Source organism: Podarcis cretensis (assembly GCF_951804945.1).
Source record: "Podarcis cretensis genome assembly, chromosome: 5".
Lineage (NCBI taxonomy): Eukaryota > Metazoa > Chordata > Lepidosauria > Squamata > Lacertidae > Podarcis > Podarcis cretensis.
In genome coordinates, this window is record NC_137174.1 from 64,208,279 (window position 1) to 64,280,367 (window position 72,089).

At 43.1% G+C, this 72,089-nt stretch overlaps 1 protein-coding gene across 11 annotated transcripts; it reads left to right on the top strand.

The window, feature by feature from the left end:
• Window positions 1–18,710: 18,710 nt before the first annotated feature.
• Window positions 18,711–33,473, top strand: LOC307216207 (uncharacterized protein). 11 transcript variants are annotated; one of them, XM_079976188.1, is made up of 5 exons: window positions 18,711–18,925; window positions 20,107–20,219; window positions 20,389–20,433; window positions 23,216–23,296; window positions 28,545–28,725. In XM_079976188.1, exons 1-5 carry the CDS (start codon window positions 18,891–18,893, stop codon window positions 28,562–28,564), a joined length of 294 nt encoding a protein of 97 aa, XP_079832314.1. In that variant the 5' UTR covers window positions 18,711–18,890; the 3' UTR covers window positions 28,565–28,725. The 11 variants fall into 11 exon arrangements, 6 of the variants coding, with proteins under 6 accessions (XP_079832314.1, XP_079832312.1, XP_079832311.1 ...); XR_013838996.1 differs by lacking the exon at window positions 23,216–23,296 and having other exon boundaries at window positions 18,711–18,846; XM_079976186.1 differs by lacking the exons at window positions 23,216–23,296; window positions 28,545–28,725 and adding an exon at window positions 33,152–33,473.
• The last annotated feature ends 38,616 nt before the right edge of the window (window positions 33,474–72,089 follow it).

Genomic DNA, 72,089 nt, shown 5'->3' on the forward strand with positions numbered 1-72,089 from the left:
CCTGTGAGTGAAATATGCAGGCACAAAAATTTCTGTAACTTTTATGTGAAATGAACTATTGAGGAGCAGGCTCACAAGTTGGGGTGGAATTCAAATGAGCACTTCAACAAGCAGGTGGATTCTTATGTGTGTACTATTATTAGTGTGTACAAATGGGGATTTGAATTCTTTCTGGGAGGTTTCATATCCCTCGTTCTATATAAATGAAATGTTGCTATATTAGGAAAACTGCGGAACAATTAGAATCACTAGGAATATTATCTAACCTGCCTTTTCACTGGCTCCAGATAGTATGAACCTATATTCAGAACTTTTAAAAATGTCAGTATTATCACATTGCTTTCTATAAACTGGGGACATTTTATTACAAGGGGAATTGGAGGCATAAACTGACTGGTCAAACAAATGCATCATCATAACTTCATTATTAGGGTATGGAAGATGCAATGCTAGTTTCAGTCAATGTGTGTGAACTTTCTGATTTAAGAGAGCAACTATCCTGCTGTTCACAGCAGAACTGTGTGGTGAAGGCCTGGAGCATCCAGTGTTCAAAGCTAAATTATGGCATTGTAATGTAAAGAGATATCTCAAAAAATATCCTAGCTGCTTCTTTATATTAAAAAAATTAATATAAAAAATAATCAGTGTACATGGCAGGAGGGATACTAGCTTTCTTCAATTTAGCTGGAATATTTTCTTAAGGCAATAAATTTGAGCTGCTTTGGATTGAAACACACACCCCCCCCGCCCCCCCAAAAAAGATAAATGAAATGAATAATCTGGTATGAATAAAAGCAGATTGGCCTGAGTCACTCTTTCTGGGTGTCCAGAACTGAGAACACTTAATGATGGTGCATGTTTTGTATGAGCAGCCCGACAGATAAATGCAACCAAAGGGTTTGCAAATGAGATGATCAATGAGGCTGCAAGTATTGCAAACTGACTGCGAGGCTTTTTGCATTTTGTTGTTGTTTTAATTTTTTTCCGCCTCGGCCAAATGGCCGGTCATCCATTCTGATAGCCTGCACCAGAGCTTCAAGGGATGGGAGTTGAAAAGTAATGATGGGCATTACTGTGCTATAATTGCAGCCACAGCAAATGGGTTGTGAAATAAAAGGCATTTGATAGTAAGGCCATCCAAATGGGATTCATTGGAATGCATTCTTGTTTCTACTGCACTGAGTTCACATTTCTTAAACTGGAGTGTTATTAGCATAATTTTGATCTAACACCAGAGCGATCTATACTCCTCGTTAGATCAGTGAGCACTGCTCCGTTTCTGAAGAAGAGGAAGAGAAAAGGAATAGGGGCTGACATAGAGCCAGTCTGTGGCCACCCTGAGGTTGATGGACTCAACCAGCATGGCCAGTGGTCAAGGATGATGGGATCTACAATCCAATGACTTCTTCGGGGTCACTGTAGGAAGCTGCCTTCTACTGTCAGATCCAGGAATGGCTGTCATGGTGGGGCACAGCCACTCTCTTGATACTGGCACCACTGCAGCTTACCTGAATGGTGCTGGGGTGGGGCAGAGCAGCAGCAAGGTCAGGGCTACATGGAGTGTCTCTGTTAGTGCATCTACATGACCCCAACCCTGCAACCATCCATATCCTAGCATCATCCAGGTAGGATGCAATGACATCACTGTTGGATGGGTAGTTCTGTGGCTTCACCACACCATGCCAGCCATTACCAGGTAGAGCGGTGGTCTATCTAGTTCAGTACTGTGGATAATGACTAGCACTGGTTCTCCAGGGCCCTACCTGAGGATGCCAGGGATTAAACCTTTTGCATGCAAAGTAGATGCTCTGCCACTCAGTAATGGACCTTCCCACTTTGCAAAAAGGTGGAACATTTTAACTTGCAACAACCCAGGATTCCTTTTAAGTTTCTGGTTGTTTTCCTGCTATAGGTGATAAAAAGTCTGGCTTTTAATGAACTGCTGTTTGAATTTTTTCACAGTAGGTGAGGAATATGCCGATTCCCTTGTTTTCTGTATAATTTTACGTCCTGTGGTATTCTTAGTTTCATAGTAAACACCAGAAATTCCTTTTTTTAATTTGGAAGGGAGTTTAGGAAGCTTGTTATGTGTTTCTTCATCATAAGTGACTGAAGGAATTCATGACCAAGTTGTATACATAAAAAGGGAACTAGAAAAATTGCTGGCAGTTCTGCACCCCTAAATCAAGATAGCACAATATGCCTGTTTAAAATTTGAGGACAGCAAACTCCCAAAAATTACCATTTTTGAATGATTATGTACATTGATGAACATTTTGGTTTGTTGTTATAAAAACCTACAAATTTGTTCTGTCCTGAGGTCATCATGGGGCTCAACAATGAATGTGCATACCACAGGCAATAATCATGCTACAATGTGATCTCCAAATCCATGAAAACCTATAATCTACACAAGCCCTCTCCGATTGCATGGAGCCCGGACAGCCCCGTGGTTCTCCCCGGAGCTGAGGGTGATGAAACAATCGTTGAGACGGCTAGAGCGCCGGTGGCGGAAAACTCATTCTGAATCAGACCGGACACGGGTTAGAGCTCAACGTCGAGCCTACCAAGTGGCAATGGCGACGGCGAAGAGGGCCTTCTTCGCCGCCTCCATTGCATCTGCAGAAAACAGCAGCAGGAGACTTTTTCAGGTGGTTCGCAGCTTATCGGAACCACCTGTACCACCGGGGCCTGGTAGGGACCCCAAGATCTCCTGCAATGCTTTTGCAAAGTTTTTTGCAGATAAAATCGCTCAGATTCAGAAGGAAGTAGACTCCACCGTGGGAGCAGGGCCGGGGCGGGAGAGTGCTAGAGTTCTGTCTGGTCCTGTTATATGGGATCAATTCCAATCTGTTACCTCCGAGGATGTGGACAGGCTGCTTGGACGAGTGAAACCGACCACCTGTCTTCTGGATCCTTGCCCATCCTGGCTGATAAAAGCGAGCCGGGAAGGGCTGGGCGATGGGCTTTGCGGGGTGGTGAATGCTTCCCTCTGTGAGGGAGCCTTCCCAGACCCGCTGAAAGAGGCAGTCATTAAACCGCTTCTTAAAAAAACATCTTTAGACCCGGCCAATTTGGCCAACTATCGCCCAGTCTCAAATCTTCCATTCTTGGGCAAGGTGATTGAGCGGGTGGTTGCTGAACAACTCCAAGCACGCCTGGAGGAAACGGACCATTTGGATCCCTTCCAATCGGGATTCAGGCCTCACCATGGGACTGAAACTGCCTTGGTCGCGCTGGTTGATGATCTCCGGCGGGCTAGGGACAAAGGTGAGAGCTGTTTCCTAGTTCTGCTGGATCTCTCAGCGGCCTTTGACACCATCGACCATAACATCCTTCTGGACCGTCTAGAGGGGCTGGGAGCTGGGGGCACTGTTATACAGTGGTTCCGCTCCTTCCTCCTGGGCCGTGTTCAGAAAGTGGTGGTGGGGGATGAGTGTTCAGACCCTTGGGCCCTCACTTGTGGGGTACCTCAGGGTTCCGTCCTCTTCCCCATGCTTTTTAACATCTATATGAAGCCGCTGGGAGAGATCATCAGGGGGTTTGGACTGGGTGTTCATCAGTATGCAGATGACACCCAGCTCTACCTCTCCTTTAAATCAGAACCAGTGAAGGCGGTGAAGGTCCTATGTGAGTGCCTGGAGGCGGTTGGAGGTTGGATGGCGGCTAACAGATTGAGGTTGAATCCTGACAAGACAGAAGTACTGTTTTTGGGGGACAGGAGGCGGGCAGGTGTGGAGGATTCCCTGGTCCTGAATGGGGTAACTGTGCCCCTGAAGGACCAGGTGCGCAGCCTGGGAGTCATTTTGGACTCACAGCTGTCCATGGAGGCGCAGGTTAATTCTGTGTCCAGGGCAGCTGTCTACCAGCTCCACCTGGTACGCAGGCTAAGACCCTACCTCCCCGCGGACTGTCTCGCCAGAGTGGTGCATGCTCTGGTTATCTCCCGCTTGGACTACTGCAACGCGCTCTACGTGGGGCTACCTTTGAAGGTGACCCGGAAACTGCAATTAATCCAGAATGCGGCAGCTAGACTGGTGACTGGGAGTGGCCGCCGGGACCACATAACACCGGTTCTGAGAGATCTGCACTGGCTCCCAGTACGTTTCCGAGCACGATTCAAAGTGTTGGTGCTGACCTTTAAAGCCCTAAACGGCCTCGGTCCTGTATACCTGAAGGAGCATCTCCACCCCCATCGTTCAGCCCGGACACTGAGATCCAGCGCCGAGGGCCTTCTGGCGGTTCCCTCATTGCGAGAAGTGAGGCTACAGGGAACCAGGCAGAGGGCCTTCTCGGTAGTGGCGCCCGACCTGTGGAACGCCCTCCCATCAGATGTCAAAGAGATAAAGAATTACCTGACATTCAGAAGACATCTTAAGGCAGCCCTGTTCAGGGAAGTTTTTAATATGTAATGCTGTATTGTTTTTAACACTGATTGGGAGCCGCCCAGAGTGGCTGGGGAAACTCAGCCAGATGGGCGGGGTATAAATAATAAATTATTATTATTATTATTATTATTATTATTATTATTATTAGCCTAAAAATCCAGATGTTAGTTGACTTGACGTCTTCTCCATCCATATCAGAAATTGAGGTGGAGCAGAGTATAATCTCTGACTTGTGCAACTATACTGGAAGAGAAGTAAAGAGCTGAATGTGTTTGGGGATGGATGTCATCAGGTCTGTTCCCTGAGGTGAACATTGATTTACACTAAGGCTGTCCCTTCTGATATATGAGATACACTCCTTTCTAAAAGGTATCCTGCATGTTGAGATCGCTCATTTTGGGACAGCTGCCCAGCCTCAGCAGAAGCCCCCAATTTCTTAATATCAGCTGAAGACATGGATGGAAGGAACCCTCCTGGCTCTTGCTTGTGAGCTGATAAGTGGATGCTATAAATATTCTCCGATTCTACCTGCAGCAGAAGTGTACGGTGTCTATAGATGCTTGTTCCTGGACAAGTTGACAGCTTACTTCTGGATTTTGCTCATCTGCTGCGAGGGGAGTTGCGGTGATGTCCCTGCCTGGCCCCAATGCAAGTCCTAGTTGCTAGACTTTGAAAGCTATATCCCTTGTCTGTGACTAATGCCTGTTTGAACTAGATTTAAGTTTGACCTGAGCTATATAAAGGGCAGCAGTTATATCTCCGGAGCACCACATCAAAGTCACTCATCCATATCAACAATTTTCTCCATGCCAAAGCACTTCCCAGGGCAGAAAAGGGGATAAGCAGTGATTTCAGTTTTCAAGAAAAATAATCTTTCTGTGCTTAATAGAAGCTGCTGCATGGGATCTATCTCTTGGCAAAATCCCACTGCCCCAGAGTAATCTGCATCACATCCCTATGATTCAACAGCTTTAAATCTCATAACCTTCTGCTGCCAACAGCCCCATAACAATTGCCTCAGTCATTGTTTTCAGTAGGAAAATGCACATGTAAGTGGTTTTAAGGGTCATATTATTTATTTATTTATTTATTATTATTATTATTTTATTAATCATCATAATCATTTCTTTACCAGCATGATCACAGTAGGTGTTTTCATATACCGTACTGTTTAGCATGCAAAATATTGTTGCAATTTGCCAGCTTGATTTTAATTGTGTTCCTGTCACGAGCAGAGCAAATTAGATCAACACTGTTGCTGTTAATCATTGCTACTATTTAACATTCTTATTTGAAGGCAAATTCACAAATATGCATGTTTGCCCTCCCAAAACTTGAACCCGGGTGACCTGCCTACAAATTACCTTCAATTCAGCATGTGCTGTAAAATTGTTTGCAATCTTGCTTTTTTTTTTAACTTGGTAACTTTTGTTATCCTCAATATTATCATAATTAGACTTGCATTATCAGGACAACAATGTATTTTGCAAACTTAATTGCTCTTATGTGAGGCAAAACAAAGCAAAGACTAAAGATTAAATATCGAGTCACCACTGAACACAGGCAGGAGAGAGAGAAAATAGAGGTTTTCTTATAGCATCAATTAATGTAGCGCTGGAGTTTCATGTGGGTACATCAATGGCTGGTCCAGTGCAAACATAGGTGCCAAAATCCCATGAGCTCCCACATTAGCAATGTATTGTCAATGACTTGGAGAGAATGCCTCTGTTTGCACTTATGGAGAAGGGGAGCAGAGGTACTGTAGCGGTCTTGTGTTCCTCCATACATTTTTCATTTGTATATCATGAGTTTCTTCCAACACAGGACCCAAGGCAGCTCACAACATGAATTAAAACAGATGCAGTTAAGAACACATCAAACAACATAACTATTTTTGTTGTTGTTTAGTTGTTTAGTCGTGTCCGACTCTTCATGACCCCATGGACCAGAGCACGCCAGGCACTCCTGTCTTCCACTGCCTCCCGCAGTTTGGTCCAACTCATGCTGGTAGCTTCAATAACACTGTCCAACCATCTTGTCCTCTGTGGTCCCCTTCTCCTTGTGCCCTCCATCTTTCCCAACATCAGGGTCTTTTCCAGGGAGTCTTCTCTTCTCATGAGGTGGCCAAAGTATTGGAGCCTCAGCTTCAGGATCTGTCCTTCCAGTGAGCACTCGGGGCTGATTTCCTTAAGAATGGATAGGTTGGATCTTCTTGCAGTCCATGGGACTCTCAAGAGTCTCCTCCAGCACCATAATTCAAAAGCATCAATTCTTTGGCGATCAGCCTTCCAGCTTTCACTTCCATAACTATTACCTGGTTTCATTTTTTTGCAACCATTTCCTTCTCACTGGAATCAATGAGAGGGAAAGGAGACGGAGAAATTTGGACATGCTCCTATAGTTCTGGGAGCATGTCAGGGAAATGGACCATTTGTTTCCTTCAAAGCCATTTTCCAGTCTCCACTCCTGCATGCCCCCCATTTTGCCCGCAGCGTGCCACCCCTTTGGCCCTATAGATGTGGCAGCTCCATCATTGGTTGGGCCAGGACATCAGAGGCTTCAAGCCGCAGCAGGAAAGGGGAATCTGACTTGATATCTCTCTCCCCCCAAAACTAGAGCTCTGTCTCCAGTGACATATGGGGTTATTTGATCTATCCTCTGCCTCCTGGGATGCCCTCTCTTGGGGGGGGGGGCATAGCACTGCATCCCTAGGGCGACAGCAGAAAAATCTCGGCCCAGCTCTGATCTCCAGTACCTACACTAGTCTTTTGAAAGTAGAGATTCAATGTCTATTTTAAACTTCTCTCCCCTGAATCAAGTACACAAGTTCTAGCAGCACTGATGAGATCCCAGGAGCCTCGGAATTCTAAGGTATTCTCTTGGCCCTCCACTGACTGGTTATCTAAAAATTAGATGCTGGCACTAGGGCATCTATAGTTTGCTATTTGGGCTTAGCGGCGATATCTGCAATAACCAAAAATTGCTGAACATCATATATCACAAAGTTAAAATTGAAACCTAGAAACTACAACAAAACTGGGTTCATGAAAAAAAACACCATGCCCATATTCCTGACTTAGACAGAGCTATCCATTCCTCCTAAGAAAAACAATCAATTTATTTTATTATTGAGGAGGGATCATAGCAAACAATCTACTGTTACCTTCCCTAAACTAACTTCCCTTCCATTTTTACCTGATCCCTGCTTTTCCTTAACACCCCTTCCCCAAATATATGGAAATAAAAATAATATACCCTCCAAGGTAATATACCAGTCAGAAGGCATTAACTCTTAGAGTTGTCCTTTCTTTAAAGCAAATCACTTCATGACAGCACCTGCCATTGATGCCAGAATGCAGAGTTCCAAGTTAGGGCCCTGCTTTTTAAAATCATCTCTTGTTCTCAGATGAGAGGCACATTTTGAACACTCTGCAAACCAACAATAGTGCTTGAGAACGTCACATGCACCCCATCGTTGAAGCAATGTCCTGCTTTTTAAAGAGCTCTTGCAGAGCCTGTCCTGCCACTTGGAGCTTATACCGATTACCTCCTTCCCACATCTGGATTATTCTTGTTGAAGCAATTCCCCTCAGGGCTTTTTTCTCCTGGTATCCTGTAGGTTCGCAATCCGTCAACAGAATAGAGATTCTGGAAGCTCTATGCATGCATAATGAGACTTACCACTGGCCTGGAGTTTGCAGAGAATACAAGATGTTGCGAAAACAGTCATCTTTGTGCATATGCATCTATCTGTTGCTATAGCCCTTCACTTTTTGAAGGAAATTAGACAATATGCATGTGCATGGAATGGTGATGCTTTCACCCTTTAGGGCTTATTCACATACCCGTTTGCCCCACAATTTCATCCAGGGAAACCCAACCTTTAGTGCTGAAACCTGGTTTTCAGGTTTTCTGCAGATTGCCATTTGTTCTGATTTAGCGGTAAAGAGTGGGTTTTCTGGGGGAAAGTGGCACATGGATGCACACCTTCCTGTTAACCATGTGCCACAGCAGTGACTCCAAGCAAATAGCAGAATAGTTGCTTTATTAAACAGGGAATGTACAGGACTAGCTTTGAGGGGCAGCTCATGGAGAACTAAACTGGCAGAGGGCTGATACTCTCTCCCCGCCCCCAGTCCCACCCACTGTCATAATACAAGCAATAGGTGCAGTTCCTTTTAACCCTTTACCACCTTATACCAAGGATAGAACCACCTGGTTGTACCAAATTATTCCCACCTTGTATCCAAATAGTTATGCCTATCTTTACAACAACCATCTCCCCCAAAATTTTATGTGCCTCAAAGTATCTGAACAAAGACAAAAGGTGTACGTTAAGAAAGTAACAATAGCATTTGAGAAGTATGAAAGGAAACATTAGAGAACACGTTTCTCACTTTCTCTGAGAGAATAACCCCGTGCTTCATGAATATTTTAGAAACAGGAAGGTTGGCTCTGACCTGTTGTTGTATAAATTTGCACAGTTCTTCCCTTTAGAGATATTGCATTTTCTTCTTAGAAAACAAAAACGAGGAAAAATTACTTATAAGGCTTCCAAAACCTTGCCTCTTGCTTTTCAGTATTGGCTCATCTGGACTGCAAATGATATATGCGACTGCATAATGAAGATGGTTTGCTTCCCTCATCTTACAAGATTTCCAGACTTGAATGATATTGGTCTAGAAAAGAAGCAGTGTCATAAATATTGCACATTTGTGGCTACAGAAGCACAGCCCCAAACTGCTACTGCCTAAGTAAAAAGCAGCAGTGTGTGTGTGTGTGTGTGTGTATACACACACACACACCCCCTCTCATTTTATCAATATCTTAGTTTTTCAGTGTTGCAAGCCCTCTCCCTCCCAAGCTGTTCTCTCAGGAATGAAAGGAATTGAATTTTTAAGAGCATCACAGGGCAGATGTGAAATTGAAGAGCAATGTTTAAGTAAGGACCTGAGACATTACTGCACTTTCACAGCACTTTCACAGCTAGTTTCCATTATCTTGGTCTCCTGTAAGTACCAGCAGTGATGGCACCACAATTCAGAATTGCATTGCTGGTGGAAGCAGACTCCTCCAATTCTGAAAAGGAGACCAAACCCTTCCAAAGTTCAGGTCTGGTTTGTAATGGCTTGCTCACCTCCAGCAAACCGCACCGGCTTCCCTGCTTCTTGGAAGCATCCATTGGTGAGCCTGGGAATTGGAGTTTCCTATGCCCCCGGCTTAATCAATTTCCTAGGCTCTGCAGTAGCAATGGAAAGCCTACGTGAGACTCTAGACCTCAAAGATCAGACCTCTGCTGCTACCGAAGCATCTCCCTGCCCTGCCTCCCCATGTCAGGAGTGCGTGCAGAAGCCAGGCTCTGTGACTGGTAGGGCTTCACAGGACTGGGGCTTTCCTAAGTTTGTTCTGAAGAGGCAAGTGCAGCCACACAGGTGAGGCCAATTGGTAACTCACAGCACCTGGTGGCAAGAGCTGGGAAGGGATATAAGGTCAGCATTTCCCTTTGGCTCTTTGCCACAGCAACACGCTTCCTGCCTTGCTGTGTTTGGCTTCTTGACTCCTTGCTTCCTGATCCTCAGACCCTTGGCTCCTTGACTCCTGGTTTCCTGATCCTCGGACCCTTGGCTCCTCGACTCCTGGTTTCCTGATCCTCGGACCCTTGGCTCCTTGACTCCCGGCTCTCTGACCTTTGGACCCTTGGCTTCCTGACTCTGGCTTCTGGACTCCCATTCCTGCTCCCACCCTGCCATCTTGCCCCCAGTCCTGACGTCCTCAGCCGGGACTTCGACCGCCCGTAAACCAGACCATGACACCCCACATAAGGGTGCATTTCAGAAGGAGAATTTGTAAGGAGCTCCCCAGGTTTTAGGGGAAAATGTTGTTTTCTCTAGGAAGACTTAGAAAGAGCCTGAGCTTTCTCTGAGCAGCATTCTCATTAAAATTTCAGAAAAATCAGGCTAATTATGGAGTATGGGGCAGAGGTGGGCACAGGTTTTCCCTTCTCTACAAATAACTAGTAGTGGACCAATTGCTGAGGGCCAATGAATGACAAAACAAAATGGGTAGGATGAGATTGCAGGCTGAGTGGCCTTATGCAGAGTTTGATGGACTAATAATACAATTGCCTAGATGGCGGTGTGATCTGTTTCTTGCAACATTGTTCAAGCAAAACCCACCATGTTTGGGTGAATGTGAGTTGAGCGGAGGCTGGGAACATGGTAAAGCAGAGAGCGGGGAGAGGGAGGGAGAGAGATGCATACCAAACTCTACTGTATGCTGATAAACCACATCTTCAAGATGGTAATTTGTGTGAATTGACCCTGAGAATAATCTGGGTGAGCCAGCTGTGCTATTACAGATGATCCTAGCATGCAGTTCTAGTGAGCCACTTAGTGGCATGACACGATGCAGCTACAGTGGCATTCTGCATGCAGAAAACAGGGTAGGTAGATTCTGCTGGGCTGCATGCCAGTTGCAATATCAGTGAAATAGCTTGCTTTCATAGAGGGTGTCGTCAGGTTTCAAAGCAGCTTATTTTCATGTCAAGCTACACTCCATTGAAGGAACCAATATTTCAGGGAGGCAGTTAAATTACATCCACTGCTTTCATGGGAGATAAACTGAAGCTAATTCTATAGCTGTTAATGGACCACGTGAAGTCCTGTTCTGCCCCTGTATGTTTTTATGAGATATGCTAGACTGATGGGTACCAAGGAAAGGGCTTTTTTATCCCCACACCTACAGAACTCCCTCCCACTGGAAATTAATGCAACTCACAAGAAGGTGTTTTTTGTTTTAAAAAAATACATTTTAATTTCAGTCTGCATTTTATTAACGGTGTTGCTTGGATAAATTTGTGCCATTTGTTTGGTGAAATTTGATAATGGCATATGTTTTGCTTTACTCTAGACTTTGTGCAATGCCTTGTGAAGGCTATTGTGCTGGGAAAGACTGGCCTAGAAATCTTGTAATAAATTAAAATAAATAATTGTAATGCCCTAATAATCACCAAAAATATATAGCAATTTATTCAGTGAATTTTGCCGTTATATCTTGCAAATTGTCTCAAAGAAAAGCACTCAGATTTCATGATTCCTCCAAGACCATTTTCCATACATTTATATTTCTCTAGAGTAAGATAGCTATACAGCTTGCTGGGAATGTTTGAAATTCCCACTTCAAGATACTTCTTTTGGGTTGAATGAATAAACAGGTCCCATTGTATCGCATCTTTCGCCTCCCCAATTGAATTACAATATTTGCTGAATAGCATACTGCTGAGCTCTAGACCTGAGCAAAACCAAATAAAACTGTATTTTTACTTTGTCTCTTCTCGCTTTCTGGTCAATTTTTAAATTGCTGATGGAAAATCTCTTGCCAATCTTTCACGAGAAAACATTTTGGCCCGAAACACATTGGAGCTGTGGTGTAACACATGTAACACATAGTAATTTAAGCTGCTATTAGTAGCTACAACATCTGTTGACCAAACAGAATGTTATGTCAGTGTTGTTTAGCCCTAAGCTCCAAACTGCTCGAAAATGCTACTGTTAATCCCTGCATCAGCACTTGCCCACCCATGAGGCAAGATGAGGCGACTGCCTCAGGCAGGAGGATCCACAGGAGCAGCAGTTCCCAGTGCCAGGAGTGAAGGAAGGCTCACTGGCACCCGGTACGGGGTGTCAGGGGTGGGGCAAACTGCCCGGCAGTGCATGTGCATGCACCGTACGTACAGCTCATGCATGGTGCCTTTGCCTACAACAACCGACAGGTGGTTTGCCTACAACACCGCTCGAGTGCTGTACGGACGGCAGCGGGATCCTCTACTTGTGGCTGCAGCTCTGAGAGAGCTGGAGCTGCAGAGCTGTGTGCAGCTGATGGCTAGTGGGTAGGCTTGCCTTGGGAGTCATCGCAGGTGGGGGCACCCCCCCGCCCATGACTCCCAAGCCTACAGCAAGCCGAGGAAAGGGGTGAGCTGCAAAGCGGCGTGCAGCAGTTCCTTCACAACTTTGCCGGTGGCGCTGTAGGCTTGGGAGTTTATGGGGGGGGTGGAATGTCACCCCCATCAGGATGGCACCCGGAGTATGCCACACCTGCCGCACCCACCTTGCCCCGCCTCTGCCCAGTATCAATGTTTCTTCCCCCCTTGTTCCTGACGTAGATCTTCCCTCACCCCTTCTTCCCTGGTGAGGAAGGGAGCACCATTTTGGGGTCGAATTCAGGTGCCAAAGTGTATTGGGCCAGACCTATCCTTTGGCTGTTGCAGACCTCTGGAGTTTCTGTGTGGTGTCTCTGTGGATGCTCTGCTGCCTGGGGCAGCCTCTACCCAGGCTGCGTCAGGCTGCATGGTGTCTCCTGATGTTGTGCGGGAGGGGCAACTTCCTCCTAGGCTGTGCCAATCCGTACGGCATCTCCCGGTTCTGTGCAGCCTGGGCAACCTCCAGAATAGCCACACCAGGCTGTGTGGCTTCTCCAAGAGGCTTCAGCAAACAAAGAGCTACTGTGCTACTGCATTCTGTAGCACCAGACTTCCCCACCATTTCCTTTTAGCTTAACAGTGCAGGTACCGAAGAGAGTGGTGAATATAGCAGGATGGAGTGCACCACACTGGGACAGAACAGAATGGATTGTGAAATTTTCAATTGACCAGCTTTCACAGCCAAGGGATTAGGGTCATAGCATGAACGGCACTGGTATCTTGTGACCAAAGGAGAAGCATGGCGGTGATGTTTAGATTGGTAGAGGGCCTTCTTGGTGGTGGCGCCTGCCCTGTGGAACGCCCTCCCATCAGATGTCAAGGAAATAAACAACTATCTGACTTTTAGAAGATATCTGAAGGCAGCCCTGTTTAGGGAAATTTTCAAATGTTTGATTCTACTTTTAATATTCTGCTGGGAGCTGCCCAGAGTGGCTGAGGAAACCCAGCCAGATGGGTGTGGTATAAATAAACAGGAGGAGGAGGAAGAGGAGGAAGAGGAAGAGGAGGAGCTGTTATGACAAATTAAAGGATTTCAAAAGGCCAACGGGTGGTTTTCCCAAGGGGTATTCAGGTCCAAATGGATCTGGCAAATGGAGGGAGCGGTGGTGCTGATAATACTGGCAAAAGAAAATACCCAAGTAAATTCCCTGCCCTTTTGTCTATTTATATGATCTGGTGCACAAGAAACACAGATTCCCAAATCTTACAGTGTTAACTCAGAAGTAAATCCCATTGCTTATGCCATTGCTGAGAGGGGGAGTTGCCACGTTTGGCACTCCTGATAGCCACCTGGAGTGCGAGTTTCCTGGTTTTTGTGACGAGGCACTGCTTATGCCATTGCTGAGAGAGAGAGTTGCCACGTTTGGCCCTCCTGGCAGCCACCTGGAGTGCGAGCTTCCTGGTTTTCGTGATGAGGCATTGCTTATGCCATTGCTGAGAGGGAGAGTTGCCACGTTTGGCCCTCCTGGCAGCCACCTGGAGTGCGAGTTTCCTGGTTTTCGTGACGAGGCATTGCTTATGCCATTGTTGAGAGGGAGAGTTGCCATGTTTGGCCCTCCTGGCAGCCATCTGGAGTGCGAGTTTCCTGGTTTTCGAGACGAGGCATTGCTTATGCCATTGCTGAGAGGGAGAGTTGCCACGTTTGGCCCTCCTGACATCCTTATCAGCAGAAGAAGTGTGGACTTGTCGTGGCACATAAAGAGAGATTTGGATGAGGTGGCTGCCTTGTGTCCCGGAACAACGGTGTTCTGGTCCTCCTTCCTGAAGAGAATTGTGTGACGCAGTGTGCAGAACTGTATGGCCATTGAAAAATCCAGGAAACTCTTAAATCAATAGCCCGTTGGGTGCACTTTTTGTATGGCCGAGTCATTTATCATGACCGTATCCGGATCAGCGACCAAGCTTTATACCGGAATGACGGTGTCCACCTATCGGATCTGGGGAACGACAGTTGGTTAGCTAGTGTCAGCAAATGCATCTGGGATTGGTTACAGCTTTGAGGGTATTGGCGGCGAGCCTTTCGGCTCGGGTGGCGGTTAGGCATTGGAATAATGTGCTGTGGTGTGTCGAAGTGCTAGGTGTGGCCATCGCCTATGCCTTCAATGTTTAGGGGTATTCCGTTAAAGGAATCTGGCGGTCGTGTATTCTGTCCGATGCCTGCTTGGCGGGAGGCCATGGCACGACCCTCGGTGATAGCAGGGGTGAGCCTATAGTTGGATTAGCATCAACAGGTGATGAACCCCTGGTGAATAAACCCACTTGTTTCGCGATCCAATGCCTAAGCCAATACCTTTTCATTGCTGTAATCAATAAAGTTGTGGCCTTTTCTAGCCCATTAACCTTATATCACGTGTCCCTGTGTCTTCTTTTCACGTCGCGGTGGTCGGGTCCTCGAACCACAAATTAAAGGATTTCAAAAGGCCAACGGGTGGTTTTCCCAAGGGGTATTCAGGTCCAAATGGATCTGGCAAATGGAGGGAGCGGTGGTGCTGATAATACTGGCAAAAGAAAATACCCAAGTAAATTCCCTGCCCTTTTGTCTATTTATATGATCTGGTGCACAAGAAACACAGATTCCCAAATCTTACAGTGTTAACTCAGAAGTAAATCCTACTGAACTCAATACAGTTGTACCTTGGTTCTCGAATGCCTTATGACATGAAGTTTTTGGCTCCCGAATGCTGCAAACCCAGAAGTGAGTGTTCTGGTTTGCAAACGTTCTTTGGAACCCAAACGTCTGAAGCAGAATCTGCGGATTCCGATTGAGTGCAGGAAGCTCCTGCAGCCAATCGAAAGCCATGCCTTGGTTTTCAAATGTTTTTGGAAGTCGAACGGACTTCCAGAATGGATTCTGTTCAAGAACCAAGGTACGACTGTATGACCTTAGAGCAACAGAGTAGAAAAGATGTGGAAGGGTACCAAATTAGGACAGGATGTGATCTTCCTTTCTTACCTCACCCTCAACATTCGTGATGGTTGGATGTGGCCCTTTGGCCTTGGTTGGAGCTGTGAGTTTCCAGGTCATTAGAGCCTCATGCCTTTGATACAAGAATTTAAGCACCAGGAGCTGAAGCATTCAAATGTTCACCCATTATAAAATACCTTTGCAGTCTTTCAAACAACCTTTTTGCTGAGGAAATGAATATTAAAATGGCACACAGAGAGAAACAGATTGAAATTTTGCTCTAGTCATATTTTTCCAAATCTACAGACAATGTAAATTCCTTTAGAGCACAAAATGGAATGCCTTATTCAGACTGGTGCAAAATAGCTGTGGGTTTTTTATTTTTTATTAAATACAATACATGGTAATCCAGACAAATCCATTTCACAACTAATGACTCCTCTATGTCCCTCTAATCCCTGTAGGGAGAAAATCATATTCAGGAAGTTTATTAGAAACATCTGTTGAAGATACCACTAATCCCCTATTCTGAAATCAGTGGCTGGGATGTAAATGAAACAGCCTTGCTTGTATTAAATGTGTAAATTTTTTTTTAAAAAAATTAAACAGCATCTTGCTTAAAGTGCCTTTTTTCATATGGGCACATTGCTCAGATCCTGCTGGGTCCCCCCCCCTTGTGGGGTGGGGGTTCTTTATTCTTGTTTTGCTTCTTGAGACTACAGCTGCTGCAAGCAAATTATCCACTTTAATCTCAGACTTCAGAATCCACACCACACGCCTGGCTTCTACTGATTTTACATCAAGTTTTAACACATGGCACTACAAAAGGAGAGGAAATAAGTTGATTATGCAGAGAGCACCCCCCACTCCCATAAAGCCCCCCACTTGCGTAAATCAGCAATATCAAATTAACTTTATCTTCAAATTTCCTCCCCTAGCAATCCGAATTGCCATCACCTTAAGTATATCTGCATACCCTGGCAAGTATTGCCCATAAGGGAAGGAAACAGATGATTTAGCAGAAATAACAAGCAGGGATGTGTCTCCTGAGTGCTGAGTCATTGATTCCTCCTCCTGCCTATATAATCTGTTCCTTGTACTACTGTGAAAATTGACATCTTTTAAGACAGTTTGAAGCAGCATCTGACAATTGCATTCTATTTATTGCTAGAGCTGAGAGGTAAGCTAATAAAAAATAAATAAATGTGAATTAAAGGACAATTATTTTAATGGTACTGTTTACAGATATAAAGGATTTCTAATGAAAGCCTATGATAATAACGAGGCTAGCAGACTCTTATAATACCCGTACTAAACAGCCATTTTCTTTTTCTGTTTTCCTTATATAAAAACCCCCCACTGCAAATAATCCAATGCAAGTTATAGAGCATTCATATGTTATATTAGTAAGTTCATGAATTATAATTCATGACTGGTGCCTGTTCAATGTATGGGATTTCCCTTGCCCCATTTATTAAAGACAGATGAAGAATAGAAAGACTGCTTTAGTTTTTAAGCCTGTTGCTTAGATTCCTGCCCTTGAGCAGAAGGTTCTTGGATTGTAAGGTCCCAGTATAAGATCCTGGTTCTGCTGTAGTTAGCAGCTTCATGTATTGCAAGACAGCTAGGGTGAAATACTTGCTTTATAACAGTTTGGACACTGGTCTGGCACTTTAGAAACCATCTGCCTGGATCCAAAATGCTTCAGAGACTTCCCAGTTCAACTCATAATCTGGGCCAAAGCCCCTCTGGGGGAAAATTGAGGCTTTGTTCCCCCCCCCTTGCTTATTGGGAAATAAAAAATCTGGCTGCAGAAATGGATGGAATTTGTAGGCATAGTAGCCTTTCTAGAGTAAATAACGCCTGCCAGCTTACAGTTAAATAGGTCCAGAGTTTGTTGGTGCTAGGCTCCTTAAAACTATTTTGGTGGTGCTATTTAAAAAGGAAACATTTCTCACTACAGTGGTACCTTGGGTTACAGACGCTTCAGGTTACAGACTCTGCTAACCCAGAAATAGTACCTCGGGTTAAGAACTTTGCTTCAGGATGAGAACAGAAAACGCATGGTGGCAGCATGGCAGCAGCAGCAGGAGGCCCCATTAGCTAAAGTGGTACCTCCGGTTAAGAACAGTTTCAGATTAAGAACGGACCTCCAGAACGAATTAAGTTTTTAACCCGAGGTACCACTGTATTTTGTTCTTTTACTTTGGGGTAGAAATTGATGAAATTTGCAGTCATGGTAGGTCCTTCTGGGGAGATGAATCTAGCGGCAATGATTTTCCAGTAAAGCAGCCATAACCATTTTGGGATGGGGAAAAAATGAAATCAGTTTATCTTCTCTAGTGTTTTGTGGGCAATTGGTCTGAAAATAGCAGGTTGACAGAGATGTTTCTAGGTAAAAAAAAGAAGGCACTTTTGAATTTGATTTGGGGAGGAAACTTAAAGGGGTTTGCTTTCCTCCTTGTGATTTATTTGTTAGTTTGCAAGCTCCATTTCAATGACATTGAATAGGTAGTATTGCAGAGGTAGTATTGCACAGAAGGAAGCACACAAAGTGTTATGATTTGAGGAGTGGGATCATGTGAGCTTTGGGAACTTCCATTTTATGGATCTATACTCTCCTCACCATAGGCACCCCCCTAAGCTGCTTTGACCACTTGTTATGGGGGGCAGGAGAGAGCTCGAGAGTTAGAGGGGGCCTTCTCACTTTAATCTGCCCTGCCTCTTGTCATTCCCTCACTCTTTCCTAAACAAAAGGGACTGGAGTTGTCCACATGAGGCGGCTGCTGCTGGTGTAATGCCCAGGAACCTTTCCTCTGCTCTGTTGTTTCCTACAATGCAGGCAAACAGTATTGCTGGGTTGCTACCTCAAAGTGATCCCAGACTATGCTGTGCTGCTTGCTTCCACTACTACCAATTAAAAGTGCAGAAGCCCTGTCCCCTTTTCCACACCACCCGTAAAATTCAGTGACTGGACTCCCTTTTTGTTCCTCCAGGCTCCATCACTTCACAAGTTTTAATGTAAGTCTGTCAACTTTTGATTCAGAGTGGGACGAAAGAACCACAGATGCTTGCAGCTGAAAGTTACCCCTCAAAAGAAACTAAGGAAAGTATTTAGATCTAGGACACATCTCAGATTTGCCTTGTTTCTGTAATGTGCATTTTAGAAATTCCAGTCTGTTTCTGACTTGCTCTGTGCTCTTTCCACTTTGATGTGTGTTTCAGGTTTCAGGCCACTCTGTATAAAAGTGATGCTCTCTGCTTGCCTGTTCACCATAATGAGGAATCTGAGGCTATAACTTTTCCCCGGGGGGGGGGGGGGAGGAGAGAATCAGCAACCAGCCCACAGAGAACTCTGGGAATAGTAGTCCTGGAAGTGGAATAAAGGTCTCCTAGCAACAATCAGCATCCAGAACAAACCACAGCTCCCAGAATTCTTTGGGAGAAGCCATGTCTGTTTTACGAGACATCGTAGTGCTGTTGGTGTCAGTGTGGCCTCAGTAAGACTAGCAAAAGTTCTTTTACTGGGTGGGATTTCACATGTCTATTTGAGTTAATTACTTTACCAACAGAACGTAAGTAACACTCATGCATCGCATCTGGCAACCAAATACTAGAAATGAAAAGGAATGTACACTATAGCTATACCAACAGGTGAGTGTGAGTGATGTGGAAGAAGTTAGTGTACTGAACAATCCACATCCACAAACTTGTAAGATCAATGCCAGTTCTTTCTTGTGACCAGTGGGAGATATTATATAGAGCTTTCTGAAATTTTGCATTTAACAAAAGCATTGAGACTCCTCAAAGATTAATTTTAGGATGTTCCTTGTTCACTTGAATTCATCGGTGGACATAAGCATGCAAGAGAGAATGTTAAAACAAAACCTAAAACATTAAAAACAAGACCCGAACTGTAACTTCTCTCTTTTTGCATCTGGAATTTCTTATATCAGTTATATAAATAAAGACTTTCATCTTTGGCTTTTATTCTGATAGAAGAGACTTTGAAAATTCTTGTGAGATAAATGAAAGAACTTCAGTAGAGAAATTAATCTCAGCAAAATACATATATTTGTCACATCTTTGAGTATTTATCTATTCAAATGTCATTTGACTGCTTTGAAAATGTTCTCTCTAGCAAACTTTAAGAGCCTTACTCCTAAGCAAAGCAGAAATGGACTTGAGATAGTAATCTGAGGTAGTGTGCTAGCCAGTGAGGGGGGGGGAATGACCCTCTACCCCAGGGCTATTCTTGGCCTCCCTTGCTTGGGGACCAATATAGAAAACTTTTATCCATGTTGTGCTTCTATTTATTGGGAGTTTTTATGTGGAGAAGCATCAAAAACCATTCCCCAATCTACTGCCTGAAGTGGTACAGTTCATTCTGCCATCTTGGCACTCCGCTCTCCAGCTTCTACCTGGTTTTACTGCATGTAATACTTTGCCTGAAAGAGCTGCAGGAGGGGGGGTATCCTAAATGAATGTGGCTACCAAAAGGCATTGAGGATTCTTGTTGGATTGTTTCTTTTTTTTAACTCCAGGGTGTATCTTTTTTCTATTAACTTGCTGCTTGCATTTTTACACAAGAGTTTGAAACTATGATAGCAGCATAAGTCTTCAGCTTCTAAATTCTCTTCTGCCCCTGACATAAGCATAATATTGTTAATCATTAACTCCCCTTATAGGAAATATTAATCCCTGCTAATAAAATATTGATCAATACATTTTCTTGATGAATTCTTCAAATTAGCATTCTTCAGCTCATCAAAAATGCTGCTGCTTAGAATTCGCTGCAGCATAAAGCATATATTAATCCATTTTTTTTTCTTCAGGCTGTGTGAAGCCCCTTTAATGTCAGCCTCTGACTCCTCTTCACTTACCAGGCACACTGAAATCCTCCACTGGAATTTTCTGCAACTCACTAAGATCTACACAACTTTTGTTGGTAAGTGTAACTGTTTCTCCCACCTCACAACCAAGGCCTTTGTGTTATGAAGGGCAGATGTTGCTCCAGCTCTTTAGCACTTTCATATTAATAATTCTTTAGCCAATCCATGGATTCATCAGATTCTTTTTTCTTTACTTTCTCTCATTTATAATTGGCACTGCTGCAGGTACAATTGCTGTGCTATTAAGGCAGACCCACAAAGCAACACCAGGTAATTAACAGCTTGGCTCACACATCAGTGCAAGCCTGAGTCCCTGGATTTAAGCTGATGGACAAACCCATCTGATGCATATTACATACTGCATATACAGTAATACCTCGGGTTACAGAAGCTTCAGGTAGCGTTTTTTCAGGTTACAGACCCGCTGAAACCCAGAAGTACCCCAATGGGTTACTTCCGGGTTTTGGCGGTCGCGCATGCGCAGAAGCACCGAATCGCAACCCGCGCATACGCAGACGCGGTGTTGCGGGTTGTGAATGCTGTGGGTTGTGACCGTGCCTCCTGCACGGATCACTTTTGCAACCCAAGCATCCACTGTATTATATACTGAGATGCAAGGGTAAACATGTCTTATTCCCAAGGAAGTAGGCATAGCATTGCAGCCAGATCCTGTACTGCAGTGGCTGGTTAGGGTGTTAGCTAGGGAAATCCACTGGTGGTTCCATGGCTATTGAATCAATATCCTACATACTGAATGGCTGGGGGGCAGCTAGTACCAGGCGTATGCACAGTTGCTGTCTGAACAGTCACACCTATTGATGTCAGCAACTTCTGGTTGCATGGGGTTGACTCAGCACCCCCCACAAAGAAGCACCTTCCTTGCCACTTACCAGAGTGCATAGGTGAGGTTGACAATCACCCATTCTGAATTGCATCACATGGCTGCAGGCAGTTTCACTTAGTGCTCTGTTTCATGGGCAACTGCTGATGCTACATGTATTCACTTGGGTATAAGTCCGGCTGAATTCCACAGGTGCACCTAGAATGATGGCCATGCAATGTGATCGTTGACCAGTGTGTTGCAGTTGGAATTGGAAGATGCCTCTCATGGTCATATCATATTGAAGTGTAGGTGTACAGTATCATGAGAAGTATCTGAGAAGTATCTCACACTGTATCCTTGCAAAGGAACCAAAAATGGTTATGTGTGTCTTTTCCTCCTGGCTAAAAACAAGCAGTTGGAGACCATTCGTAAGAACCCTACTAGATTCATAAGAACCCAAAGGGCGGCCTAGTTCAGCATCCTTTTCTCACAGTGGCCAACCAGTTCCTAATGGGAAATTTGCAAGCAGGGCATGAAGGCAATAAAGCTCTGATGCTGTTCCCCAGCAACTGGTCTTCAGAGACATATTGCCTCTGATAACTGGAGTTAGTCATCATGACTAGCACTCCATAAATCCCCTTTATCCATCAGTTCATAATCATAGAATTGTAGAGTTGGAAGGACCCTGAGGATCATCTAGTCCAGCCTTTCTCAACCTGTGGGCCCCTAGATGTTGTTGAACTACAACTCCCATCACCCCTAGCTAGCAAGGCCAGAGCTCAAGGATGATGGGAGTTGTAGTCCAACAACATCTGGGGACCCACAGGCCGAGAACTGCTGATCTAGTCCAACCAACCCCCTGCAATGCAGGAATATGAAGCTATCCTATACAGGGATCAAACCTGCAACCTTGCTATTATCACACTGTAAGCAATGGAGCTATCCAGGTTGTAGTGAATTCCAGGAAAGAGGGCCAGGGAGGAACTACTTATTTCAGGGGTAGCCAACATGGTGCCCTCCAGATGTTGCTGAATCTACAATTCCTAGCAGCTCCAGACAGCATGGCTGGTGGTCATTGAGGATGGGAACTGCGGTTTTGTTAAGCATCTGGATGACACTCTATTGGCTACTCCCAGCCTAGACCAACTGTAAGGACAAAAAATGGTCAAAAGGTGTTGCATGTTGAAACCTGAAAGTTTAAATATTAATCAGTAATGAAAGATCATGCCTAAGAATCAAGTAACAGCCAGTATTATCACACTTCCCTCCACCTGCCATTTGATTCTACTCGGTTTTTCTTTTGAATATGGAATTTTATGTGTAGAATATGCTCAGTTAGGTGTATAATACGACCCAACTGTGCAGAAATGTCATGCATGCAAAATCTATGCAAAGTCCCTACTACGCTGGTGCCTGAATCAATTTAAAGGAGATGCTCCATCAAATAGGATAAAGGCAGATTAAGCACATACAAATGAAACAGTGTGAGGGCATGGGGCTTATCAGAATTTGTTGGCATGCGTGCGGAATACAAATGGAGAAAAATTGTGTTTGGTCTTATACAAAACTCATTTAGTGACTACATCTGAAGAGGTCAGAGGTAACTACAGAAATATACAAAGTGGAGCGTTCTGCTGAAAAGGTCATGAACAAACTGGAGAGAAGCATGTCACAGACAATCCCATCTTCACTTACAACACACCTGGCCTTGATGGCATAGGAAAGTCTGGGCATTCAAGGTCTCTCCAGTCTTGCAATTTGTCCACGACAACTTGTCTAAATCAAAATTGGTTTTATTATAGATCATATAAAGTGACCAGTACAATCTGCACGTTAGCTCCCTGTGCCATTTAATGTCCAGCCAAGTATTATTACACCCCTCTTTGCCCCTTATTTTGTTGTGCTTTGGATGTTTGGATTGACTGTTTCTTTTAGCTTTGAAGCCCACAGCAGGGATGGAAAAATCTGTCCATTTCAGTTTCTGTTCCTCATTACTTCACATTTCCACATTTTTGCATCAGTTTGCATTTTTTAAAAAACAAAAAAGGTCATGGGAATTTTTGTGCATTTTAGTTCAAGTTTTCTCCACATTTTGTAGGCAATTTTACTTGATAGAAAGAGTTTGCACGCAATCTTCCCTAATATAATCCATTTTGTATTTTATTTTCACTGAATGCTTGCATTTTTAGACACACTTTCCCCTAACACAACACATTTATGTACACACAGCTTGGTTGGAGAGCTTCACTGCAAAATTCAGAGAAGTGCAATTTTTGAGGCTCCTGTATTGTTTTGGGAAGTGTGAATTAGGTAGGTCCACATAAAAATGCAAACCAAACCACATTTCTCTCTCATCTGAACTCTATAGCAGTGTGTTTGAGGTTAAACTAGCCCTGCCACACAAATGTTTCTATCTACCAGCCACAACATGCTCAAACTAAAGTAAGCACATATCCAGGAAGTGGGAATTGAAAAAGCAATCTCCATAACACTGCGACACAAATCTCTTCACATACTATTTGGTACCATTGGTCCATCCATCTCCCCTCCCTCCACCCCCTTTCTTTTTTCTTTCTTTCTTTTTTTTCTTTTTTCTTCTCCCCCTAATGCCTCAACAAATGAAATGGATTTGTAAAAATGTTACATGGGGAAAAAAAAATACGAGGCATTACACTTACACTGTAAAACAAGAAAACCCTTAATAAAATATTAAAAAAACAAAACAAAACACAAATCTCTTCACTTTGTTTCAGGGTGTTATACCATGGTCTCTCTCCCACCCCGGTATATCAAAATGCAAAATCCAGGCACCACCTGCTGCTCTCAAGGCAACAGCTATACCATTAAAATAACAGCAAAGTAATTTTATTAATTTGGGTACGTGGATGGCGCTGTAGTCTAAACCACAGAGCCTAGGGCTTGCCAATCGGAAGGTCGGCAGTTCGAATTCCTGCAACAGAGTGAGCTCCCGTTGTTCAGTCCCAGCTCCTGCCCACCTAGCAGTTCGAAAGCACGTCAAAGTGCAAGTAGATAAATAGGTACCGCTTTGGTGGGAAGGTAAACGGCATTTCCGTGTGTTGCTCTGGTTCACCAGAAGCAGCTTAGTAGTCATGCTGGCCACATGACCTGGAAGCTGTCTGCGAACAAACGCTGGCTCCCTCGGCCTATAGAGCGAAATGAGCGCACAACCCAAGAGTCGTCCGTGACTGGACCTAACAGTCAGTGGTACCTTTACCTTTACTAATTTTATGAATTGACACCTAAAAGATAACTCTCAAATCAGAACCCCAGATCTCTCAACTACCATACGCAGCCAAGTTTTCTCTCAGACTTGGAATACCTCATATCAATCTACCCTGTTGAAGATGCAGAATCATAAAGGATGAGGGCTGGACTCTCTCATACTAAGGAAAAGCAGGATATTCCGGGATCAAATCAGAAACCTGGATGGCCTCTGTAAATCCAGGACTGTTCCTGGAAAATAGGGACACTTGGATAGTCTGCTCTCTGGATCCAGTTGTAACTGGAGCATGACTCCAAAAAGTCCTAGCTGAATCTCTTTGTGTTATCCGCCTCAGCATCTGTTTCTGTTGCCTCCTTTTCCTGAGTGAAATATACTCAGAGTCGCAAAGTGATTTCATGCTCTTTATTCAGCTCATAGTGGTGAGGAGGAATGAATGTCCCCTCAAAGTATCTGCTTTATATACATTATTTACATAATGGGCTGCACATGATTGGCTAATTCCGGAATTCTACTGTAAGCCAATCAGGTTGTGGATTCACTTCAATCTGGAGCATGACTGGGTGGTTCCTGCCAACCAATCATATTGCTGCATTGTTCTAGGACCAATCAGACTGCTGCATTCTGAATCCTATTGTTCTAGGACCAATCAGACTGCTGCCTTTTGGATCCTATTGTTCTAGGACCAATCAGACTGCTGCAGTTTGGATCCTATTTGACTCAGTACATAACACCCCTCCCCTCTAAGTTCCAGTCCTGCCCGGGAGGTCGCATTCATAGTCCTCAAGGTACGCTGGCGGCCTACGTGTGCGTTGCGGCCTGGGGTGTTCCCTGGTCCGGGGTTCAGGTTCTGGCTCGTGTTCCAAGGATGCTGGCTGTGATGGGGCTGTTTGGTCTGGCGCAACCGGCTCGCTCAGTCGTGGTTCTGGTTCCGGTGTCCTTTCAGCCTCACGGGTCCTCTCTGTATTTACTGATTCTGCCTCTCCTGCTGGCCCCTGCTGCTCTATGGGCCTCACTGCCCCACTGTTCCCTTGGGACTCCTCTGACCTGTCCTCCTCCTCCTGGTTTTCTCCCGGGAATCATCGGCGTATCTGGTCGCAGTGGCGGCGCCAGCATTGCCCCCCATCTGTTAGCACCTCGTATGACACGGGGCCAGTGACCCTGGTGACTGTGGCGGGTACCCATGCAGGGCCTGCTCCAAAATTCTTTGCGTACACTGGGTCCTGGGCCTCGAAGGTCCGGGGGTTCCTGCCTTCCCCCACCACTACCTCATCCTGAGCTCTATCGGGGTGAAGGCGGTCCAATCTGATTGCAAGGCGCCGACCCATTAGTAGTTCAGCGGGGCTCCTGCCAGTCGTTGAGCTGGGGGTGCTGTGCTGTGCTAGAAGGAATGTGGCAAGGCGGTACTCCCAATCCCCTTGCGTCATGCGGCGAAGGGTTTCCTTGGTGGTCCGCACCATGCGTTCTGCTTGGCCATTGGTGGCAGGGTGGAATGGCGCCGAACGGATGTGGCGGATGGCGTTCTGCGCTGTGAAGGTTTGGAATTCTCCTGACGTAAATGCAGTCCCGTTGTCTGAGACGAGAGTGTCAGGGAGCCCGTGGGTAGCAAACAGCCTGCGTAGTACCCGGATGGCTGCGGACGTAGAAGTGGACGGTACCAGTGCGACTTCCAGCCATTTGGTGTAGGAGTCCACCACTATGAAGAATGTTTTCCCCTGAAAGGGGCCAGCGAAGTCCACATGCAGTCGTGACCATGGTGCTCGGGCGGACTCCCAGGACTGGACTGGGGCCCTTGGGGGATCCGGGCGGGATTCTTGGCAGGCCTGGCAGTGTTTGACCCAGGCCTCTATCTCTCCGTCGATCCCCGGCCACCACACATAACTCCTGGCAAGGGCCTTCATTCTTACTACCCCAGGGTGTGTCTCGTGTAGGGCTGTGAGGACCCTTTTTCGGAGGGGCTGGGGAACAACGACCCTGCTTCCCCATAACAGGCACCCCTTGTGGGCCGACAGTTCATGTTTGCGGGTTGTGTAGCCGGCGAATTCTGGCCCGGGGCTGCTGCTGGGCCATCCCCTCCACACCCAGTCCAGGACCCGGGAGATGACCCTATCTTTCTTGGAATGGTGTGCAACTTCTTGTGCCTGAATGGGGCGGTCAGGAAGCAGCTCCAGGCTCATATCCCACCTTCGTCGCCAGTGAAATATACTCAGAGTCGCAAAGTGATTTCATGCTCTTTATTCAGCTCATAGTGGTGAGGAGGAATGAATGTCCCCTCAAAGTATCTGCTTTATATACATTATTTACATAATGGGCTGCACATGATTGGCTAATTCCGGAATTCTACTGTAAGCCAATCAGGTTGTGGATTCACTTCAATCTGGAGCATGACTGGGTGGTTCCTGCCAACCAATCATACTGCTGCATTGTTCTAGGACCAATCAGACTGCTGCATTCTGAATCCTATTGTTCTAGGACCAATCAGACTGCTGCCTTTTGGATCCTATTGTTCTAGGACCAATCAGACTGCTGCAGTTTGGATCCTATTTGACTCAGTACATAACACTGAGGTTAGCACTGCAGGGGTAAAGGGTGAAAATGGGGGGTTGCTCTAGGCCTAGACACAGCTGTGAGCATGTGCAACCACATTTAGAGATGCTGGAAACAATAGGAAATGTAGTTTCTGTGGTTCCCAAAATTTCTGGACTCTATTCTGAGTGTGTGAAGCATTTCATGTCTCCATTTGTGATGATCCTGAAAATACTTTATGGGCACAAAGCGCTACAGAAATGAGAAAATGAAGCCTTTTTGAACATTACATTTGCCTCAATATCCTGTGGAGTCATTTAGGTGAAAATGTCCTGGTAGAATGGCCTATCATATTGTTCAGGAAAGAGTTGTGCACACAAGTGATCAGGTATCCAGTATCCAACTTATGAACTCCCTCCTCCACACACAGAAAAAGTGTGTGTGTGGTGTGTAAAATTTCATGAAGCCATCCTCAACTTAATTCTCCATTGAGGTCCATTGGAGTTAAAAGGAGAAAACAGGATTCTGATACATTTTCCTTCACAGCAGAAAGCGAAGAAGAATAACTAAGGCTGAAGATAGCTGAGTTGCAGAATTTGTAAATAATGAAAACCAAACACAGGGATTCTCTGCTAACTTGATTTTTATTCCTCGCTAGGCAATGCATAATGCCGTAACATTTTTCAGCATACATTGAAAAACACTTCCCTGTTTTAGAGCACAGGTATTTAGGAATAGGATATTTCACTGCTGAATGTGAACAAAAGCAAAATGAGGTAATCTTTAAGGCTGCAGTTTGTTACTTACCTTGGAGTAAGCTGCATCAAACTCAGTGGCTCATACTTCTGAGCAGACATTTATAGAAATGCCCTGTTAGCAACATAAACCTGGAGATGTATTCTGCAAATAGCCACAAGCAAGATGTCACTAGAAAAAAATAGAAAGGCTTTTTGTTGAAGAAGTGTGACAGCTGAAGGTCCTTTGGGTTTAGGTGTTGTTGTTTTTAAATCACTCCCTGTTTTAATTTTTAAAAATATATATTAAAAAAAGATTGCATTGCTCAAGTAGTTTGTTCAAGCCTCTTGGAATAGCTTGAGTTACATCCTGTGTTTCAAAAATGTGGATCTATCTATGATCTCAAGGGAGAGATGCCACAGAAAAGCTGGAGAAATTGGAGACCATGGACAAATAGCAAGCTGTGATGTCTGATAAGTATCTGCACAGGGTTCTGAAGTCGTCCAACCCCCTGGCAGGTGCAGAGACTAACCAATGTATCTGTACCATCCCTCTCTAGAAGAGAGAGGCAGAAGTTTGTTTGGGTTGTCTGTCTTGTATCCAGCAAGCACAGAACTAAAACAAATAGCAGGTTTCTCTCTATGTTTTGGGTGATGGAGGGAGCAGAGACCACCCCTCTCTCCCTACATCTCCAGCTGTAGCCAATCACAATTTTGTTATGGAAATTGCAGGTATATGGCCCAGGATGGGGTGATGGATGTCTCTTTATTGAACCAATAATTAGTGTGATGGGTTCACTTTCAGCCCTGGAATGTCAATGGCATCAGCTTTTGGAAGATGACTCATTCTTCCTCTAAGGCTAAGCTAAGAGTGAATCTTAAGGCCTCTGTGTAAAAGAAAGTAGAACATGAAGAAGGCACAAAGTACCCAAATCCATATAAACATTGTATTTTAGCATCAAATAAATTTAGAAAGATGTATTCTGTGGGAAAACACATTCAAAATAGCTATTTAAATATAAATCCTGTATGGATTTTTTATTTTTTTTAAATGCAGGTATGAGATGGAATACTTAGAACAAAAGAAGAGCCTGCTGGATCTGGCCAATGACCCATCTAGCCCAGCATCCTGTTCTGACAGTTGCCAATCAGATGCTCTATTGGGAAACCCCCTAAGGAGGACCCAAGCACAGTAGTCCTCTCCCTTCCTCTCTTCTGAATAAAGACATGTAAAACTGTGTTTGTTTGAAATGCATTTGCATTTTCTTTGTTGTAAGCTACTCTGAGCATGATTCTTTTATGTGGAAAAGAAGCATACAAATAAAATTGGGAGGGGAGGAACCTGGAAGTGACATGACCAGAAATCCACTGATAACCAGCACCTCCTTCTCCCCCACCCACCCCCTAGTCATTGCCTGAGAATGGAAGAGGTTGCGCCATTTCCATCTTACCTACAGGGCATGCCCACCCCACCGTCTGCCCTCTGCTCATACCTCTGGCCTCTCACTACTGATACCATTCACTCCTCCTATTAGGGGGGAAATGGCCCACCATTTGTGCCTGCAATGGAAGCAGAGCGACTCTATCTCAAGCATGAAGCTGTGGAGTGCTTTGCTTCTGAGTGGAGGAAAGGGCAGTGACCAAGTCAGCTAGCCAATGGCGAAGAACGATAATATATTTGTTTGGTTTGCTGATATGCTACATATACACATACATGGAAAAAGAGACTGTCATGGCACTGGGAACAAGCCTTAACCTGTTTCTTTGATTGGTCTGTGGTGGCTAAGAAAGAACGACTTGCCTACTTACTGTAGATGAACATGGACTTGAATCTGTGGTTATTTACAACCCAAGAAAAGCAGCTTGCCATGTAGGATAAAGTCACTGTGCTGGTTTCCTGGCAGGTGGGTTGCTGCTGCTTAAAGGGAGGGAGGAAAGTGAGGCATTGGGGAGTTTGGTGCTGGTCCAACACAGGAGCAAGAGCACCAGATGGGCTCTGCATTTCCCACATTTCCCACGACAGGGCTGGGCACCCACAACTTTTTGTGTTGGGGCCATGCACGCTGTGGCAGCATGCACGTCCAACGTCAGCACACCCACTTGTGCTTGTCCAATGTCAGATGCCCACATGCCCATGGCATGTGCAGCCCCGGCCACCCACGGTTCCGGGACCAAGCTGGTGGGCCTGGTTTGCACCACACAGATCTCCCCTCCACTTCACCTCTCCTAGTAAGCAACAGTGACTCACCTACCAGGAAGCTAGCATAGCAGCTCTGCCCACCTGGTGAACCACTTCTGTGCCCAATCACAGCATTCTGTAGCTGTACCACTATAGCAGCTTTTAAGAGCCCTAGAAGGGTCAAGAAGTGAGCACTGCCTTGAGGTCTTGTTCGTAGCTTTTCTCCTCTGGGTGTGCTTGAGCACCTATTTATCCAGCCACGAAATGGGATGTTGCTGAATTCCTGAAGCCGTAATGGGTCCATGGAGAATCAAACAGTTGCATTTAAACCTTTTGGCATGTAGGTGAATTGTTTCATTTTTCTCATCCACATCATCATTTCCTCCTCCATTCTCCTTCCTTAAATAGTCATTTTAAATGAGAAAAATATAAGTGGAGACCTCTGACCTCTGTGTTTAGTTAATGATGTATTGGCTCTCATGCCCTTAAGGAAACAGAAACCTTCAGCATGATGGCTCCTCATTGTTGCAAAGCTCAGGGCAAGGCATTCTTGTTTAGCCAAGAGAAGCCCACAGTGCATCCATTCATTTCTGTAATGGCTTGGTTGACCTTCATGAAAAGAAAGTTACATTACGGATATAAGCCATTTTAGCAAGAGAGTGATAATAATAGTATTTGATCTCCTTTAGAAGCTATCCTGCATTACCAAATCTGCAATTCACTCAGGATCTTTCTGCAGATGGAGACATGTGTGTGTTTTGTGGGGAAAGGGGAGAGGGATAGAAGGAAGTGGTCCCACCCTGCAATTCCATTCATTTTTTGCAAGTTACATTTGCAAGGTGCCCAAGATGGAGCTAATAAAGTCCAGTAGAAAGGATGATAGCAAAGTACAGTACCTTTGGAGGAAAAGAGTGTTCCTTAGCTGCTTGTGAGAATCATCTCATCATTTTGGTTCTATCTAGAGTGATGAATTGTTCACACAGAGTCTTCTTCCATTTTATAAATAGGCACCCAGGGTATACAGGATCTTTCTGTTCTATGAATTCCACCACCCATGTGCTGTCAGCTTTGCTCCTTAGAGTAGCAGCACCCAGCATTATACTCTCTCCCTGCCCCACCCAGCCTTCCCATGAAGGAGACAAGCTAGATGGGATCACTGGAGACCATTTGTGAAGTGGAGCCCAACAGTATGAACTTTCCCTTTTCCTTGGGTCCTACTTCCCTTGAAGCCAACTGGAGTTCCAACCATCCGACAAAGACAGAGACAAACGTCTGTCATTCTCCTCTGATTCATAAGTGGTTGAGAGACAGAGAGAAAATGGACTACTTTAAAGTGAGACACAGCCCTAGCACTACCTAGCAACAGCACTGGCTCCAGCCAGTATCAGCTTCTGCAGAAATGTGGGGAAATGAATTTAAGATTGGAAAAATGAAAAACTGAAAGAACTGAATTTCACATAGCCTTCCATCCCTATGCTGCCCTTAACTTTTATCTTGCATTGGGGATTAATTACAGAATAATACATGAATGCATGGCTTTCTCTGTCTCTTGCCAATTCTTTTTTCTCATTTACAAGTTTCCATTTAAAAATATATATACACTGAACTGCATGAATTCTGATAGAATACTTGGCACTTTTTAAAAGTGTTTGCATGACTCCTCATGGATGAAAACATTACCTTGGAATTTGGTTCCCATGCAACTTTGCTGATGCCAGATCATGAAACAACCTGCTGACATCATTCTCTAGATAAATTGTGTGGTTGACCAAATCTGATGTAATATCTTTCCAGTTCTATATGATTATAGAATAATTTTGCATGCTATACCCGGAGCAGAAAAGATCATATAGGAGAAATAAGATGATCTTTCCTCTCTGACAATTCTTGGTTCTTCTGTTCTGACTATAAGAATCTGCACTGAATTTTCATGAGGCATATTTGCCCAAACTTGGGGTGCGTAAAAAATGTTTGTGAAAATCCCCTACTTGCATTATTTCTTAGTTTTCTGCAGCTATTTCCCCCAATCTATCTTTTGGTGAGGGAGAAGAAAATGCCTAGAGAACATGTTGACATTCCCTCTCATTGGGACATACATCTCAATGTACATCTCATTGTTCCTTTCAGTGGGATGAACATCCCAGTGTTGGCCAGTGTGCTCTTGGTTACCCCAGCACTGAGGGTTCATCAATAGCGGCTTACTCCCTCTTTCCTTAAAACCCTAATGGACAGTTTCACATAATTTGAACACATGACATTTCTCCATACCTAGTCTGATCATCTAGCTTCATATTGTCCACACTGACTGAAATATTCCAGGAACTGAACCTAGAGCATATGATCTATCACTGAGTTATAGCCTCTCCCCCAAATGAGGGTCAATTAATATTCATTACCACAACTGACTGTTCCTGCTATGCAGAGTTAGAATCATGTGAACATACAGTATATGGCTGTCATCTGCTGAGTCAAATTATTGTTTGATGTATCCCATTGTTGCTTCTTCCACCTGGCAGATCTCAAACAGAGGTTTTAGCCTTGTTGAGACCCTTTAACTTGAAAACACTGGAGATTAAACCTTAGTCACATAAAACATATCTTCTGCTATTGTGCTATTGCCTTTCCAATCCACATCTTTCAGGGATCAGACAGAGACAGTACACAACAGTGAAAGCCATGAAACAGGGTTGCACCGTTTAGAACAGTGTCGCAGCAGCCTGGAAGAGGCACGGCAGTCATTGCAGTGGAGTAGTATTGGGTTCCTACTAGCCGCCTTAAGCTTTAAGCAATAGTGTTCTCCTCATCCTCAAGCAATGTTTGCTAACTTATCTTGAACTGCCTCAATACGTTTTGCTGCAATAGTGGCTGGCAAGGATGGATAGCAGCATGCATCTAGCCTCCCAGCAGCAGTGTCACTGCAGCCTGCTGGAAGGCAGAGACAAGGCAATGTGGAGGTTAGTGCTATGTGGATGTACCAGCCAAAGGTCTGGGTTGTTTTCACTGTTGTGTGGTGTAGCACTGACCTCCTCACTATCTTGCCCCTCTCCTTCCTGGTAAGCCACAGCAATATCAGTGCTGGGAGGTCTTGTGCACATCGCCAGCCCACCCCTCTGGCCACTAATCTTTTGCTGCCTGGGGTGGAACAGCATGTGCCTTCCCATCCTCCAGGCACACAGAACCCAAGACTTGCTAAGTTATTTTGGCAGCCAAGGCAAACATTTCTACAAGCACCTCTCTCTGGGGATAAAAATTCAATAATAAATGAAGAATTTGCTACCTTTTCACAATGCCCCAAACCAGCTCCCCGAGGCATCTGCTTTACTCCACTAAATGGTAGGACTGGCTTGGCTGGTAGGAGCCATTTTGGAATGCCCTGCTCTGTTGTGAGGGCTGAAGAAATTTGCTGAGCCTGGGAAGAGAGAAAATATTTGAAGCAACACATTAATTCTCATTCTTCCCCCACCTTTTTTTTTTGTCTGTTCTAGAAACAAAAGGGAGAATGAAGAGAGTCTGTTTAATTTGTGAATTTCACAGCTTCAGCTTCACGAGACGGCGTCCCCCACTCCCACTCCCCACAACAACAGGCATGGAAAGAGCTCTGAGTATTAACAGTGGCTGATCAATAACTAATCCACAGTGTCCCAGTTACCAGCTTGATAGAGAAAATTCACGGTGCTTAAGTAATTCTAACTAATCTTAATGAATGCTGCCATACTCGCATGCCTGCTGAGCACTGTGAAATTTATAGAAAAATGTCATTTTGCTGCTCTGTATATTTTTCTCTCGCTCATCAAAGCAGCATAAAAAATGCCCTTAGAAATCTGCTATCTTTGGCTGCCAGATGAGGGCTTCAGAAGGCAAGCACTCATTTTTGTGTGTGTCATAAGCAGAGAAGATTATGAATACATTATCAAGTTAACATTTTTAAAAAAATCAAAATCAAAATCAAAACACCTAATTTTACATTCTTACTTATTCATTCCATGCCCATAACCGCCTCAGCCCTCTGTCACCTCCTGCCCATTCCTTTCTGAATAAAGAGCGTAATGCCAAATTACAGACCTGCTACAGACAAGACCTGTTGACACATGTTTGTACTCTATTTTTTATTATACGCTTTTGCTTTGAAAACAGCTGAGAAAAGAGCAATCTGGTATTTCCAAAATGGCTTATTTATGTATTTGGTGCTTTCAGTTGGGACTAGCATCTGCTTGCTACTTTTCTTAGCGAACGGTTGGAGAAATGTAATTGTAAACACGATCAGTTTCCTGGGAAGCCAGAAGAGAAAATGCTGAGGGGGGGGGGAGAGAGAGACCCTGCTGGAAAGAGTAATGTGCCTCATGGCCTGCATTATATTAAATTGAATGACAAGAGGGGCACCTACCCCAGGTGCAACCTAGACAGAAGTGCAAAATAGGCTTTGAGGTTCATGTGATCTTATTTATTTGATATCTTTTTAGACCATTCAAATGCATAAAAGGTAATCATGTAACATCACAGCACACATGCACACACACTCAGAAGCCAATAAAATGCCGACTATTAAAACTAGCCGCATTGCCCATATATTCTGTCATTTCCCACATTCTTTCTGTTCAGCATCCATAGCTATTATACTCTTGATGTAGTCCAGCTGTTTCCACCTATGCTTTGAGACCGAGGTTCCAATTATTTGTTTGAGGGAGCTATTCTGTTTAACATTTGTGCTTCAGGATGGAGGGGGCTTCTGCCCTTTCCACTGCTGCAGAAAAGGTGAGAAGGTGTGGCCATCACGAAAGCCCCTGACAGGAGGCACCTTCCACACACACCTGACTCCTGCGCACATGTCAGGTGGCAGTCAAATGAGAACTATCACAAAAGGCTTGGTATGGACACAGTGTGGCTGGCACAGCTGGAATGTATGCCAGCTGCACAGCGAGCCCTAGCCAAGCGACCTGTGTTCCTAAAGACTAAACAAATCTATTGGTGTTTTCAGGACACAAGCTGGATTTTGACAAAGCAGGTCAGGAATGTTTGTCAGGAATTAATACGGAGTGACTAAATGCTGCTTCTCTAGATCTTCCTATTTTCTGTTCAGGAAGCTGAGGAGTGGGCCTGACACAGAGGGAAAGTGTGTAACAATTAATTAACTTCAATTTCTCAGTCTTCCCCAGGCAAGAACAAGATTCAGCTTCCCCCCAGTTGTCGCAGGCTCCTCTCCCTGGATTTTGTGTCTCTGAAACTCTTATTACTCTTGGTGACACCTCACTTCAAAAGCGTTCTCCTTTCTCCCTGGATGCCTTCAGGGCCCAACTTTGGTGGTACAAAATATGAGCAGGATTATTTTCTTCAGTAATCACTGTAGTTCATAACTAGGCAGGCTGGGGTTTTATTAATTTTAACGGCGTTGTTCCCCTTATGAAATATTCATCCCACAGGATTTCTGCACACATGAAGATTTTGAAGAAATTGATCTGCAGTGCAGTCGCTCTCTTAAAAGAACCATGGCTTTATTATCTCTCCATTTCAGTGATACTGTATAGGCAAGTGGGAGCTGATTAAGTGTGCAATCAATCTTGGGAAACCAGATAGATCTGTTTTTAATTGTGAACTAATAACTTACTTCCTCAGAGAGTGAATTCCAGGGAACATCAGCCGCTATTGAGTCCTGTGGCTTTATAAGCTCAGGCTGTGCCCATGGAATAGAGAGCGAAGCCCCAAGCAGCACTATTGATGCTCAGTCCTGAACATGGTGCTGTATGAGTTTTGCACTTGAATAAGTTAAGCCTTTGTGAATGGTTTGGAACAGGGACCCTTCTTTCCTTCGTTTCCTAAAACATATGCTGCAGCCCATTATGGAATGCATGAAAGGAGTAGACTCCTCCCTTTAAAGATGGTGTACCCCTCAAATGTCCTGGGAAAACCAGGACACCCTGTTTCTTCACGCAAGAGCACAGCGGCCATTTGGGGCACTGCAATGCTTTTTTCAGGGCCGTGATCTCATGCAGTCCTGCGACTCATGCGGCCCTGGAAGACGACGTCCCAATTTTTCACTTTGACCTGTAAAGGAGGGTATAGGAAGAAGAGTTTGGATTTGATATCCCGCTTTATCACTACCCTAGGGAGTCTCATAGCGGCTAACATTCTCCTTTCCCTTCCTCCCCCACAACAAACACTCTGTGAGGTGAGTGGGGCTGAGAGACTTCTTAGAAGTGTGACTAGCCCAAGGTCACCCAGCAGCTGCATGTGGAGGAGTGGAGGCGCAAACCCGGTTCCCCAGATTACGAATCTACCGCTCTTAACCACTACACCACACTGGCTCTCAGGAAAGTGGCTTAAGGCAGAAAGAGAGGTACAAGCAGAAACTCAGCCTTTAATTATGGGGGAACAGTTAGGGTGTCCTTGGAGAAATCTGTAAGCTGCATTCTCTGATTCACTTCCATTTTAGCTTATCATGTCCATTGCAGCCTTCTAAAATAGCTAAATGGCTAGTGGGGAAGACCCACGTTTGAAGCTATGGGTTAACCCTTGCCATGTGTACTTTGGCCTCCTTAACTCCTGCAAAGCCACAACATTGTATTGTTGACCATAGTGGCTACAATCCAGCACATGCTTTGGAAAGGGCTGATGTACAGTGCTACAGCATCTGCCTCACATGCAAAGAGCCCAGGTTGAATCCTCAGCATTTCCAAGAAGGGATGGGAATGTCTCCTGTCTAAAACACTGGAGAACGTCTGCCTGTAAGTGTAGACAAGACCGAGTTAAATGGACCAACTATCTGACTTGGTAGGTGGCGGCTTCTGTGCTTATGGATTTCAGCGGACTGTATTGTAGACCGTATGACTGGCTATAGCTTCTTTGTTTTCTACACCGGTGTCTAGCATTTTTATTTCTTATATTAACTGAATGTGACAGTTTATATCCTGGCTTTATCTTTCAACAAAAATGTTTGAAGCAACTAACAATAAAACAAAGAAATAGCAAAAGATACAATAAAAAAGGAAAAATAACAATAAACTAAGATGTAGTAAAAAAAAGAGCAGTAGATGGGGTTAAAAGTAGCAGATATCAACAGGTGATAAAAAACCAATCCACTAGCACATTAAAACCACGAAAAAGAAAAACTCAGAAAAGTCTTCATCAAATGGTAGAATGTCATCACAAAGTCTTAGATGGTGGAAGGCAGCAGAAAAGAGGCAGTGGGAGCTCTACTAGGCAGGAACAGAGTATGTCAGCCAAAAAGGCTGTCTCCCACATCCCCACCAAAGGAGTCTCAGATAATGATGGGGTGCAAAGAAGAGCCTCACCAGAAGAACTTAATATCTGGGCAGGTTCATATGGGAGAAGGTGGTCCTTAAAGGAACCTGGTCCTAAGCTTTTTCAGGTAGAGATGGAGAACCTGTGCCCCTCCAGGTTTTGAAGATCTTCAACTCCCATCAGTCTCAGCCAGAAAAACCAATGGTAAGGGATGATGAGACTTGTAGTCCAACAACATCAGGAGGGCCACAGGTTCTCCATCTCTTGTTTAGGGATTTATACTTTTGAACTGGGCTCAAAAATGATCTGGGGCTCTGCAGCTGCAGCAGCAAGGGATTCCCATGCTCCCAATATAACTTGATCCTGTTAAAAACCTGGCTGCCACATTCTGAATCAGCTGAGTGTTCTTCAAAGGCAGCCCCACAAAAACTGTGTTAAGGGTAGCCCAAACAAGATGCCACTGAGCAATGTCTGATCAATAATACAACTTGTAATATTTGTGCCATAATTAGTGCCTTTAATATTCTTCAGTCAAGGGCAGTTCTAAGGCCTTGCTTGTGCAATAGTTACACAACAGTGTGGCTGCATACACACCATACATTTAAATCACATCCACATCTTTAAAGCACTTTGTGAGAACTATGGTTTACCCCTTACAAAGCTACAATTCTCAGCACTCATAAATATTACAGTTCCAGGATGCTAAGATGCATGCTGGGTTGGATCCAGACTTCGCCATGCTTAGAGGAGACCTATTGAAATCAATGGTACTAAGGTTGTTCGTAAATCTCTCTCTCTGTTCTGAGCTTCACAAAATTTGAATTCAATGCAATATGAATACAGACCTCCTTTCCTTCTCACCTACAATCTGTTTTTGGCAGTTTGAATTATATGTTTATCATGGATATTCTATCTAATAGATGTTATTCCTGTCCTATGTATATTTCTTATTGATGATCACCATGTATCATAACAGAAAATAAGTCCTCGATGCTAGACTGGAAAAATTCTTTGCTTCTCTTATCTCAATAGTCAGGTATTTTCTTCTGTAGGCTATCTCCTTCTAACTCTAGAGTTTATTTTCATGGTCAGCTTTTGCTAAAGCACCTGTCATTTATTCTTTATAAATATGTATTGTACCACAGACAACTGTGGTGAATGATTGCTCCAGCAATTTTTTTGTTTTTGTTTTCTGGGAAATTCTTTATCTAAATCTGGGACAGAAATAATACCAAGTTCACCATTTAATATAGAAAAAACTATTCTGCTTCAGGGATGACACAGAGTAAATGGTTCTTCCAGGATTCACTCACCTAGGACTTGTTTCATGAAAAACAATGCACTCCATGAAATCTCTCTGATCACGTATTCTAGCAAATTATATAATCAATTGTGCATTGCACGTGCATGGATAAATACATAATCTTTCTCTACAGGTCTCACTGGCTTCACATTTTCCACAGGTTCAAAAGAGTACAAGAATCTCTTTGCTTTATCAAAATTCCCACTACGCAGAACCAGTGCTATTTTTCTAGAAAAAAGAGGTGCTGGAACTCACCACAAATGCTTCCATTGCTCTCTTATAAAGGCAATGGCGCACACCTGAGGGGTGCCAGAACTGAGTTCTCATGAGTTACGGCTGAAAAAAAGCCCTGCTCAGAACAAAGGTGTCTGAGAATTCTGTTGAAAACAGAAGCAGGAGTGAAAATCGTCAGTGTTCGCTTATTTGTCTCATGTACAGAATGGATACCAATCCAGCTAGCACATCCAATGAATGCAAGTAAATATAGATAAGTTATTTCACCACTGTGCAGCTCCCTGGAAGACTCACCAAAACCTGAACATATTTTGCAAAATATTAGCAAGCCACTTAATTCTTCTGACAGCCGGAGTCAAGGGCAGCTGTTAATCGTGGGGGGAGTGAAGGTTTGTGTTTCTTATGTTTTATCTCTTTTGATGATTTTAACTGACTGTTCCATATGCCTTTATACATTATTTTGTTTATTACACACCAGTAGATTCAAACGCCTCTGAGATCTGTTCTATATTTCTGTTTGCCTTGGAGATGCCCTTCGGGTGACTTGCACCATTTTACTGAACAGTGAACTGAATTAGCTGAAGCAAAGATTACATGGCAGGGCAAGGAGAAGGGAAAATAAATTGCAGAAGAACCAGATGTGATCGTGCTAGTGGAAAGGAAACCAAAGATCTGCTCCCAAGCTGTGAGATCTTGCTGTTCCAATTGTATCAATTAGGCAGAATTAAAAGTGTCACACATCAGCTAGGATTTGCCTGCTCTGTGTTGAGCATCTTTTTCTCAGGCCTACTGTGTTCATCTCTGTTTGTCTTACTGTTACAGTACTCAATGTTTTCCTGCATCTGTGAAAGCCCTTCTTAAGATATTAAGTGGGTGGGTGTATTTGCTGGTCTTGGCATTGAAAATGAGTACTGTATAGGCATATAGCTTCAATTTAAGTTTAGGGTTGTTATTGCTTGATATGTAGCATCATCTATTTCTCTTCCACTGCCACCCCTTCCTACATCTGCATGGATGAATGATTGGGCATTTACAAGGTGCCGAACAGCCACCCTCCCTTTGGGAAGAGGTGTGTGCCATTGTGAATAATAATTCTTTTTCACCCCAGGCGGTCTCCTGTCTCTTTGAGCCCTGCTTGTCAGGCAGCTTGAAATTTTATATACACACAAGACATCCAGAATTGAGCCAGTGGAGTTGTAATGGTTCTTGGCCCTGCCCAAACCAAGCATGAAAAAGAAGGCACTTCTCACAAACAGTGGAAAAACACTGGTGACAGCTTCTTCCACAGCAATCAACTGCTTTGCTAGCTAATGGAAGACAGAGGTGTCACCCTGCCTAACCAGGCCCCCTGAGGCATTACAGTGCATGGGACTTGGGAGCAGCCTCAGAGGCAGAGGAGAAAGAAAGGTCGGAGTATGAGGAGAAATTTCTGTGGCGGAATAAAAAAATTGCGTGTGGGGGGGGGGGTTATCGTTATGGGGTTTTGTTGTTATGCTATGTATATTGTGTTTTTATACTGTAAACTGCAAAGGGCCATTTGCTACAAGAGGCTATGTACAAGGGTGAGGTACGTAATAGATCTCCACATAAGAAATCTGACCCAGATGGGCATCAAAGTCTTGCCAGCATGGCAAATTATCTTGCAGAGTTTGAAGTAGGATGGAGCATGTAACCTGTAGTTAACAGTTCCCAATACAGTGATACCTCGGTTTCCAAGTGTCTTGGAAGCTGAATGTTTCTGTTTTCGAATGCCAAAAACCCAGAAGTAAATGCTTCCGTTTTTGAATGTGCCTCAGAAGTTGAACAGCTTCTGCTTTGTGTTTTTCCATTTTCTCCATTGACTTTGCCAACCGCCCTTTTGCGCCTCAGTTTTCGAATGTTTCAGAAGTAGAAGGGTCTTCTGGAATGAACAACCTAGGTACCATTGTATCCTTGTACAGGGCTTCCCAAGAATCAACTGGTGGTGGGCACTTGCCAGTACTGACAACAACCAGGTGATTGCTGGCACTTGGGAAGACTTGTGCACATTTATTTTGCCCCTGTAGTTTGATTTCATACCACTCAGACAAAAAAGGGGGGCATCGGACTTCATTGTGATGGTCAGTGACAGATTAGACCCCGTGGGGGCCCCTAGGCAGTCAAAATCTTGGGGGCCCCTCACAAATAATCTCCTAATATATTTTTGTAATTTTTTTAAAAAATAATATTTATTAAATTTTTAACAAGAAAAGGGTTACAAAACAGTAAAAGAAAAACACAAAAAACACAAAAACCAAAATTTAACATAAAAAGAAAAAAGAAAAAATGAAAATCCCTCTTTCTAATATCTTACCACTCATTTACTTATTTTCATGACTTCCTCACACCTCCCTTTTTTGTATTCCATTTAAAAATTTGTTCAGCAAATTCATACCCTCTTAGTTTACCCTTAATTGTTTATCCTCACATATTATAACTTCAAATTTTCGCCTAATATCAATCCATTCTTGCATATTCTTGTTTTGCCTTATTACTAGAACCACTTCGTTTCATTCCAATGCCATTAACATTCAATAATTTTACAGTGTTTCTGTAGATAGATTTTAAATTTCTTCCAATCTTCTTCCACCAACTCTTCTCCCTGGTCTCGGATTCTGCCAGTCATTTCCGCCAATTCCATGTAGTCCATTACTTGCATCTGCCATTCTTCCAAGGTGGGTAGGTCTTGTGTCTTCCAATGCTTTGCAATGAGTATTCTTGCTGCTTTTTTGTAATTTTCTTTCCAGATCAAATCCATTCTCGTGGAGCCCCTAAAAGGTGTGGGGCCCATAGGCCTGTGCCTAATCTGCCCTGATGTAAGATGTTCAAAGAAAACTGGCTCAGAACAACTGTTGTAATTTGCTTTTACACAAGCAAACGTTTTTACTGTTTTTATGTATGTAACTGTTTTAGAGCCGTTGTTATATTGTATATTGCTTTGGGGTGCCTTGTGGGAAGCGATTCATAAATGAAATAACAACTTGAAAACCAGAAAGAAAACAAAAAAAGAGAAAACAAAAAAAGTGTCCAAAAGGTACAGGAAGTTGAAACATATATTGAAAAATATAGTCGCCCGTCAAATTTCATCATATTTTCTTCTTCAGGGGCAACAGTATTCCATTGTGTTCTGCTGTCATCGTCACTCACTCGGTACTTGTTTTCTCAGAGAGTAGAGTAGAATGGTTTTTATTTTATTTTATTGCTGCTGAAGAATGTGATAAGATCAACTGCACTGGGGAATCCATTTCACCATTCTTTGTGTTTCATTTTCATTTTTCTTGGTGCTGTTCCTTTTTCTAGGTATGGAGAAGAAATTTGTGCATTCTGCATTTTAAAGCCAACCATCCTATTCCAATGGTCGCAGAATGATATGCACATCAAAACACAACTCCCAATTGGATCACACCTTTCTTGGAATTTTAAGAAGAGGTTTCGTGTTTTGTTTCATATTTCAAAAGAATGCACACAAGAGTGTGTGTGTGTGTGTGTGTGTGTGTGTGTAGGAAGTGCATTGAAAAAAATACCAAAATCTGCATTTTAAGAGAATGCATATGTGTAACTTTTACCAATCTGTAAAATAAATAGGAAATAAAACAAATTTCAACCATAGCTCTGAGAACAGCTGGCATTTGATACTCTCAAAGTTACATTTAATAGACATGGAGGGCAAATAGTAAATGCAGTATATGTTTGGGCATAATAAGCAGATATATACCATTTATTTGGCTCTTGCCCCAAAATTAAGATCTGCTGGACCAATACAGTGGTACCTCAGGTTACAAACACCTTGGGTTACAGACTCCGCTAACATAGAAGTAGTACCTCGGGTTAAGAACTTTACCTTGGGATGAGAACAGAAACTGTACCCCAGCAGAAGCGGGAGGCCACGCAGCTGAAGTGGTACCTCAGGTTAAGAATGGTTTCAGGTTAAGAACGGACATCCGGAACGAATTAAGTTCATAACCAGAGGTACCACTGTATGAGGAAAGAACTTGAAATTTTAAGTTGCAAGTTCCCAGCAAATTTATTAGTAGTTTTGTTTGGTTAAATGAAATATTTGGTATTGCCAGAGGAATCAGAAATGATCATTCACTTATTAACAGCTGCACAGATGACAACATGTTCCAACCAACATGGGACAATATATTCAACAAGTCTGAGAAAAATCTCAAACTCCTTCCCTGGATAAATGAATCGCGAGAATCTGAGCAGCAGTAAATATGGCTGAATTAAATAATACAATTAGAGTGTGGGGAAGCAGGCAATTTAATAACTTATTTACTGAAAAACTGAGTGTATTTGTTATGCAGTGTTGTGCGCTTGTAAACCGCTGAGAAGTCACCTTGGGAATTAAGCAATATAGAAATAAGGAAATAACACTGGTGTATTAAGTCACATGAGAATATTCACCCATACAGGAGCTGCTGGAGGTGTGGGGGATAGAACTGTGGCAACAGCCCCCTGGCTGTGGTGTCGCTGCTGCTTACTGAGAACATGAGAGGTGAGCCAATGATGTGTCCAGAACAGGAAAGGCATACTTTGCTGATGCATCCACATTGCCCCAACCTCACTGCCACCTCTCCTCTGCCACTAAGCACATCTGGGAGGCTATTGCTACAGCTTGACCCCATTGGACAAGCTCTTTGCTGCAACCTTATATACTGGGCTAGAATCTGGGCTGGAATGCATATTCCATATTTGGCATGGAACAACAGATAAAGGTATTCTTTTAAATTCTTTTTCGTTTTTTAAATAAAAATTCAATAAAAATAATATTAATATTTGCACTACTTGGTTATTTGGTTGAACTTGTGTTCTTGTTCTTGTTTCTCTTTGCTATACATGTTATCTGGAAAAAAAAATTTCTGCAGCAGTCTTTGTATGCGATGGTTTTGTAACTATTCTTCAAAGGCTTGCAGATGTTATCCCATTATATGGAATGGATTCTTCCCACTAACCCGATTCGCCAGCCATCAGGATTTAGCGAGAACAATGTGCAACCAGAATCCCAAAACCTTTATTTGGTGGAGTTGTGAAGAAATGTTTTCAATCAATCCTCCTTCTGTGAGTTGAATGTTTTGAGATGATTCCATTTTCTGAGTGAAGGCTATTTATCTGATTGATTTATTGTATGGGTGGATATGAAAGCTGAGAAAGGGAGTGATGTTCTATAAAAGAGTTGCAATAATTCTGCAGTGATTATTATAAATTATACCCACACAATATGTACCATTCCAAGCCTGATTGAGTCTTCTCAGTGTATTTATTTTTCCTTGGATGTAGCCCAAAAGATTCCAAAAGATTCATTTCAGGTTAAACAAAAAATCTAAATCATTCTATTTCAGTGCTGGGATAGTGCAATAAAATTAATGCATATCACTATACTCTCATATACCCAGAAATGACAGATATATAGGTATGAAATAATTTATTAGATGAATCTTGCAACCTTCTGGGATAAATTATTCAGGGCCTTTTTCTCCATGATTTGCCCTTTTTACTGAGTGGGGACTAATAATTCACAAATATATTAAATAATAAATTTGACAATTTTTGCAAAATGTTCAAGTAATATTGCCTTTCTTTTCTTTGGGAATAATTTCTGGAAGTAGTTAAATATGGATAATACAACTGTTAGGGTGTTTCAAAATCTATAGAGAACTGTGATCTGAGTAAAACCATAAACCAGCATGATATATCCATCATACCAAAGGTCACTTGTGCTAGACTAATTTACTTTAAGTCTTTAGCGCTCTCTCTCTCTCTCTCTCTCTCTCTCTCTCTCTCTCTCTCTCTGTGTGTGTGTGTGTGTGTGTGTGCAAGTGTGTATATAATCATTCACACACATGCAATTCACACAGAGATTGGGGTATCGGTATATGGGGAGGGGTACAACCTCTGGTGGGGAACATATTGTGCTCCTCCTAGGGTAGTTTTCCACCTTCGGTCCTTACCCTGCATTCAGTTCCCCACCTGTGGCCAAGGGTGCCAACTTGAATAAAATATGGGAGCAGGGCAGGCAAGCCCTGCGCCACATAACTGACTGACTGAATGGCAATGCCCATCAACTGGGGGGGGGGGGCTCAAATATTTTATTGGGCCCCCTGAAGGGACCTCAGCCCCTAGGAGGTAGCTCCTAGAAGCTGTCAGCATGTGACAGCAGCCATACCCCGTTAAACATTTTTGATTGGCTGGCTAGGCCAGGTGAAGGTAGCCAATCGGAACATCCCCTGCCTATGAAAACAGGCCCTGGCGGATTGAGCAGACAAGACCAAGAGTTGATCCAACAGTCAAGAAAGTGGTTTCTGCATGGTCTGTAGCGGGAAGTGGGGGGCAGATGGGGCTCTTCAACCTGGGCAGGTAGCCCATCTAGGAGAAGGAAGACTCTTATCCTAAACCTCTGCTGCCTTGCGGGATATCTTCTCCATTCAAGAAGAGCTAGAAGGAAGGTGACTGATACGTAGGGCAGTACAGTAACACACCCACACCCAGTCCACTGTCTCCAGCTAGTTCACACAGCCCCCCAGCTGGGCGGGGGTCAGTCAGTTCAGTTAACCCCCAAATCTCCAAGTTTTATCTTTCTCTGTGTTCAGCAGAGCTGGGTGTCTATGGGCCAGTCTCAAAGCAGGGCTCACAGTCGTGTCTCTCCTTACCCTCCTTCTCCAGGCACCGTTGGTCGGGTAAGCAGTTCACAGTTCTATCTTTGGGCCTCTTCTCTCTCTGCTCTCAGTACAGGCAGGCAGCAGCGTTCTCTCCTCTCTGGCAACCTTGACCGGGCAGCCGAAATCCTGGCGATGGTGGCAGCGACCCTGGGCAGCGGGGGCGGGAATCACCCTTGAATCACAGTAATTCATCTTGTGGGGCCTCCCATCCCATCTCTGTCTCTGTAACAATTCAAGTGGGTGGGGTTAAGGATTTTCAACACCCTTAAAAACCGTCTTAAAATGTCAGGGGTTCATGACACCACAAAGGATCTGATCCTCCCTCTGTTACATGGTATCTGATCGGATCCTGCACAGTGCTGGCTGCTATTACTTCATAAGTAACTTCCCTGCACACATTTTCTCATGCCTGTTCAAAATTGTGAACTTTTAACTTTAGTTCATTGCAGTAGTTAATGCATTAAAAGTTTATGCTTGCTATTTCTTCTTTTATGCATTTCTCCTTCCTTCCTTCCTTCCTTCCTTCCTTCCTTCCTTCCTTCCTTCCTTCCTTCTTTTTTGGTACAGACATTAGAGTCATTTTCTACTTTGCTTACTAGTGTGCAAATTACCCGTAAGGCTGCTTTTTGACAAATAATGTACTTTCATGTCTGCCATTCATGGTTAAGTGTGAAATAACAATTAGTGTTTTTAATTAAAAATAATTTAAGCTATTTTAATGGAAGGGGGGAATGAAATCCATTACAGAACTGATATGTGGCTTGAGGGTGTTTTTAGTAATGTTCTTGATCAGAAGAAGCCAAGCTGGAATGATGTAATATTTTATTCTTTATTCCTCTGGGATTGCCTTTACTACATTTTCGAAGTTTATGGCTGCACATGCCTGTCACTATACATATGTTTTATAGCTGTTTTATTTAAAAGAACAATCTCTGCTCTTTTGAATACCTGCCTTCAATTTTCACTTGAAAGAGGCTGCTTGGTTTGGCAGTAAAACAAGACCATGGGGGTTCTTCAGGCAGTTTACCCTTCTTCTCTATAACTTGACCTCTTGCCATCACTGAATGTGGATGTTTGTGATGCAGTGATGTAAAACATTGGTGCCTAAAATTATCTTTGGCCATGATTAGGCACACAATTCATTTCAGACCCAAGTGATTTCAATACAGATATCAGGGACTAGGTTGTTTATTAATGCCCTCTAATAAATAGTGCACGATAATTAGCTTTTTATTATAACGGTATTTCCAGACAAAAAATAAAAGATAAAAAGATGGCAGAAAGCAGAATTCATACTTCTTCCAGGTGTATCATACTACTTAATTTTTCCTTCCATTTCAGTTCCTGTTGCATATTTTTAATAGTTCAAATATATGATTGAATTGAATATTTAATTATTCCAGTCTGACAGCCATTGCAGCAAATACATTGTCCAAAGATACCCCACTGCAGTGAACATATGTGCTGCTTCAGTGCTGCCCAGTGTCTATTTGTTCCTTTTGGCTATTGCTGTGTGTTGAAGTCATTTTCCTCCTCCTTTGCTCTCACCCACACCATACTTGCCCACAGGCATCAGTGCCACTGGCTGTGATGATGACCCATGTGATTTTGACCACAGGCATCCATGAAGTCATTGCATCAAAAGGGACCGTGATGATGTCACTGAGAAAGTCACATTGGCCTAGCCAATCAGATTAACAACACTGTGGGCAAACTGAGGTTGAATACGGCAAGGGCAAATTGAAAGAAGGAAAACTATGCTTTGAAAAACAGCTTCTGAATAAGCTGATTATGTTCCTGATGAGTGGCAAAAATATCTGATAAAGAAGACGCATTATTACATACCTGAAAACATGTAAAAAGTGAGACAGTTAACTTTATCTCAGCCTTAGCACATCACAGGCATACATACCACCGAAAGTTTGGATTTTCAGGAGCTTTGTGCCTTCAGTAATAAACTTGGTTTTGTTTCTCATTGAACAACGGTGATTTACTGTAAGTCACATGCAGGCATTGTCATTTTAAACTGTTTTCCCCTAACTGATTTCTCCTTGCTGTATTTATTGAAAAGAGTGAAATTCGTTTTTTGAAAAATGTTACCTGCTGCAAGCATTTTGAATGGCGAGGACACTCAAACTTTGGAATGAACAGTAGGGGGCAGAAAAGAGCTTCTCTTGCAGCAAAGGCAAACTGCAGCAGCCTGCCTGATAATTTAGCTCCTTACAAAACCAGCTGAGTAAAACAGAAAATTGTTAGCAGAAAGTGGAAAGGTTATCTTCGAACAATAGAGATGGTCTCCGATCCTGGTTTCCCCACTTGCTTTATTTTTTAAAGGCAAAACCAGGCTCAACCAACTGACCATCCCCAAATTTATGAGCAAAATAGTTCTAAACAAAGCCCAATGGGGTCCATCAATACCATTCCAAGCAATGCTATGCTAAATTATTGTAGCAACACAAAACATTTGTCTATCCTTGTAAACAGAGGTACTCAACAACAAAGGAGCAAATCACTTTTCAGCACAGCCGAATGCTATGAAATACCTGGCAATGTGTTTTTGCTTAGAACAGGGGAGCTCTATATCATATTTTGTTTTCTGTCATAAAGGCTTTCTTCCAGCCCTTTCCATCATTACAGTGAGTCCAAGGTTGAATTACCATATGGTGGCAGTGCAGTACTACAGGCACAAAGCGGGGAATAAGCCTTAGACCAGATATGGTCTACAGACCTTTCATCAACTACCCTTGCCTTGGAATTATATAAATATGGTTACCATGAGCTGATATTTTCCTGGCTTGTCTGGTTTTGTTTGCTTTTAACACTTAGAATTTCCAGGGTTAAGATGAGTAACTGACCTAAAGTGATCTCACCCTTGAACTGCCACTCAGTTATGAAACTCATTCCACGGTGGCCAGGCACTATCTCTCATTCTAGCCTACCTCAGAAGTAGCCTTGCTTGGTGCAAGGATAAAATGGCAGAAAGGGAGAACCATGTGCTCCTTGGAGGAAAAGTGAGATACAACTTTAGTAAATAAATAAATGAGAGCACAAGCCATTATTTATTTATTTTTTGCTCTTGAGGAAGCACCCAAAATCAGATTTAGTCTGAGTATCATCTGCCACATCCAAGAGATCATCAATGTCCCTAGCAATAGAGTTTGCTTGGGAGGTGTGGATGTGGTGCCAGCATATAAGCCAATGAAACTGATCAGAGCAGGAAGAGAATGGTCTTCCCTTCTGCTTCCATGTTAGGGAAAGAGGAAGAGAAGGCTCTTTCTTCTGCCCAGTGCAGAAGCTGAGTAAGCTGCTGGAACATGAATGGAGTGATCTGCCTTGCTGCATTTCCATGCTGTGCAGGAAGGAGTTGAAGAATGGCAAAGAAGGGGCATAGAAAACTGTGTGTGTGTGAGAGAGAGAGAGAGAGAGGGGGGGGGGAATAAAGAGAAGGAAATATTTAAAAAGTGGTCCTGCTCACCCTGGCTCTGACCTCACCCATGACCGGCTCCAGCCCTACGCAATGCTGGCCCTTTAATGTTAACTAATACAGGCATCCCCCTACTTAACTGTGACTGCCTCACATGTGATTACATATACACACAGCACTGGGAAATTGTTAAACAAATCATTTCAACCTAGAAATTGCAGGAGAGAGCTAAAAGTCCTTGTGGCTCATAAGGAGACCCTCCCTGGAGCCCAAAGAGGACGTCAGAAGAGACAGGAGGTGCAGCAGAGCTTTGTTTAGGCTGCTCATCTTCCAGCCTAACAGCTGACATGTGGGGCAGCAAGGCAGCAGCAGCTACTTTCCTGCACAACCTCCACCTTCCTACTGGCTCCAGAGCTTCCATTTTAGTTGTGGTGTCTGTGCATGTGTATAGTGGTTTTGGACTGGATTGCAGAGAGGGGGGCAGAGAGGGGTTTAAAGGCTTTTAAGAGGGTGCTCCCCAGTTACACATTTTCCCCTTATGTCCGTGGGCCCCCGGAATGTAACCCCCACAAAAGTGGGGAGTCATCTGTATTTAAGCCTGTTCTGTGGTAAAGCTTTGAATTAGAGTTGCCCAATCTTAACTTGGTTTGAGTGTAATTTCCAAGTTCTGAAAGAAAGTGAAAATTTGCAATTGGAGTAGTTGTTTTATAAACCGATACATGTTTGAATTTGTTGAATTAATTGAACTACGGTTAATTTTAGTTCTGGTTTCTTGAGATAATTCAATACTCCTTCCCTTTGCTTGGGAGAGGATCAGCATCAGAAGAGAAATGGGGCTCAGATTCATTCATGCCACAACCCCAGGGCAACAGAAGAATGTACTTTGAAGGTTTAGATCATATATCTGTTGAAGGCCTGAGCCACATTTATCACAAACAGATGTATAATCACCGGTTAAGCAATACCACCATGTCTTATTTATTTGCAAGTGGATGTAAGCTAACAAGATGCTGAGCATTCAGTTGGGCAGGAAAAAAAACATCTTTCAGAACAAAAAGGCACAGATCACTAAGCAAAGGAGGAGTATGTTTATAATCTTTCATCTCTGCTGAGCCACTGATGCTTTCATTTTTTTTTAATACACCTGAACACATGTGCATCTTTGATGCTCTTACTGAACAGCAGCTAATTCCATGGTTACATTGATGCAAACTAGTATTTTCCACCTTTAATCATTATTTATTTCCTTGGAACTATTTAAGAAGAACTCCCCCCCCCCCCAAGAGACTACCTTCGGGTGCATAGCATTCTCCTGAAAGCCATTGCTTCCTTTTTTTGGTGCTGAAATGAATCCCCACAGGACAGAATTCAAAATTCACTGCTCTCCTGACAGATGTTGGCCTCAATGTATCAGCATCATGCCTATTCACAGGCAAAAACATTTTCATTTAGTTAGGCCCCTGGCCTTTAAGCTGATATCTCAATATGCTGTAATTGGTTTTAACTTTTCAATGATGTTAGCTGTCCTATTTTTAGGTGTTTACTCTTAATATGACTTAGTTGGATACAAGCCAAGGTCAAATTTCTTAATGAATTCCAATTTTTGTCATTTTCCAGATATCCCCCCCCTCTCTCTCTCTCTCTGTGTGTGTCATGCCAGAGAATGGGGCTCCAAAAAGATTAAAAGGCTCATCCAATTTGTGTACCCATTTTTATGTCTAATTCTAATTCATAACTATTGTTTGGGGATTTCCCAGTTTGGCCAATGTAGAAATCACTGAAATGTGTGGCTGCCTGGTGACAGCATATATGACATCAGTCAAATTAATTCTTGGCAAATCAGTGAAGACACCAAATGTCCTTTTTGTCAGACATTTAATTGTAAATTCTATTCCCCCCCCCCCCTTGGCCTTTCCTATGAAATGTGGTTGTTAATGTATTTTTATTTTTTTTAAAGAAAAACTGTAAGTGGTCTGGTCGAGCAACTGATGCCTCAGCCGTCCACCCACACACCAATGACGGCAAGATCAAAGCCAAACTCTGCAGACACCAACAGAAAATTGCTAGTGTTGCCTCTCCACGGCAATGAAAACTGCAAATTATTCCTGCTCAAACAAATGCTGAAATGGCTAATGTCAGTGAATTGTCAAAACAGTGAACTTCAAACATCCTTGCTAATTTATATATCACCAAAGAAGGAAATAATGGGAAAATAATGAGCAATTATTGTTCCCCTCTCTGTGGTGATTTCCAAGTTATTTATAAATACACAATTAATGTTCCAAAAAAGTGCAGCTGACACACAAATTGAGTTTGTTTCAATGTGTCCGGGGCAAAATGTGTGCTGTGTATTTCATTCTGGTTTGAAAGGCAGTGGGGTCTGCTGTGCAGCTCTTGGCCAGGGAGTGAGCAGTGACAGTCACAGAAGAAGACTTTTGTAGAGTGAAGGATAGGGAAAGGTCCCCTTGATGGTTAAGTCCAGTCAAAGTCAACTATGGGTTTGTGGCGCTCATCTCCCTTTCAGGCCGAGGGAGCCGGCATTTGTCCATAGACAGCTTTCCAGGTGGCCAACATGACTGAACCACTACTGGTGCAACAGAACACCGTGACGGAAACCAGAGCGCACAGAAACACCGTTTACCTTCCCGCCACAGTGGTACCTATCTATCTACTTGCATTTTTGGCGTGCTTTCAAACTGCTAGGTTGGCAGGAGCTGGGACAGAGCAACAGGAGCTCACCCTGTTGCGGGGATTTGAACCACTGACCTTCTGATCAGCAAGCCCAAGAGGCTCAGTGGTTTAGACTACAGCACCACCTAGAAACCCCTGACTTACTTACTTTTACACACACACACACACACACACAATCAGGATTGAGATATCAGAATTATTCCCTCCCCCAAAGTTTTGCAAATAAGAGATGGTAGAGGCAGTTCCCACATAGACCACAGAGGTACTAGGCAGATGAAAAGGGCTCACAGTGAATTCTCAATGTCACATGTGTATTGACTACATATGGAAATTTAGCAAACTGTATATCTTCCAAGAAACTTGATTGGGTTTCCCAATAGGTTGGGGAAATATAGCTGAGTTTCCTGTTTGTGGGCATGGTTGTGTTGGTAGGCTCCTCGGTCTAGCAATGTTATTTGACAAGGTACTACCAAACCCCCTTTCCATTAATGATGATGGGAGATATTGTTGAGTTGGAAAAGGTTTAGAAAAGGGGATGAAGTGACAGCCCTACGAAGAAAGAGGGCTGCGTATGGGACTTTTCAGTTTAGAGAAAAGGCATGACATGATAGAAATTCATAAAATTATTCATGGCACGGAGAAAGTGGATAGAGAAAGACTTTTCTCCCTCTCTGATCGCATTAGACTTAATGGACACCCATTGAAGCTCAATGTTAGAAGATTCAGTACAGATAAAAGAAAGTGCTTTTTTCATGCAGCACATGGTTAAATTTTAGAACTTGATCCCACAGAGGCAGTGATGGCCACCAAGCCAGATGGCTTTCAATGAGGATTAGACCCATTCATGGAGGAGAGGGCTATCAATAGCTATTCGCCATGATGGCTATACTTTGCTTCCACACTGGGAGATAGCAATGCTTCTGAGTATCAGTTGCTGGAAACACAGAAGGGAAGAGTGCTTCTGTGCTTGAATCCTGCTTGCAGATCCCCCACAGACATCTGGCTGGCCACTGTGAGAATGGAATGCTGGACTAGATGGGTCACTGGCCTGATCCAGCAGGTCCTTCCTACATTCTAGTGAAGAGCGCGGTCTTCTGCACCCTCACAATTGGTGCACACTGCACACAATGCCTTAGATAAATCATTCCATCTAGCTGGAAGCCATCCCTTGGCTGTTAAACAGAGGCTTGGGTTGAGCTGATATATTAGAATAGCAAAGTTACCCCTTAGGTGAGCATTGTAGGGCATTGCATGGCACTACGGCATGTCATCTTCTGTTGTAATGAGGGGGCTGTCACCTCAATGAAGATGTGAGTGTGGGCAAAGGTGATCTGTCACCTTGGGGGCTTGGGAAAACTAACAGGTGTCCAAAGGAAGCTGGGAGAAAATGGGGTCTGCCTGGCTGGGCTGAAGAGTCATGCTGGAGATTGCTTGATACGAAAGCCTTTGGGACTAAAAAGAGTGCTGGCCAACTGATGAAACAAGTGGTCCTCTCAGGGTTCCCTCCCAGGTCGTCAGCACCCTGGACAGAGCTAAAGCACTCCATGGCTTCCGGAGCATCTTTTCCAGTTTAATAGAAAGAAGAAGAAGAAGAAGAGGAGGAGGAGGAGGAGGAGTAGTTTGGATTTGATATCTGGCTTTATCACTACCCGAAGGAGTCTCAAAGCGGCTAACATTCTCCTTTCCCTTCCTCCCTCACAACAAACACTCTGTGAGATGAGTGGGGCTGAGAGACTTCAGAGAAGTGTGACTAGCCCAAGGTCACCCAGCAGCTGCATGTGGAGGAGCGGGGACGCGAACCCAGTTCACCAGATTACGAGTCTACCACTCTTAACCACTACACCACACTGGCTCTCACCTGAGGTAGCATTCAGCATCATGTGAGATGCCCTCTCCAAGTCAGCAAGCAAAGTACCAGAGGCTCCAAAGGCCCCTGAAGTAATCCAGAGGCCTCCAGTGTATCCTGTTTTTAAGTGAGGGTGCTCACTGAGCCTGAAGGAGCACTTCGTATGACATGCCGTAGCACATGAAATGCAGCTTCTGATTTGGTGGGCTCCCTAGGCAAAATGAGATAATTTCACAGAGGCCCCTGTGATAATTACCGGTATGTGTGTGTTTGTTTATTTTGCCTGGGTTTGATTTTTGGCATGAAAGCAATCTTTCCAAGGGATGGTGCAAGACAAAGGACTTTCCATGCAAAATCGCTTTTCATGCGAAACAACACACAGTGCAATCCCTGCCTGTCTTTTGGCAAGCGCTGTGCCTTGCGCTGCTAGTTACCTCCTTTAAAATGCCAACTGCGCATGTGAAGGAGACAATCAACAGTGCCATCAGGACTTACCAGAAGAGGGGAATGGATCGTGCTGTGCAATGGTTCCTTTAAAGGAGGAAAACTGCCACTTTAGATGAGATGATCCACTGTGGGATCCACAGCATGATCCCTTCCCCTCTCATTCCAAAGTGCTTGTGATGAGAGTATGAAGGATCATACTGTGGGTGGAGATGGAAAAAGCTGCTAATTTCAATCCTTTCCTTCTTTCAATTGTAAGTTAATGTTTAGTCTGTCACATTTCCACATCATTTTACATATTTTTACATCATTTATAGTTTACATATTTCTTTAAAAAAAGGAACGTCAACATTCATCAGCACTTTTAGTGTGCATTGTTCCACAAAATTTGCTTAAAAAAATTAAAATGGCCATTTTGTGCTCATTTTTAACACAAAATACACATTTCTGTGCACACACATGCACACAATTGCATTGCAAAATTCACAGACATGAACATTTCAGAGAATCACTGCATCACAGTTCACTTCTTTCCGTCAGGAAAATGATCATTAGTTAAGTTTGCGTTAAAATGAGAACTGAACTGAGGGATGTGCCATTTAGAATGGCAGAGGAGACATGTTTAGCACATGCCTGGGAAGATCACTGAAATGGGGAGTGTTTTTTCTTTTCCAGAGTGGGGCAGATTTTACAAATACCCCAATCTGCCTAATTCCAAGTCGGCGCTATTCTGGGATGATGCACAGGTTTCCCTCTGTTTTAACTCAGAACGTATCAGCCAACTAAGCGCTTATACAATCACGAGTGGTTCTGCTCTCAAGGCTTCTTCCCAGGTGGCCCCTACAGAAGGAAAAGATGCAGCTCCACATTCAAAACTCTCAATTCTGATGCTTTCTGGGGATTTCAGGGCAGTTTTTCGGGGGGAGGGGGTTTCACTTGTTTTCTTGCTTTTCGAATGGAACAGTCTAGGGATTTGTCCATCCTAGCTATCCCCAAGGAGTCGCAACATATTGATGAAGCATGTCTTCAGGGTTTCCTGCAATAGCAGATGCTTTTTTTTATTGTTTTCCAGAATGGATGCTTGTGAACTGGAGTTACTGGCAATACTTAAGCTACTTTAGTGAGACGTTCAAGCACTGTGTTTACTTTATCACCACACAATCAGGGAGGACCATGATACATATAGTCCAATATTAAGAGGGTGGCCCATCCTTCAGCACACTGTGCCTCTAATCCATGAAAGATCTATCCATCAGTTCCCATTAATCAAGTTGTGATCTGTGCCTAAAACTCCCAAAAACATGGGGCGGGGCAGGGGAGAGGATGAAAGAAGATCAACAAATCCAATAAGTATGCAATTTAAGTTAAGTCTCTAAATGAAAACAACAACAAAAGAGGATGGAGCAAGTTAACCATGCACAGGTGAATCTTCCGGCTGTTAGATAACCCTCGGGTAGAGTGCAGCTACACTACATCATTAGTAGAGGAGCCTGCTGGATCAGGCCAATGGCCCATTTAATCTATCATCCTGTTTTCACAGTGACCAACCAGATGCCTATGGGGAATCTGCAAGTTCTCAGTTCCACAGCTGGACAAATGCTGTGTGAGAGCATAAAGGTGCTGTTCTCTCTACTGCTGTCTTCTCCAAAGGGTTCTCTTGGTTCCTTCTCTCTGTTCTCTCCCCAGTCCCTTTTCATCTCAGTCTTCAGTTCTCCAGAGTCTCCACAGAAACTTCCTAAAAATTCCCTCAGCTGTCTTGGGCAGCTCCTCAAGGCTGCCTTCCAGGAGTTCCACTGTCCAGTGGTACCTCTGGTAACGTACTTAATTCATTCTGGAGGTCCGTTCTTAACCTGAAACTGTTCTTAACCTGAAGCACCACTTTAGCTAATGGGGCCTCCCACTGTTGCCGTGCAATTTCTGTTCTCATCCTGAAGCAAAGTTCTTAACCTGAGGTAATATTTCTGGGTTAGCGGAGTCTGTAACCTGAAACGTCTGTAACCCAAGGTACCACTGTACAGATTTACCTAGGTAGAGAAATTCTGTGCAGGTTCCTTTAAAGCAGCTGGCTTAGTGTATTCAGTCTTCCGAATAGTAGCTGCACATGTGCAGAATGGGGTGAAATCCCATTTGATAGCCCAACCTGAAAAACATAACTTTTTTTTTTTGCAGGGTGGATAGAAAATGGGGTTTCAAGATATTTTGCTACCTAAAGAGCATCAGCCAGCGGCACCCTGTGCCCCCAGTTAAGCTGCATAATATTCAAGGCAGGCAAATTATTTTGGCACCTGAGACAGAAAATTTCATAAATTCCTCTCTTCTTCCCTGGCAGTAAAAACAGAAAGCCATCTTATACTGTTAAACCATTGGTGTATTTGGATGCCCTTTGGGAGGAAGGGTGGGGTATACATTTAATGAATGAATTGTTAGTGTAATTCAGAAAAAAAATGGGTGAAATTGCATTAACTGCTTGGGACCTGTCTCATGCAGGCCATCTCCCACATCTGGATTCTGTTTAGAGAAAGATCCAGTTGCACTGGGTGGTTAGAAACAATCCAAGGTCAAAGAGCCTAAAGCATGACTCGTCCACCCTCCCTTTCTCTGAGGAATGTGTCCACATGGCATGGCAGGTATAACTGGTATTCGCCAAGTGTGAGGGTTCATCATCTTGGTGAAGGTTATGTGCTATATGGAGATGGTATAGCATGGTGAGCTAGCATGGTAAAGTTCTTTGTAAGAACAAAGAACTGTATTATAGTAGATGAGTTCGTACTAGCATCTCTTAAAGTTTATGCACCTAGTGTGTTTATGCTTGTCTTGTTCTATGAGACAATAGACACTTTATACTTTGAACTGAACTGTAAGGGAAATGGGTTTTCTTAACTGGGAGCTCTGGAAAAGGCTGACTACTACAAGGAAGCAGGAAAACTGTGATATTCTGCTGGAGCTGTGCATACTCTTCTGATCACACTGCTCGAAGTGTGGTGTGGTATCAACAACAGATTATTATTATATTTCTTATTTATTGAAATTATATCCCTCCCTATACCCGGAGGTCTCAGGGTGGTTCACATAATAAAATCAAAATATAAAACCACAAAATACATAATCAGTTGGGCCAACTGACTTCTACAAATCTAACATGAATAAATAGAAATAACTAGCATTGTCTACAATGACTAGCGTAGCAGCTCTTTAGGGTTTCAGACAAGGGTCTCTCCTAGCCTTACCTGGAGATGCCAAGGATTGAACGTGAGACTTTCTGAACGCAAAGCAGATGCTCAACCACTGAGCTAAGGCCCTTCCTCACATATAACAATGATGAGCAAATCACTCTGCCTAACAGTAGGGCATAAAGGGCATTTGATTTTGTGATGTGGGCAAGAATTATGGGCTGGAGAAATCTACCTTCCAAGCCAGGGAATTGTGATGATTGGTGAAATTGGAAGTTTGGGCTCTGATTTTTTTATGTGTTTATGGGCTTGCTGACAGCAGACATTGCGTTCTCCACAGCTGCATTCCACACAGGAAAAGAGAAACTTTGCAAACTAACTCCCCAGTACCCCTGCCTGCCTGCCAAGTTGTGTCTTCCTTGCCAGCCTCACCTGCTGCGTAACTGCATGACAAGCCTGGCAGGCGTGATCGCCTTGTAGCTGCTGTACAGGCATTCAACAGATAGCAGGACCTGTTTGTCTTTTTTCACTGACAGCGTTTCCTCCTGGCTCCATGTGCAGCGTCACAACAGGCTTAACAGGGCTCTCGACAGCAGCCTGGCCATTAAAGTGACATTTCACCATAATCAGGGATTTCCACCTACTAAGAACAGAGAATCGCTCATGTTGTTGTTCTGATTACAGCTCTGATCCAAAGACTCCCGCCAACTCAAACAGGACTTTCGGCTCAAGGCTGGAGAACATCTGATTGCATTGTTTGTAGGCTGCTCAGCTGGGAACCTGCTGCCCTCATTTTCATTTTGTTTATTTTGGTCACTTTAAGTGCTTTATGGATTTAATAAACACACGCCCAAATCAGTCATTTAATGGGATTATTTGATGGGTAGTGGCACATGCTTGAACAGAAGTTGGTTTGATTAGCTTTGCAAAATATCTTTGTTAATTGCATCTGTTGGCACATTCCTTCACAACATAAAAAGCAGTGCATGAAATGTTATAAGCCAGAGCTTAGGGGAACAGGAAGATTATCACACACACACACACACACACACACAGAGAGAGAGAGAGAGAGAGAGAGAGAGAGAGAGAGAGAGAGAGAGATCCCCCAGTGCTTTCAATTTTATCCAGCATCTTAAAGCATGTCCACTGGATTAACAGTCCCCCCCCCACACACAACAGAATCCTTGAGTGTTCTTGTGCAAATAGAACATATTTGTTTTTACTTTAGCAAAACTAAAGAGGGTAAAATGATCATACTTATTTAGCTCATTAGTCGTTATTTTTACCAGATTTATTTCACCAGATGGTCCCAGAGTGGGCTGTGCAGAACATCACAATTTCAAACAATGAACAATGCACTACAACTGTATGTTAACACTACCAAATTACCTTTTTTGGGGGGGGAGGGGCAGAATTGTGCATTACTTGGGAGTCTCATGATGGGTTCTTTTGACATTCTGAATTTGTATTTATCTGCTTATCTTATTTAGAAGATTTCCAAGCTACTCTTCTTTAAGAATAATAGCAGAGTGGGGGGGGGGGGTACAATCTGTAACAAACATAATAAAATACAAAGTATGCAAATCAAGTGAAAGTTTCCAACACCAAGAGTGGCATTTTATGGAAAGAAACCAGAGGAAGGACAACAACTCCATTTTGCTTGTGGAAACGACTGGGGAGAGGGCCATAAAAGTCCCCCCCTCCTCTGCTATTTCCATGTTCTAAATCACCCACTCTCAGCTTACGTTTGCTTTGCTGGGTGCAGAATTCAGATACCTCTGCTTCCCTCCTATGGGATAACTAGCGGCTGATTGGATTGGCGTGCCAATTTAGATGGGAAAACTGAAACAGAGGGCAAGAGTTAAATATCCCCTTTTCCAGTTGTGAACAAAATCGTAGCCCCCAATTATGCTGTGTGTGTCATCTCCCAGACATCACAGCTGATCTGCATTTCAGTAAAATAATAATAATAATAATAATAATAATAATAATAATAATAATAATAATGATGATGATGTTTGAGAGATCCAGCACAACCTGTAGATTGGCTCTTACAGAGGGATTTCAGGAGAGAACTGGCCGCCTTTCCTGGATAATGATTGGGAAGGTAGTTACAGGCAGAGCTTCCAATGGATTTTCTTCTTCAGATATAAAACCTTCTGACTTCTCCCCAGCTAGTTCTCTCTGTGTTTCTTTGGTGAGACCTGCAAAAAGCCATCAAAACTGTGGCAGCCGAAAACATATCATTACTTTATTTAAAATATTTATTATCCCATTTTTCTGCCTGTTTGTTGGCCTCCAGCAAGGCAGCTGACAATCAGTGAAAATGAATACAGAATAACAATGATGGAAAATGTTCCTTCCCAGGGTCTTAGATGTTTCGGCTGCTGTGACTGCTTCAACTGCTGCTCTTATAGATTCCTTGGTGACCATAGGATGTGCATCAGAGATGTGGGGGCTGCATTGCTTTATCCCCAACCTCCCAGGGGCCATATGCCCAAAGGGGGTGTAGCCAGAGACAAAAGCGAATGGAACAATGAACGTAAATTTTACCTTTGTACAGTAGAGAGCCAGTGTGGTGTAGTGGTTAAGAGTGGTAGACTCGTAATCTGGGGAACCGGGTTCGCATCTCCACTCCTCCACATGCAGCTGCTGGGTGACCTTGGGCTTCTTTGAAGTCTCTCAGCCCCACTCACCTCACAGAGTGTTTGTTGTGGGGGAGGAAGGGAAAGGAGAATGTCAGCCATTGTGTGTGTGTGCCAAACTGGGTCTTTGACCCAGGTGAACTAAAGCCTAGTTTCGCCCCGCTCTGAATTTTGCAATGAAGTTCTATAACCAAGTGATGCATACAAAAATACATATACTGGGGTAAAGTGTGCACAAAATTACATGTGAAAACAACAATCATAATGCATTATATTGAGGAAGACTGTCTTGCAAAAATGTGTGTGTGTTACGCAAAATTGCTCACAAAAATGCACATATTAGCAGAAATTTGCACTAAAATGCTGATTAAATTTCACGACGACTTTTTTTCTTTTTCAAAGCAATTTGCAAACTGATGTGGAAATATGGGTAATTGATTTAAGATGGAAAAATGAGAAACTGACAGATTTGTCATCCCTAGTTACAGAAATTTGGACAAGGTGCCATGAAATGTTGACTACCATTCCTGTTTCGGGATTTTTCTCTCTCTTTCATTTCCAGATCCAGAAATTTCTGTATCCAGAGTTTGCTGAACTCATTTGGTAGCTGTAGGCGAGTCTCCCTCTCCCAGTGGCCCATATAGGAGCTACTCATTTATGCACCAAGTGCATTCATTAAAATATTTATATACCTTGTTTTTCTGAGAACAGTTATTTAGGTGACTTACAAAATAAACACAATAAGAGCTGTTCGGCAGTGGAATGAACCACTTTGAAAAGTGGTGGGCTCTCCTTCATTAGAAGTTTTTAAATAGAGCTTCAGTGATCATCTGTCAGGGATTTTTAGCTGTGATTCCTGCATTGCAGGGGTTTAGATTATATGACCCTTGTGGTCCCGTCCAACTTCACCGCTCTGTGTTTCCGTGAAATTAATATAGCATCAGTGATACTGCAGGGTATTTGCACAGTCGGGCTCCCATCAGCCCCTACCAAAAAGGCCAATGGTCAGAAATGATGGGGGCTGTAGTCAACAGTCTACACAGCAGACTGTTATTGTGTGTGTGTATATACACAGTGCTATTTTCTAAAAAATAAAATAAGAAATGTTTTCCTACTCATATTGAAATACTGCCCCTCAAGGAGGCCAAACTTAGATTCACAAAATGTTTAGAGGTATGTGTACCCTTGTGTCCTCCCAGAAAAAAGCACTGTGTGTGTGTGTGTGCGCGCGCACACACACACACACACACACACACGTGCTACAGTCCAACAACGTGTGGAGGGCCACAAGTTCCCCACTGACATGGCAGAGGACACAAGCTAATGTCATCTCTGCTTTATCTCCACAGATGATGGGAGAGAATTGCTTGACATATGAGCAGAAGAAAAGTATGAAATGCTCAGCCTCTTAATGAATTTGTAAGGGACCATGTAACACAGATGATTAAATATACAAACCATTTGAAATTGTCAGCACCTTGCATTTCATGGATGAATAATCAGAGTTCTGAAGAATTTAGTTATATCTGGCTTCGATTCAAATAATACGGGGAGATATAAGCTTAATGCTAATATGTCTGCTGCGCCTAGACCCCCTGGAGGAACTTCACAAGGAATGAGCAAAGAGGCTTGGAATGACAGCATGCAGATCTGAAGACATTAATCATATAGCATAGTTTCTAAGTCTGCAATCCCATACCCACTTCCTTTGGAGTAGGCCCCATTGAACTCAATAGAATTTTCTTTGGCGATTGCACTGTAAATTACTCACAAACTGTGTACCTGTCAGAGCACTCTCGTGGGTACGCTTTGACTGTGCAAGCCACCTTATTAGATATATTTGACATCTTGTGCCCATTAAAACACAGCATTCATTTCTTCTCCCTGTCTTTGCAGAGAGATCCTGCTCAGAATTGTTTCCTGACCTTCTCTGGATAGTGTTTGGACCTAGATGGGACTCTGTGTCCCATGGATATCCAATTTCGAATATCAAACTCTAGCCTAAAATCCATGTGTGTATTTCTAAATTAGCATGTGCCCATGAGTGATGTCTGTGTTTACCTCTTTGTGTAACCCCAAGGTGTGACTTTGCTATAGTCTAGACAGGTAAGACAAGCTAAATTGATTGCCAGGCATTGCTACTAATTATTAAACCTGATTGATCTTGAAAGTTTATGTTATGATGATTTGTACTGTAACACAATTGTTTCCCCAAAGTAACTAAAAGAAATAATAATTCATTTCTTCCCATGGTGTACTGGATGGATTGCTGCTTTCTTGTGAATTGTGACACGTCAAAGTTAAAATATCACCTATGTCCTTGATAGCAATTATGCAATCAGACTTTTACTTCCTTCAAGTAAAAAAGTTGCACACCCATAATCTGAGGACTTTTTTTTATAAGCAAAACTTAAAGAAAAGCATGCAATGATTCTAAAAAACACAAAGCCACCACTATATTTATGCATTCATAGATCTTTAACCCATCTACAGAGCTTGCCAAATTGACTCCAAAATATTATTCAGAATGGAAATGCAGTCCCTGCTTTCTGAATCCTTTTAGGAGTAAAAATTGTAATAATATGTTTGCATTCTCTTTTACTCTGACATTTAACATTCTTCCTGCTTTTTATAAAGGCGTTCCCAAAATGTTGAAGGATAAGGTCCTGAAATTACTCCTTACGAAGCTCAAATTTCTTTGTTTTTTTAATTATTGTAGATTTCAGAATATTAACATTTTAATTAGACATGGATAAATTAGCTGGTGGCATAAGAATATCAAGCTTGCTAACTATAACCAAGTTATAACAAGCTGTCATACTTGTGGTGTGGTTTTCTTTTCTGCTCTGTTTCTCATGCAAGCCAATTCAGATATGTGTGCATATTGCCAAACCCTTTCCTAATGTGTAATTCTTTGTTTTCACATGCTCAGTGATCCTGTTTGCAGAAAGTACCATAAAGAGGAAACACATCTCTCTCCTCCCGCCCCCCAATTTCAGCTGCAAGCACTCAGATGGACTGTGCGATTGGATTATTGCAGTCCGAGGAAATGGAAATCTGTCACTTACTGATTCTAGAAGTCAAACAACTTGTGCAGTGCTCCTTTCTTCAGTCAATGCGCTGGCTGTGAGGCGGCATGTACAGCATGATAATTTCTGCTGCTTTTTCAAGGCTTTGACTTTAAATGTGTCTTTAGATACAATAAAACGCCTGTATCTCTCTCTCCTTCACTACCCGGCCTAATTCCAATACCGTTCACTCCAGTTCAGCAATATTCTGCCTCTCAAGTACCTTGCTGGCCTCAGGGATGCTGAAGCCTAGTGAAAAATATTCCTAGAAAAGACATTTTTTGAGAAGGCAGGGGATGGGGGGGAATGACATTTGGATCAATCACCCTCTACCCACAGGGCTCAGGATGGTTACAACATAAAATAACAATATAAAATCACAAAATACATAACAAAAACAAAGGCAACTCAATAACCCCACCACATTTTAAAAGGGCATTGGATGTCAATCAGACAAAGGCCTGGCAAAAAAGGAACATTTTTGTCTGAAGCCTAAAGGTGTCTAATGAAGGTGCCAGATGAACCTTCCTGGGGAGAGCATTTCACAAATAGGAAGCCACGACTCAAAAGGCTCATTCTTGTGTTGCCGCCCTTCAGACTTCTCATTGTGGAGGCACATGAAGAAGGGTCTCAGAAGATGATCTCAGGGTCCAGGTAGGTTCCATATGAACCAGGTAGTATGGTGGTAGGAACACAGGACAGGGCCATCTTAGCTTCTACTCCAAGATCATGGGTGGGGAATAACATACCCCACAACATCCAGGGGATTCAAATCGGTGAGACTTCCGGGTTAGCGTCTCCGGTAATGGCGGAATTCCTCTGATCGGGATTTGCTCTTGGCTTTTGGATGGGGTCCACATGCTTCCTTTCGCCTCACTGCTCCTCACTGGACCCTGGACCCCCGTGGAAAGCTCTCCGTCAGCTTCCTGTAGCAGCTTCCTGTAGCAGAGTTGCCGCAGCGGTAGAAAACTGTTGCTGTGTGTGTAATAAATCAGACTGCACGCAAGCGTTCTTGCTTATCTTTAACAGTCTTTAATCGTGAAGGAAAACATTATAAATCATCCCGGCAAGAGAGCACACATATTGCTGCCTTGCCGCAAAAGCGAAAGGAAAAAAGACACAGAGAAACACTCCCCTCTGCGAAACATGACCACGCCTCAGAATGTAAGACGTCACTCAGAACTGTTTAACCCTGTAAGTTCTGATTCTCTTAACATTTGCTTCGTAGGAATCCGGGTCTGGCCGCCACGGCGAAGGCCGATACCCACTAGAAATCACAGGCGGGTGAAGCCTGTGAACGTGGGATTCGGCTGGCACCTTTTGCGCCTCCCCTACTCACGGGGAAACCCGGTTTCGGGGATCCGGAGCGACGTGGGGTGAGCGGCGCGGTGCTTCAAATTGACTGCTTCTTCCACGGAGCGAAGCCGCATAGCTGTTGCCGGAGAGCGCTGACTTTTTCCTGTGGACAATTTGATCTTAAAGCAACTACCCGTGAGTAGAGCAGAGAATTGGATTTTTAAACGTCTTAATTTGGTGCTGAAATGGGGAGGTCTAAAACAGGAAGTCCACCTTCCCCTTTTGTAAATAGATTGAAGCAATGAGGATGCAAGCTGAAGTCTCGGAAAGCCTATTGTAAAGGACTAAATTTCCATCAGTAAAAAATACTAAACCCCCATTGGTGGCAGGAGAAGAGGGGGGAAAGTTTTGGACTGAGTATACCTGCAGGAGAGAGCGAACAGAGTTAATATACCATCGCTCCGATCCTGGAAACGGGCTGCCAACAGGACTGACCGTAATTAGAACATTCACTGACAGTTAGTTAAATAAGAGGAATACATTGTTTCCATGGTCTCCGTCTGCGTTTAAAAAGGAGTAAAAGTAACAGAAAATTGAAACTAACTTTATTGTTTGAATTGAGTTTAAAAGGACTAATACAAATAGAAACTGTTTCCCTCTAGAGGAACTGTTTCCCTCTAGAGGAAGCTTTTGAAACTGTCACAAGAGTTGAGCTGGGGGAATTTCCAGCTGCAAAATAAAAACCTGTGAGATTCTGGGGACCTTGAATCGGTTAAGAATGTTGACAGAAGAGGCCTTAGTGGTTGTATTATGTAAGATAAGTGACTCACTGGAACAGCTTCACAAAAAGGTGGATGTTGTAACTCCCGACAATTTGGGACAAAAAGTGAACACCAATATAGAAACTATTCAGAAACTGACACAGGAATCTACTTTGACATGGCAAACTGCGGAGAAGGCTAGGGAGAAAGTTATTGCCGTTGAACCTAAAGTAACACAGTTGGAGAGAGAGAGAGTCCCAGCCTTACAGATGCAATTTGATGACCATAAGTTGATGCCTGCTATGATTGAATTTAAAGAAAATCAGATTTCGAGGATCAGAGCCCTACCTGAACTAGAGAAGGAAAGTTTGATAGATTTCCTTACACAGGAATTTGATGACTTTTGGGACCGGGACTTGGGTCAAGAAGAGATTAAAACTGTGAGGGCTCTCGGACTTGGAAGAGGAGGGAAAAAAGAGAAGAACAAAATAAGAGACTGTTGGAAATGCCAGAGGAACTTAGAAGAAAAACAGTCAAGAGTGGAAATTTTGAAAGACATCCTGAAATACCTCTCGAATCTTAGATTTAACTACGGAGATTTGGTTGCCCTGTCGAGAAGGAATAAAATCATCTTTAGGTGGGAGTTTCCCCGAGATCTACTCTTTAGCCTCAAAGGAAGGAAAATGAAAATAAGATCAGTGGAAGACAAAGTAAAGTTCATGTATAAATATGAAGAAGACTCGCAGAAGGGATTTGGAAAAGAGTTAAGAGCATCGTACAGAAGATCCCCAGGTTGATGGACTATAGGGAATTGGTGGATATGACTGGCAGAATCCAAGACCAGGGAGAAGAGTCGGTGGAAGAAGATTGGAAAAAGTTGAAAGACTATTTATAAAAATATTGTAAAATTAATGAGTGTTAGAAAAATGTTGGAAAGGAGCTATATGGCTTTAGTAGAAATGTTGCAAGGAATTAAGTACAAATAGATTATTAGAGTATTAAAGGGAAAATAAAGTTAAAATATGTTAAGACAATTATATATTAAAGGGAAAAATAAGGTTAGAATATGTTAAGATAAATTACAGGACAGAAAACAGAGGAAGATGGAAAGGAATTGCTGAAACAGTTAATTAAAGTGGAATACAAAAAGGGAGGTGTGAGGAGGTTCTTGAAACAAGTAAATGAAAGTTAAGATACGAACTTATTAGATGTGTTTTAAATTGTGTTTGTTTGGTTTTGTTAATTTAATGTTTCGGGGTTGGTGTTGTGTGGTGTTTTTGTTTTTGTATTGTATTGTATTGTTTTGTTTAATTCTTTGTCTTTCTTTTGCAGTCTTTAAAATGTTAATAAATATTATTTTTTTAAAAATGAAAAATCGGGATGCTCATTTTTTTGGTCAGCTGCTCTGGTGCGAGCCGGCTGACTCCCACCAGAGCGCCTGACCAAATAACAAGTCAACTAGCTCACACCAGAGCACCGGACCAAAAGGTGGGACATTTTTGGCTCCAGTCAGAAGGTGGAACGGCTTCATTAACTCCTGGATGTCCTGCATAAATCAGGGCAGTTGAGTGGTATGGAATAAGGCCCTTCAGATCAGAACTCTTTGTTTGGCCTTCAGAACTCTTTCCAGGTCACACACCCTTACCCCCCCATGCTCCTCACTGGCCCTTTTTTACACTCCAAGTGCCCTGTCCCTGGCTAATATGTGTCCTTGAATTCTAATAATTCCTGTTGTTTGCCTGGATGGAAAATACAGAGAAGTGTGTAGAAACTAGTCTGCTGTATATATGTGAAATAAACTGATCCTCTGGTCCTTCCCACCATTGGCATGTGGTCCTGTGAAGGTTTCCCAGAAGAAAACATGGTCTGTGGGGTGAACAAGATTCCCCACCTCTGACCTAGACTATGGAACTCTCTCCCATGAGAGATTAGACTGGTCTGTACCTTAGAGAACAGCAGATGTTTAGTCAAGAGCATCTTATTTCACCTTCACTCATTCATTGGTGGTTTTTTTTGTGGCTGCTGACATTTGCTCTTGAGTTGAATCTAATCCTTTATACTCAGTTGTTGATTGTTTGTTTGTATTCTGTTCTGCTTTTTTTGAAAGCCAGTTTGAGATCTTGTAAACATAGATCTAAATAAATAAAATATGAGCATCATCTGAAGCTGGAGTTGTGAGGCAGGGCTATACTTGATGGACTCCCAGTCAGAAAATCACAGAGAGCCTGACTCAGCTGCTTGGGAGGGACTGGGTTTTGCCCCATGACCACTTCCTCCTTTCCAAAGACAGCTGAATGGAATGATCCCTACTTTTCTGACTGGGGCTTGGATTGCACACCACAGGCTACTGTGCGCGCATGTAACTAGGTGTAAAAGTTTGTTTATGTGTGATCCTTAAATGTCCTAATAGATGAATGAACGAATGGTGCATGGAACTGGCTACACAGCTGTCTTTTCCTTTTAATTTCTCCCCCCCCCTCTCACACACTATCTCCTCTTCTTTAAAATGTGGTGCTAATAAACCACAGTTCTCATGCCCACCAAAGAAATGAAAATTTTTTACGAGCCAAATATTTGGCAAAGTGGAAATAAAGGTAAAGGTAAAGGGACCCCTGACCATTAGGTCCAGTCGTGACCGACTCTGGGGTTGCGGCACTCATTTCGCTTTATTGGCCGAGGGAGCAGGCGTACAGCTTCCTGGTCATGTGGCCAGCATGACTAAGCCGCTTCTGGCGAACCAGAGCAGCGCACGGAAATGCCGTTTACCTTTCCGCCGGAGTGGTACCTATTTATATACTTGCACTTTGACGTGCTTTCGAACTGCTAGGTTGGCAGGAGCAGGGACCGAGCAACGGGAGCTCACCCCGTTGTGGGTATTCGAACCGCCGACCTTCTGATTGGCAAGTCCTAGGCTCTGTGGTTTAACCCACAGCACCACCTGCATCCCAAAGTGCAAATAGTCACCTTCAAAACAGGTTCACTGATGGTCTCAGCCAGTCTCCAGTCTTTTTCTGTTTATTTATCACTTGTACTTAGAGCTTGCCCTTCCCCCAAATGGTCCTGAGGAGGGTTTAAAAAATGTCATAAATAAAACAATGCAATTTAGATAAAAAAAACAAACCCAAGAAGTAATCATGAGAAACAGCCTACTCCACTTCCTCCAGGATCCAGTCCTGATTCCAAACTGGGAGTACTTATGTCAGTTGGAGTAGCTGATTCAGCCAAAGGCTCAAGTGTTCTCATCCTAGTGTCATAAAATAAAGAGAGATGAATGGAGAAGGTCTCATTACCTTTAAGCAAAAGGTTAAAGGAGGCCATGTTTTAGGTTGAGCTTGCAACGTGTGATAAAATCCATGTATCTAACAAGTGTGCTGCTTATGCTCAGACTTGTTGCATTTGTAATAAATCAAACCATTTTGCAAGAATAAGCAGACAAAGGAAAGGAAGAGAGGCAATGGAAAGAAACAAGAGTATCCATCTTGTGAAGTATCCCAATTCTTCTCTGACATACAAACTAATAAAAGACGGCAGAGAGCAACTGGATGAAGGGGTGTTTGAAGCTATGGATATTTCACTGAAGATTTTTTGGGTTTTTTTTTAAACTTGGGTGTTATTATGCCCCTTTGGACTTAGAGTTTTAATTGAAAATTAATGGTTCACTTATCAAGGACATTGGATCACAAGCTAATATATCAGTAGCTCAGCGAAAAGTACTTTTGAAACAGTATTAATAAGGGAAATTATGCAAAACTAGAATGCAAGGGTGAATGGGTGGTTAGGCACAAACGTGTTGGGAGGGGTGTGAAGCCTGACCTGCAGATCTGAAAGGAACAGAAGGAGGAGAAGGGAATGTATGCTGGAAATAATATAAGCAATTAGGTACTTGTGAATTACAGGTCATTTCTAGAAATTGGGGCTACACAGATGCCTTCTTCAGTCATTCTTCATCAATACTGTGTACAGTGGTACCTCAGGTTACATACGCTTCAGGTCACATATGCTTCAGGTTACAGACTCCTCTAACCCAGAAATAGTGCTTCAGGTTAAGAACTTTGCTTCAGGATAAGAACAGAAATTGTGCTCTGGTGGTGCGGCGGCAACAGAAGGCCCCATTAGCTAAAGTGGCGCTTCAGGTTAAGAACAGTTTCAGGTTAAGAACGGACCTCCGAAATGAATTAAGTACTTAACCCGAGGTACCACTGTATATGTGAAGAAGAGGGAAAGTTGGACCATGCCTCTGGTTTGCCACTAGGTCTGCCCCCTAACCTTGAGTGGGCTAACATCATGGTTTCACGCCCTTTCTGCAAATGTATTTTCTGAATGTTGCATGGATAATTCTAATTGGGCAACAATTATATAACAAACCAAGTGATGTTTGGGTAGGGTTAAGCTAACGCATCTTGATCCCTTCCAGTGCTCGTTGACACTTTCATCTGTTTTTTGTTTTGTTTTGTTTTTTGGTTCTTCTGCATTTATTTTGCGCAAGGTTTTCTTCTGCTTTATTGTCCATTGATGCAGAGATATATTTTAATGTATATAAAAGCACACAACAGACACACACATCTCAGCCATCAACACATATTTATAAATCAGCTGCCTTCCCTGTGTGTTCCCATTCAACATTAATGAAATTCCAGAGGGTTTGCCCTGTTAGTCTTCTGCAGAGGCTCAGTGAGATACCTGGGCATGTGGGCGCATCTGTCTGAATGTTGAGCAGCAACTCTGCCCACCTGGAACTCCAAGGGGTGTGGCCTATTATGCTAGCTACTGTATTGAACCACTTACACAAATTCATCTAACAATACTTCAGAAAGGAAAGCTATGAGGCAGTCACTGGGACAGTGGCAGTTATACACAACTGAGTATATAAATACTGTATATTGCCAAGCAATTAAGGTGTCTATGTACATCGAATGCATGTGTGCTAAAAACCCTTTTGTTTAAGAGAATTAAGGTAAGAAGCTTTCATAGCAAGAATCTGTGGTGTCATAAGAGTTGAATGGTTGGCTGGAAGGAAATCCATGCGTTAGTCCATCTTCAACAGATTACTCAGCCATCCCCATGTTAAGGTTGACATTATCACCAATCAAATAAAACTACAAATCAAACGCATTTGACAATGGGCTCATCCTCACATCTGTTTGTCCCATGGTTTCTAGTCAAGGGTCCAAGAACTTCTTATTTTGTCCCACCTCTACCCCCAGGAAAACCTCTCGGTCTTGTGACTAGGAATCATGGGACAAATATGGGAAGTATGGATGACCCTATGTGATTATGGCAATGAGGACAACTGAGAGTGAGGGTAATTTAAATGAGCAAGGGATCACTTTTGCAAAAGGGATAGGAATTGTGGACATTATAAAAATATTCCTGAAAAATAGTGAGTGGCTTTCTCTTTCTCTTATTAGAAGTGAACTGTATTCCATAAATATTTTTGGAGCCCCATGACAATGTGAACAAATACTAGGTGTGAATTTATTTCTTAATCTTACAGTGAAACACACTGTGAAGGACCATTGTAAAGAGCTACTTTATGAAGAATTTAATGCAATCATTAACTGAGGAACTAGGCCTACCAAATTCCTTAATAAGAAGATATATGGTAAGATAAATGAGTTGGGGAGAACACTGCTTACAAAGAAAAATACAGCAAAACGATATCATGATAAAGGATCTGTTATATTACCTAAGATAAAGCCTAAAGATTCAATTTCTATCCACTGTGTAAGTAATTGGGAACAAAAAGCAATAGTTATAAAGCTGTTTCTCTTTTGAGGTTAGAAGAGAAAAGATATAATAGATGATATTTTCAATTTAATACATCAAAAAAGGACTCGGAATGCGAAAATAAAATTGAACACGATTGCCAAGGAAATTTGAAGGAAGAAATAGTACAAAGAGTGCTCTGCACTGTAGATATAGATATGTATTTTAACCACACGACATTAAAGAAGACTTCTAAAACACACACACACACAAAAGACTGGGAGAAAATGATTAACTGCACTTCTTTGTTTATAATGGAAAGATACATTAGTTAATATAATTTCAAGACTGTGGTAGAGTGTTTGAGGGTATGTCACTGCAGTAAGGATCTAGGTACCGGATGCTAAAAGGGAAGGAATTGAGCTGCCTGGCTGTATCTAGAGATGAGATAGCAATAGATATATATCATTGTCATCATTAGCTGCCCCCTTCAAAACTGTTGGGCTTTGGAAAACTTAAAGCACGACTAACTAAAAATGGTTGATTAGAATACAGTGGTACCTCGGGTTACATATGCTTCAGGTTACATACGCTTCAGGTTACAGACTCCGCTAACCCAGAAATATTACCTCGGGTTAAGAACTTTACTTCAGAAAGAGAACAGAAATCACACAGTGGGAGCAGTGGGAGGCCCCATTAGCTAAAGTGGTACCTCAGGTTAAGAACAGTTTCAGGTTAAGAATGGACCTCCGGAACGAATTAAGTACCAGAGGTACTACTGTATATATAATGTCAATACTGGAGATTTTCAGGGAACACTGATATTATTAGGCTTTCAGCACTAAGGAAAGTAGGCTTGAAAGGAGAAATTAGGTTTCAATGTAGCCAGTAGAATATGTTTTGATGTTTACTTGGTTGCGATATGTGCATGTGGCCACAACAGTTTCTCATGTTTGTAAATGTGCCTATGGGTGTAAGAAGGCTGGTGAACCCTGGAATATTGCAGTAAACTGGAAGTACCCAATAGGAGCCTAGCCCTGACACCGAGGTCCATTTCAACCATTAAAAAACCAATGGAAATTACTTCTATTCAAGGCTGCCTTCAGATTGCTAAGGGGCTGGATAACTCCACACCCTCCAACGTTTTCCCAATGAAAATAGAAATGTCCTAAGGAAAAGTGGGACATTCTGGGATCAAATCAGAAACTGGGGTGGCTTCTTTAAATCCAGGACTGTCCTTGGAATATAGGAACACTTGGAGGGGCTGCATGTGACCAGATTTGTGGCAGCGCAAGGTCAACAAGGCATCAGAAGAGAAACTGAAAGTAAGGGCACGATGCCAAACTGGACTGTTTGCAGCCTCCTTGAAAGCTGGTGTTGGAAGGGAATGCTACAGAGAACAGGACAATCTGGGAACAAGGATTTGAATTGTACTGCAGTGCACGTGGAGCAGATAAGAAAGATGAGAGAAGCTTCAATCAGCACCATTTCGTCTTGTGGCAGACAAAGAAGTAGGAAAGGTATTTAATACTTTTCCGTTTGTTGAAAATGCAGATAAGGAAAGAATTCAGGTTTTGATTAATACATTTGAAGCGTACTGTGCACCCCAAAGAAATGTTTCATACAGAAAGGACTGATATTCTTTGCTAGAATTCAGAGTGAAGGAGGAAAAGGATTTAAAGCTGTAAGCACAACTTGGGGATTGGGGGAGCTGGGGGAGCTGCTTATGAAAGGCTGCACAGTGGGCTGCAAAAACTCGGGCAGATTACGGAGATTTATGTAACCCTGTGGCTTGTGGTGGGTAGATGCAGCGCTGGAAAGCAACAGAAAGGTCTGGGAGTGACAGACAAGCAAATGGATTCCCTGCCATGAAAAAGTACTTTTAAAATGCTAAATGATAGTCGGCCTTAGGTGCAAAC

Bases quoted from the DNA above. Each gene is read 5' to 3' on its own strand.
- LOC307216207 (XM_079976185.1), top strand. From the start codon at position 18,891: ATGAAAAGGAATGTACACTATAGCTATACCAACAG. The intron at 20,220-23,215 runs GTAAGTGTAACT...ATGTACACACAG, and splicing joins GATCTACACAACTTTTGTTG to CTTGGTTGGAGAGCTTCACT. The intron at 23,297-33,151 runs GTAGGTCCACAT...TGTCTGTTCTAG, and splicing joins TTTTGGGAAGTGTGAATTAG to AAACAAAAGGGAGAATGAAG.